The sequence below is a fragment of the Ranitomeya imitator genome, chromosome 2, assembly GCF_032444005.1.
Source record: "Ranitomeya imitator isolate aRanImi1 chromosome 2, aRanImi1.pri, whole genome shotgun sequence".
Lineage (NCBI taxonomy): Eukaryota > Metazoa > Chordata > Amphibia > Anura > Dendrobatidae > Ranitomeya > Ranitomeya imitator.
This window is the reverse complement of record NC_091283.1, coordinates 375,510,897-375,569,323: the sequence shown is the minus strand read 5'-3', so window position 1 is coordinate 375,569,323 and position 58,427 is coordinate 375,510,897. Positions and strand designations below refer to the sequence as shown.

The following is a 58,427-nucleotide window of genomic DNA, read 5'->3' as shown; positions in this document are numbered from 1 at the left end:
TTAAGCACTGCACAGGCTTTATTTTTGTTAATCATGACAATGTTCTTGTGTTGGTTCCCTGTGATATTTTGAGTAGTCACTCCCCAGCTAGAGATTGGGTATTGTTTCTGACACTGTGTACACTTTGTTATATCACCCTTTATTTACCTGTGCATCTTTATTTTGTCTGCTAGTTTGTATCATCTATGTAGCTGTGGTGCCCTCTTTTTTTCTGACCAATCACTGTCTCCATCATGCAATCCTTTTTCAGGTTTACATTTTTATATTATTTTCATATATTCTCAATAAACATCATGTTTTATATTCTATTTGGTTTAGTGTGCATTTTCTTTCATATGCTCAATCAAATTGGATATGAATTGCCTGGTTAATTAACATTTTTGTGGGAATCCCCAAAAATCCTGGAAAAATGCTTATGAGGACATCTACCACCTTGTCGGCACATATGGAGGAAAGAGCCACCAATTCTGTGTATCGGGTGGCATAGTGTATTACTGTGAGGGTGAATTGTTTTTCTCAGCTCCTGGGAATAGCGAAAGGCCTAAGAATATCAACAGTTAACCACTCAATGAGTTCTGCTATGATTGGTAAGGGTACTAAAGGTGCAGATCCAACATTCCCAGGTTTTCCCACCGTGTGACAGGCATGAGAGGAGCAGCAATAATTGTCTCCATAAGACCTCAAACTGGGTCAGTATACTAAACTGGACTTGACTTTAGCACTCGTAAATGTCCAGCTAAAGCGACACAAGTTAACTTAAACAGCTCATGCTGGTTCCACCAGCTATGTCTCAGGCTTCATGACTTCCTGCAGATCAGCAGAAACAGTCCCAGTACACATTTTCTGTGTCAGACTCAGCTGGAGGCTTTGTAATAAACACTTCATCCTTGGAATCACTTCTCACCTTGAGATCAGGTTAGAAGGCACGTAGGTGAAAGAGGCTATAAGTTTCTAGGTTCTGATCTTTTGTCATTGTATCCATAATCCTGATCATTCTGAAATGAAATATCAGCAAGGCATCCCAGACCTTATTTTACAGTCTAGGGGATAGGTGGCTTGTCCACTGACTTCAGGGGAAACTAGTACAGTTTGCAGTTTATTTCCAACCTCCGCAAGAAAGTATCCAGTTCCCTATAATTTTCCAAAACAAGGAAAGCTTCAAACATGGCTCGATGATCCTTCTAAAGTTTGACAAGCTCCAATTAATACCCTCTTTCTGCATCAAGATGTGCAGTTTCTAAATTGGCTTGGCATTTGGCAGGCTCTCTCTCCTGAAGTTGCAGTATAAGCTTTAACTTGGTGTCCCATTCAACAGGATTATACAATTTTAAGACACTTAAAAGCCCAGGTCCGACAGACCCCACAAGACAACTGCTAAGAGGGAACGTTTGTTGGTTAGAAAATCCAAAGCAAGCCCCTCTTCCACAGCAGCAGAGTTCCAACAGGCCTGGTCACCTCAAGTCCCTGTGGTAACTAGAACAGTTTGTAGGATTCTATCTCGAAATGGCCTCCATGGTCGAATCCGTGCCCAGAAGCCAGCGCTAAACAAAAGGCAAATAAAAAAACCATGTGGCATTTGCAAAGTCCCACAGCCTGCTAAACAGGTGGACGCTGGAAAAGTGGCAGAAGGTGGATTTCTCTGATGAATCTTCAGTAGAATTACACCACAGGAGCCACAAATACTGCAGGAGACCTACTGGAGCCTGTTTGGATCCAAAATACACCCAGAAAACAGTTATATTTGGTGGTGGAAAGATCATGGTCTGGGGTTACATTCAGAATGGGGGTGTCCAAAACATTTGCAAGGTGGAAGGCAATATCAATAACCTAAAATATCAAGAAGTATTAGCTACCTCTTATATTCCAAATCATAGAAGGGGTCAAATTCTGCAGCAGGATGGTGCTCCATCTCATACATCCATCTCTACAGCAAAGTTACTCCTGGCAAAAAAGATCAAGGTGCTCAAGGTCTGGCCAGCCCAGTCACCAGACATGAATATCATTGAGCATGTTTGGGGTAGGATGAAGGAGGAAGCTTGGAAGACAAAACCAAATAATCTAGATGAACTCTGGGAGGCATGTAAGACTGCATTCTTTGCTATTCCTGATTACTTAATTAATAAATTGTATGAATCATTGTTGAACCGCATGGATGCAGTCCTTCAAGCTCATGGAAGTCACACAAAATATTAAATATAACTAATAGCACCACAACTTCATTCACCATTGTTATGCAACATATATTTATATTTTAAGTTAATTATTTGTTTGAATATCACATTACTTTCTGTGGGTGACAAAACTTTTGTCTTGCCAAATTCTGACCATCCTGTGTCCATTAACTGATCAATATTTCTGCATTGATGCCAATTTATTTTCTTAACCTAAACCACATTTCAGATGGTTTCAGCTTTTAAAATAATAATTTATTCAACCAATGGATGAATTTAACATCAGGTTAGAAGCTTTATTTACATAACATGGATAAGCGATATAACTTCTGTCAGGGAAAACTGTCTGATAATAGCCAGGGTAACTGATCAAATGTTAACGCATTAGGTGCAAAATACTTTGATTGCTAATATCTCTGCAACACAAAGGCAAAAGGCAAACAAAACAGATCATGCTTTGCGGCCATAAATAATAATGTAAAATATTTTATAAACAAGTTTGATATTATGTGTATATTATTTTTACATTTCCTTTTTGGAATGCCAACCTTAGTTAATTTTATAATCATTATTTAGTGATTATGATTATTTAGTTGTTTTCCCTTATATGACATGTCACTTTAAGTACATGTTTTATTGCACTGCCTGTCAGACAAAAAATCTAAGAAATTTGATGATTCTTTGTGAGGCATATGGTTAAGTTAACAAACAGCTGTGCACGATTTTGGTAGTCACCATGACTGGATGACGGAGTAAAACGTTTATGATAATATAAACATTTCTGAAAAATTATTTTCAATTTCTGAATAAAATACTTTCCACATTCTAAATATGACAATGATTTTTACATTGTGAATTTTCCTGTATCCAACAATATGATTTCTCTGTAAAACATTTATCACCTTCAGAACATGAATATGGTTTCTCTCCTGTATGAATTTCCCAATGTATGACAAGATTTAACGAAGCACAAATGAATAAAAATTTCTACCCAGTGTGTGTTTTTTGATGGTGAATAAGATTAGATTTCCCAGAAAAATATTTTCCACATTCTGAGCATGAATATGGCTTCTCTCCTGTGTGAACTCTCTGATGTCTAATGAGATGTGATTTCTGAGTAAAACATTTCCCACATTCTGAACATAAAAATGGTTTTGCCCCTTTGTGAATTCTCTCATGTTTAACAAGATTTGATTTAACTGTAAAACATGTTCCACATTGTAAACATGAAAATGGCTTCTCTCCAGTGTGAATTATTTGATGTTGAGCAAGATGACATCTCTGTGTAAAGCATTTTCCACATATTGAACATGAAAATGGCTTCACCCCTGTGTGAACTCCCTGATGTCGAACAATGTCTGATTTTTGTTTAAAACATTTCCCACATTCAGAACATGAAAATGGCTTCACCCCTGTGTGAATTTTATGATGGGTAATAAGATTTGATTTGTCTGTAAAACATTTCCCACATTCTAAACATGAATATGGCTTCTCCCCTGTATGCGTTCTTTGATGTGTAACAAGTTTTCTCTTACATCTAAAAGGTTTCCCACATTCAGAACATAAAAATGGCTTCTCCCTTGCATGAGATTTTTGATGCTGGAGAAGATTTGATTTCCGTGTAAACCTCAGTCCACATTTGGAGCATAAGAGTGGCTTTACTTTTGTGTGAGATTTTTTATGTTCAACAAGATTTGATTTCCGTGTAAAACATTTTCCACATTTTGGACATAAAAAAAACTTCTGCCCTGTGTAAATTTTCTGATGTTCAGAGCTCTGTTGATCAGATGACGGGTTGTAGCTGTGAAGGTCTGAAGGTATATCTAAGGAATAGGCATACTTTTTATATGCAGTTTGCTTAATATCATGACCATCTGCTTTAAAATATGAGGACATCCCATGTTCTTCCGAGCTCCTGAAACCTTCCCCTGCCAAAATTTAGACAGGATATAAAGAGATCAGAATTTGCTATAAACAAGACATTATCCCACTAAACAAAAAACTTCCTCCATATAAAGGCGCAGAATTAGCAATATTTTCATTATTATCATGTTTAAAAGGGATTGTTCACCGTATATGTTAAAAAGAGACTATTCTCACATTCAGTGCCAGGACTCACGTAATATTGTTATGCCATGTGAGCTCAGCAGCCCATTAGCGGCCGCTTCACTTTCACTTCCTTCGGACATAATTGACATTCAGAGGAAGAAAAGGAGCAGCTCTCATTTGTTCCGGGTGTTATGTTCGTCCAAAGGAACTGAGAGCTTCTTTGTTGAATACGTTTTTAATCAGGGGCACCATTTTGGATTACAAATAATTTTTTAGTTAAAGTTATTAACTCTTAATGGTGAGAAGTAAAAAAAAAATTCTTGAAATTCTGTTCTTGTTTCTCATTGTTTTAAAGTCTATGCTATTCACTGTGCTATAGTTTAATTCTATTTTGAGGGTCAGTACAATTGAAGGGATGGGGTTTGTCATCATGAGTTTTGTTATCATGGGATTAATCTAGTTGAGGGGTGGGCAACTAATTATCTAAAGGGGCCACATGAGAAACCGTGACTGTTGTAGAGGGTCAATCCAATGGGCTGAAATTAATTCTGCTCAATATTAACATATTATTGAAAAAAAATTAGGCATATTGACTCACTGCTACTGCTAATATATGTGACCATACAGCTTACTGTGACTTGTATTCTTACCTGCAGCAGCTAATCACAGCCATATAATGTATTGCTATTTATAAAGCTTATAAATCATATGCTCCTGTTATTTAGCCCTTCTCCATTGACCAACAGTATCCCCCACACAGTCTGATGTTCCCACAACCCTCCCACACTCAACATGATGGACCCACAATTTTGCTGCACAGTGTGATGGAGACCACAACCCCTCACACAGTATGATGGCCCTACAACACAGCATGATGGTCCCCACAGCTCCCCACACAATATGATGGTCCCCAAAGCTCCCCACAGAGTATGATGTTCCACAGCCCCTCAAATGGAATGATTATCCCCACACAGTATGATGTCCCCACAACTCTCCCACACACAGTATGATGGTCAAATAGCTCCCCACACAAATGCACATGATTGTCGCACAACATCCCAGAACAATATGATTGACTTCACTTTCCACCACACACAATAATATCCCCTCAGAGCCTCATTACAAAGTATGATGACCCCACAACACAGCATGATGGTCTCTACCGCTTCCCACACAGTATGACATTCACCACATCTCCACACAGTGTGATGCTCCACAGCCCCTCAAATGATATGTTGATCCCCCACACAGAATGATGTCCCCACAACCCTCCCACACAAAGGATGCTGGTCCCATAGCCCTGACACAGAGTGTGAGAGCCCTACAACATGGCAGGATGGTCCTCAAATAGTATGATGGTCCCCACAGTTCCCCACAGAATAAGATGCTCCCACAGTTTACCACACAGTATGATGCCCCTCACCTTACCCCTGTTCCACTGGCATCGCTCCAGATTTTGCTGTGTGTGGTTTGAGGCTGTCGCACAGGCCGAGTCTGCTCCTTTTGATTCCTACACCATGTTCCAAATTATTATGCAAATTGGATTTAAGTGTCATAAAAATGTAATTGTTTTGTTTTTCAACTAAACTCATGGATGGTATTGTGTCTCAGGGCTCAATGGATCACTGAAATCAATCTTAAACACAAGTGATAATTAGTTTTCCAGGTGATTCTAATTAAAAAAAACTACTTAACCCCTTTCTGACATATGACGTACTATCCCGTCGAGGTGGGGTGGACCCGTATGACCACCGACGGGATAGTACGTCATGCTACGTCATGCCCTTTAATGCGACACCGCGACTTAAGTCGCGGTGATCGCATTAAAATTCCGACGCCATCTTACCTTACGGAAGATGGCCTCGGCATCCTGGGGTATGGCACCGCCCCCCCCCAGCCTCCCGATCGCGGTGATTGGCTGTTCAATTCTGAACAGCCAATCACAGCCTTTCTCACTGTTTCAGCCAATCAGATTGGCTGAAACAGTGAGGTCCCAGGCTAGGATCGAGTCCCGATGTACAATGCCAGGCTTCGGCTAAAACCACCCTGGATTGGCGAGATCGACGATCACATCAATCGCGCCAATCGCAGGGCACAGTGGCAATGTTACCGCGCTGTGCCCTGCCGGTAACTTCCTGGATCGGTGCTGTAATAGCACCAATCCTACCACGGAGCCTGCAGCTACTGATTGGCGCAATCGATGTGATAATCGATTGCGCCAATCACAGGGCACAGCAGCGGTGTGACCGCGCTGTGCCCCGATGGTGACCTCCCTAGGATCGGAGCTGTGAGCTCCGATCATAGGCTGGTGCCTAGCAACACCGGCGTCACCAGGGCCTCCTGTGATTGGTGGGATCGATGTGATCAGTCGATCCCACCAATCACACGTTACAGCAGCGTTATGACCGCTGTGACCTGTCTCACCTGTCCCTGACCTGTCTGACTGCTCTGCAGGAATCCTCACACTTGGTGAGGATTCCTGCAGAGCGGTCACGCTGAGAGATCCCCTCCTGTGCTGAGACTTGTGGTGCCACAGTAGCCAGTGACACCACAATTCTTGCTTAAGAAAAAAGAAAAGACAGAAGAAAGAAGAGAGACTACAAACGTAAGTGTTGATTGCCGATCCCGGCCCAATCTCTCTTCACCCCCCCATCCCCTCTTCTCTTTCCCCCTCCACCCCCACTTTGCGCCGCTTTCGTGCCCAAATTTAGCAGCAATAGAGCGTTGATTGGTGACGCAGTTCACAGATCAACACTCGTGCTTGCTTTTCTTTTTCACCCCCTTTAGCGCCGCCGAGCGTTGATTGGTGACGCAGTTCACTCATCAACACTCGTGCTCACTTTTCTTTTCCACATCCCCGTGCGCCCACCCAGCCGCCGCGTTTAACCAGTGCCTTTTGTTTCTTTTTTTTTCCACATCCCCATGCGCCCACCCAGCCGCCGCGTCTAACCAGTGCCTTTTGTTTCTTTTTTTTTTTCCACATCCCCGGGCGCCCACCCAGCCACCGCCTTTAACCTGTGCCTTCCATTTCTTTTTTTCTCCACATCCCCGTGCACACCCAGCTGCCGCGCCTAACCTGTGCCTTTTGTTTCTTTTTTCTTTTCCACATCCCCGTGCGCACACCCAGCAGCTGCCGAACTTTGATAAGTGAAGCGGTTCACTTATCAGAGCTCTCGTGCCTGCCGTTTTTTTCACATCCCCGTTCACACACCCAGCAGCCGCCGAACTTTGGTAACTGACACGGTTCACTTACCAGAGATCTCAGTGCCTGACGTTTTTTTTCACACACCCAGCAGCCTCCGAACTTTGATAAGTGACACGGTTCACTTATCAGAGCTAGGGCCTGCTGTTTTAGACTTTTCCTTTCACAGGTATTTTCTCCCTATTTGCTTTTTTTTTCCATTAGCTTTTTCTTTTCAGAATAGTTTGCACCAAACACTATCCCTCCACACGTACACATAGTTACCAATAAAGTACACCCAAGCACCATACTCAAATAAAAATGTCCCGCTCGTCCCAGCAGTGCTATTCAGCGGAGGAGGCATATTCTTTCTTTGCCTCCGACACTGATAGCGAGGGAGAGGATTCCACATTCCTTTACTCTTCAGATTTTTCATCCTCTTCCTCATCTTCATCCTCAGGTCCTGCAGAACCGCCACGCAGACGTCGCTGGAAAGAAGCAGGGCCCACCGTTCATGAAGATGAAGCAGCGTCCATTTCTGAAAATGAACCAGCGCACCCCTCTTCGGACCCCGTATGGATGTCGCCCCCTGAAAATTCCGAGCCACTGATTCCTGATTTTGTGGCAGAATCAGCAATCAAGTTTGACACCACCGGCCTCACAGAAATAGACTTTTTTTTAAATCTTTTTCTGAGGCTTTTGTTAACCTCATGGTGGAGCAAACTAATTTGTATGCTCTAAATAAATAATAAACAGAAATACAATAGATAATAATCAATAGTATATATACTATTGATTATTATCTATTGTATTTTCTGTTTATTATTTATTTAATAAATATTACTTTTTGTGAATTGTTGTGGCCAGTTTTGACTCTTGGTTCTCCCATTTTGATTATGTTAGAGTCGCCATATATGTGCATACAGTACTTTTTGCTGACGCCTTTTTTGTCTAATTTGTATGCTCGGCAATTTTTGGAGCAAAACCCCGGTTCATCATTTTCTAACTGGTCTCCTGTAGACGCAGTTGAAATGATGCAGTTTTGGGGCCTGGTACTTCATATGGGGATCCTGAAGAAGCCAGAAATTCGGCAATACTGGAGTGTTGATATTTTATACAACACTCCATTGTTCCGAATGGTCATGGTTCGGACGTGTTTTGAGGCCATCCATAAATTTCTGCATTATTCCGATAATGCACAGGGTCCCACACGAGATGACCCCAACTTTGACCGTCTGTTCAAAGTTCGGCCGGTCATCGAACACTTCAGCAAAAAGTTTGCTGAAGTGTATGTGCCCCAAAGGGACATCTGCGTGGATGAGTCCTTGGTTCATTTTAAGGGACGGCTCAGATTCCGTCAATACCTGCCCAACAAGAGGGCCAGGTACGGAATGAAACTCTACAAACTGTATGAGAGTACCTCAGGGTACACCTACAGCATTAGAGTGTACAAAGGGAAGGACAGCAGGATTGAACCGCCTGAGTGTCCTTCTATCCTGGGAGTGAGTGGGAAAATTGTGTGGGATTTGGTGCACCCACTGCTGGATAAAAGTTATCACCTCTATACCGATAACTTTTACACCAGCATCCCACTCTACAAATCCCTCTCTGCGCGAGGTACCGCAGCCAGCGGTACTGTCTGCAAAAATCACAGAGGTCTCCTGAAGACGCTACTTGGGCAGATGCTCAGATGCTCAGGGGGCAGGCGTTTGGCCCCGGGAGGTGTCTGTACTCTGTGCTCTATTTAGAGGTAACATATTATCTGGTGCCTATGTCTTTTTCTATGTCTTAGTGCCACTAGTTCATTTTACACAGGGATCTGATAGTGATACTTTATTTATACTTTGGATCTGTGTCCCTGTGTATAGATGGCGCCTGTATTTATTGCTATATGACATCAGACTCAGACTTAGAATATTGCCAGTTGTTTGGATATATTTTTATGACCCCGTCCCGGTTTCATACGCCTGTGTAACATCTTGGTCGTGCAGCGTCCCCGTTATCCGGGTTGCACCTTAGCCTTACCCGTTCCATAATTGTCCCATTATGATGTTTTATTATTAATAAAGATTTTTTCATATTTTGTATCACATGGACTGTAAGATCGTTTTTTCGGGCCCTTGTGACCCGCGTCTAGATTATTCCGATAATGCACAGGGTCCCACACGAGATGACCCCAACTTTGACCGTCTGTTCAAAGTTCGGCCGGTCATCGAACACTTCAGCAAAAAGTTTGCTGAAGTGTATGTGCCCCAAAGGGACATCTGCGTGGATGAGTCCTTGGTTCATTTTAAGGGACGGCTCAGATTCCGTCAATACCTGCCCAACAAGAGGGCCAGGTACGGAATGAAACTCTACAAACTGTATGAGAGTACCTCAGGGTACACCTACAGCATTAGAGTGTACAAAGGGAAGGACAGCAGGATTGAACCGCCTGAGTGTCCTTCTATCCTGGGAGTGAGTGGGAAAATTGTGTGGGATTTGGTGCACCCACTGCTGGATAAAAGTTATCACCTCTATACCGATAACTTTTACACCAGCATCCCACTCTACAAATCCCTCTCTGCGCGAGGTACCGCAGCCAGCGGTACTGTCTGCAAAAATCACAGAGGTCTCCTGAAGACGCTACTTGGGCAGATGCTCAGAAAAGGTGAGAGCAAAGCCCAATGCAGCGGCCACCTGCTGGTGGTCAAGTACAAGAGGGATGTCCTTCTCTTGACCACCATACACGGTGATGGCAGCACCCTCAGCATTTTACGAGGTACCTCTACACAGGACTGTAAACCGGACTGTGTACTGGGGTACAACAAAAACATGGGGGGCGTCTCTCCGATTAACTCCTCCAACTGTACAGTGCTTTGAGAAAGGCCAAGGTGTGGTACAAAAAGCTGTCTGTGTACATCGTACCAATGGCAATGCTCAACGCTTTCCTGCTGTCACGATGTGCATGCCACACAGATACGTCGTACCTTCAGTTCCAGGAGCTGGTGGTCAAGGCCCTGATGTTTGGCACAAGGGAAAGAGAGGGCCCTAGTACTTCCGGAACTGAGGGTGCTCGTATCGTACCAGGTCAGCATTTTCTGGGTGTGATCCCGGCAACTGGAAGAAAATGTAAGCCGCAAAAAAGATGCCGAGTGTGCTGCAAAAGAGGAATACGCAAGGACACCATCTATCAATGCGACACCTGCCCCAACAAACCTGGCCCGTGTATGAAGGATTGCTTCAAATTGGACCACAACCTCCATGCACTACTAATTTACTTTACAGGAACCAGTAGATTAGTTCCAATGAGGGGGCACATCTAGGTAAGTTCCTTGGGGGTCTAGGTTTCAAAATGATGTCACTTGTGGGTTTTTTTTTTTACTGTCTAGGCACATCAGGGGCTCTGCAAGCGAAACATGACGCCGGCAGACCATTCCATCAAAGTCTGCATTCCAAAACATCACTGCTTCTCTTCTGAGTCCCGACGTGCCCAAACAATTTTTTCCCACATATGGGGTACCAGCATACTCAGAACAAATTGGACAACAACTTTTGGGGTCTAATTTCTCCTGTTACCCTTGGGAAAATAAAAAATTTGGGACTGAAAGATCATTTTTGTGGGAAAAAAATAGAATGTTTTATTTTCACGCCGGGTGTCAAACTTTAGTGAAGCACTTGGGGGTTCAAAATTCTCACCACACACCTAGATAAGTTCTTTAGGGGGTCAAGTTTCCAAAATAGGGTCACGTGTGGGGGGATTCTACTGTTTAGGCACATCAGGGGCTCACCAAATGGAACATGATACCCTCAGACCATTCCATCAAAGTCTGCATTCCAAAAGTCACTACTTCCCTTCCAAGCCCCGAAGTGTGCCCAAACAGTAGTTTTCTTCCACATATGGGGTATCAGCGTACTCAGGACAAATTGAACAACAACTTTTGGAGTCCAATTTCTCCTGTTACCCTTGGGAAAATAAAAAATTGGGGACTAAACGATCATGTTTGTGGAAAAATAGGATTTTTTATTTTCACGCCCGGGCGTTATAAACTTCTGTGAAGCACTTGGGGGTTCAAAGTACTCACTCCACACCTAGATAAGTTCCTTAGGGGGTCTAGTTTTCAAAATGGGGTCACTTGTGGGGGGGTTTCCACATGTGGACATGGTGTCTGATCTCAATTCCAGCCAATTTTAGCTTGAAAATGTCAAACGGCGCTCCTTTCCTTCTGAGCCCTGCCGTGCACCCAAAAAGTGGTCCCCCCGCATGTGGGGTATCAGTGTACTCAGGACAAATTGGACAACAACTTTTGAGGTCCATTTTCTCTTTTTACCATTGGGAAAATAAAAAAATTATTGCTGAAAGATCATTTTTGTGACTAAAAAGTAAAATGTTCATTTTTTCGTTCCATGTTGCTTCTGCTGCTGTGAAACACCTGAAGGGTTAATAAACATTTTGAATGTGGTTTTGAGCACCTTGAGGGGTGCAGTTTTCAGAATGGTGTCACTTTTTGGTATTTTCTGCCATATAGACCCCTCAAAGTGACTTCAAATGTGAGGTGGTCCCTAAAAAAAAATGGTTTTGGAAATTTTGTTGTAAAAATGGAAATTGCTGGTCAAATTTTAACCCTTATAACTTCCTAGCAAAAAAAAATTTGGGTTCCAAAATTGTGCTGATGTAAAGTAGACATGTGGGAAATGTTATTTATTAACCATTTTGTGTCACATAACTCTCTGGTTTAACAGAATAAAAATTCAAAATTAGAAAATTGTGAAAATTTCAAAATTTTCACCAAATTTCCGCTTTTTTACAAAAATAAACGCAAGTTATATCGAAGAAATTTTACCACAAACATGAAGTACAATATGTCACGAGAAAACAAACTCAGAATCGACAAGATCCGTTGAAGCGTTTCGGAGTTATAACCTCATAAAGACACAGTGGTCAGAATTGTAAAAATTGGCCCATCATTAACGTGCAAACCACCCTTGGGGGTAAAGGGGTTAAAAACGATGTTCCACATTATTAAGCAGACCACAGCTTTCAAGTAACATGGGAAAGAAAAGCATCAAATAGCGCAATGCCTTGGTCAAGAGATGAAAACATTAGATATTTCCCGAAAAATTAAGCGTGATCATCGTACTGTTAAGAGATTTGTGGCTGAATCTGAGTACAGATGTGTTCGTGCTGATAAAGGCATAATGAGGAAGGTTTCTGCCAGGCAAGTTCATCGGATTAAGAGACCAGCTGCTAAAAAGCCAATACAAACCAGCAAACAGATAACTGAAGCTGCTGGTGCCTCTGGAGTCCCTCGAACCTCAAGGTGTAGGATCCTTCAAAGGCTTGCTTTGGTTCATAAACCTACTATTCGGCCACCTCTAAACAGTGCTCACAAGCAGAAACGGTTGCAGTGGGCCCAGGCATACATGAAGACTAATTTTCAAACAAACAGTCTTGTTTACTGATGAGTGTCGAGCAACCCTGGATAGTCCAGATGGATGGAGTAGTGGATGGTTGGTGGATGACCACCATGTCCCAACAAGGCTGCGACGTCTGCAAGGAGGTGGAGGAGTCATGTTTTGGGCCAGAATCATGGGGAAACAGCTGGTAGGGCCATTTAAGGTTCCTGAAGGGGTGAAAATTACCTCTGCAAAGTATATAGAGTTTCTGACTTTGTATATAGAGTTTCTGACTTTACAACTTTATTCCATGGCATATAAAGCAGAACCGTGCCTTCAGGAGCAAAATCTTCTTCATGCATGACAATGCACCATCTCATGCTGCAAAGAATACCTCTGAGTCATTGGCTGCTATGGGCATAAAAGGAGATAAACTCATGGTGTGGCCACCATCTTCCCCTGACCTCAATCCTATAGAGAACCTTTGGAGTATCATCAAGCAAAAGATCTATGAGGGTGGGAGGCAGTTCACATCAAAACAGCAGCTCTAGGAGGCTATTCTGACTTCATGCAAAGAAATACAAGCAGAAACTCTCCAAAAACTCACAAGTTCAACGGATGCAAGAATTGTGAAGTTGATATCAAAGAAGGGTTCCTATGTTAACATGTAACTTGGCCTGTTAGGATGTTTTGGAGTTAAATAGCTTTTTTGTTCAGTGAATGTGACCTCCTAATACTGCAAATTCCACAAATGAGCATTTCCAGTTCTTTAAAACATATCAAATGTATAGAAATTCTACTGTACCTAATAGTTTGGAACCGTGCATTTTGAGTTTTTATTCATTTTGGAGATCATACGGTTTTCATTGGGAGGTTTCTTATTAAAATTTGATGTATAATCTAACGGGTGATGACTTTTATTAGACTGACTGTCATTTCCACCGACCTTTAGGAAAATCCGAGAAAGATATAATTTGCATAATAATGTGGAACATGGTGTACACTGCTATGCTAAGTCTCTATTGCAAATTCGGCTCTGCTAAATCTCCTACTTTTCGCTGAGTCACCTCTATTACATTGCTATTTAAGGCTAAGTTCAACCTTGCGTCTGGCTGGTCTGTGTATAGCTACGTACTTCCTCCCTTAAGCTCCACCTACTTCTGCATGCTTCCTGTGTACCTATCTTTAGAATTGGGTAGGCATGCACATGTGTTTTGACGTGCCCGCCAACCGAACGGGAACGCAACATGTTGCGTTCCTGTGCGGTTAGCGTCCACGTCAAAACGCCACATGCGGACGTATCTGCATACAACGCATGTCCCTGCGTGCCCAATGTTAAAGATAGGTACACAGGACGCAAGCAGAAGTAGGTGGAGCTTAAGGGAGGAAGTACACAGCCATACGCAGACCAGCCAAAAGCAAGTGTTAACCCGGCCTAAGCACTATTTCAGTTCTGCCACATCTGCTACTGTTATTCCAACAATATTGCTTTTCACCATCAGTACCACCTTGTCATGCTAAATTAGAACTGCTCACTCACACAAAAGGCTTTGAGCAGTGGCATAACTACAAAGTTATGGCCCCAGTGCGACCTTTCAAATGGGCTCCCCCCACCACGCCAAAATATTTTGCACCCAAATTCACATTTTCCCTATTAATTTCGCACACTATAGCTTTATTGCAAAGTTGTATAGTGTGACCTCAGTGGCGTAACTATCCGGTGCCCCATCCTGGTATATATTTGTCCCCCGTGCTGCCATTGTTATGTAATTTATAAAATAAAATAAACCATTATACTCATCATGGGCTTACATAGAAGTCATGGGGATCCATATAAGAAGTATAATGCACCCCCTTAGTCCTCTATATAATATACTGCACAATTCATAGTCATCCATGTAGTATAATACACTCCCCATAGTCCTCCATATAGTATTATACACTCCTCAGTCCTCCATATAGTATAATACACTCCTCATAGTCCTCCATATATCAATACAAAAATGCCCAGACTCATATTAATCAGTAAGCCAAGCGCCATCACCTAGCTACCTGTATACCACTCCATTACAATATACTAACAAAGGAGAAACATAGAAGTTTTATGGTAGAAAAACTTATGACAAATCTTTATTAATACAATCACACGTATATTGACAAACAATTTTTTATAAAAATATATATGATGGTAAAGGACACCAATGAGCAACATACAGCACCACATAAATATGAACGTCCATTGAAAAGGACCAAAAATATATGAGGTAAATAACCCTATCCAATAGTGTGTCCAAACATATCCCCACAAGACCTCTAGGGGGAGGACAACACAAGTTATGTCCCAATGGTTAATGCATGATAATGTCCACAATTCATAATAGCTCCGTCTCACATGCACCATGTAGGTACAAAGTTATAACATAGGTATTAGACAGAAAGAATAAGGGTTAACCTTAACGGTGCCGTAATGCGCAACTGGACGCACGTTTCGCCGCTTTACAGCATGGCTTTCCCTTGAGAAAGCCATGCTGTAAAGCAGCGAAACATACGTCGGGGTGCGTCCAGTTATTATACACACCTCATAGTGCTCCATATAGCATAATACACTCCTTATAGTGCTCCATATAGTATAATACACTGCTCAGTCCTCTATATAGTATAATACACTCCTCAGTCCTCCATATAGTATAATACACTGCTCAGTCCTCTATATAGTATAATAAACTCCTCAGTCCTCCATATAGTATAATACACTGCTCATAGTGCTCCATATAGTATAATGCACCCCTCACAGTCCTCCATATACTATAATACACTCCTCAGTCCTCCATATAGTATTATACACTCCTCATAGTCCTCCATATATTAAAATGCACTGCTCAGTCCTCCATATAGTATAATACACTCCTCATAGTGCTCCATATGCACGGCCATCGTCATTCATGTAATACAATTCACTTCTCATAATATAATGCACCCCATAGTTCTTCATATAGTATGATGTATTCCCCATAGTCTTCAATACAGTAAAATGCAGCCCACATATAGAATAATGCAGCCACCCCAGAAAAGTATAATGCTTTCCCGCCATACAATATATTGTAAGCCATATAGAATATAATGCAGCCCCCCTCATAGTATAACGAAGCCCCTCCATACAGGGGCAGTGAGAAAGACACGGGCAAATGGTGACTACGGGGCAGGGGAGAAGGACACAATGGGGGCTAGGGGAGACAGGCACAAGGGTGACACAGGGGGGCTAGGGAGCAAGAAAGACAGGCACAAGGGGACACATGGGGGCTAGGAAGCAGGGGAAAAGGGCACAAGGGGACTAGTGGGCAAGGGAGAATGACACAATGGGACACAGGGACTAGTGGGCAAGGGAGACTGACAAGGGGACATACGGGGACAAGGGATACAAGCACAAGGGGACAAAGGAGACTGACACAAGGGGACTAGTGGGCAAGGTTAGCACACACAAGGGGACTAGTGGGCGAGGGAGACACACAAGGGGACTAGTGGGCAAGGGAGGCACACGGGGACAAGGGAGACAGGCACAAGGGGACACACGGACTAGTGGGCAAGGGAGACTGACACAAGGCTACACACGGGGACAAGGGAGACAGGTACAAGAGGACACAAGGGGAGACAGGGCTGCAAGGGGACAGGGGAAGAAGGGGGAACAGGGATTACAAGGACAATAGGTAGGGAACACACGGCGAGAAAGGGGACAGGGGAGACTTGAGAGCAGGGCAGACGAGTCACACGGGAACAAGGGGCAGGGAATGCATGGGGGGTGCAGGAGGACTCAGGGCACGGGAGATGTGGGCCCGGGGGGGGGGAGTGACAAGGCACGTACGGGGGCCTGGAGGAGCACAATGATCTGAACCTGGGGACCTAGGAAAACATGGGGCACGGGAGAGCAGGGAGGAAACGGGGCTGGTGTCACAGGGGGACGGCGACACACGGGCAGCAGACACATTTCACTGCCGCCGGTCCAGTACACCTCCATGTTCATCACCGGATCCTCCACATGCCTGAGCCGCTGCGGCATCCCCCTCCTGGAAGGCTCGGTCCACGCGCTCCCCGCCAACTCCGGAGCCGCTTGTTCCTGGTCCCAGCAGCCGCCACAGGCTCTGCCAATATGGCAGCCGCCATCCCTGTGCAGATGCTGCACTGCCTGGACCCAGTACCTAGTGGGTGCGCGATGAAGTGACGTCATCGCCACCTGCAGTGTCAGAGGGGAATGATGGGACAGGGAGCGTCAACTGACGCTCTCTCCTCCATCATTGCTTTGAACTGTACCGGCGTCATAGACGCCAGTATAGTTCAATGCGGCAACGGGGTGAGGTTTGGGGAGTCGGGTGCCTCTGACCTGCTGGACCCCTGACCTGTCAGGCCCGGTTGCAGTGGCAACCGCTGCGACCGTGGTAGTTACACCCCTGCCTCGCACACACGATACCAGCTCCTAGACACATCACACACAATACCAGCTCATACACACATCTCACACACACACACACACGATACCAGCTCATACATCTCCCTTCATCATCTCACACTCTCCTCTCTGGTACAGGGGAGGCTGATATAAACGTGCAGCTCCTCAGCTTCTCCTGCTTACAGCAGCTCTGTTCTATCCCGCACCTCCCCCGCTCTAGCCTTCTGTCCCTGGGCAGCAGAGCAGGAGAAGTTGTCTCACCGTGCTGACTGGAGCTGCTTCCTATCTCTCACATTCCCCGGCTGCCCCCCTGCCCCTAGATACACCTCTGACTGTTGCCGTGCGGGAGGAATCTCCTGCACTGCACCATGGTGTTGGGTGCCTCTGACCTGTGGGGCCCCTGAACCGCCAGGCCCAGTTGCAGCGGCGACCATGGTAGTTACGCCCCTGGCTTTGAGGATCCAAGCCTACAGGCGAGATTTACTTTTATAGCAAATGCAACACAAGCCTTGGTATGATTGTTTGCCAGCGCCTAGCTTTTCTAATGTATGCCAATTTTTACCATTCTTCAGGAAAGTAATATTTGCAGCCTATCAAATATTCTCCAGGGGTCTTTTCAACCAATTATTCAAACTCTATTAATAACTGTTAAAACAATTGTGATAAGTTCTGAAAGACCACAGCGCTATAAGCAATTAAAACTAAATAGTAGCAGCCAGTGACTGAGGAGATTCTTCAACTTCTCTGCATTTAGTGAATACTACTCACCTGTTCTGTTACCTGCAGGAATCTCCTTATTACACCGCTCATCACCCCTCACATATGTCTCTGTAATATTAATATGGGGCAGATCTTCACCCTGAAACAAATATTCTAAAAGTCACATCTATGATCAGCTCTAATCCTGCCATCTCCACCGTTCTCATTACACATGTATAAAACATTAAATACTGGTGGATAAAACAAGACTGAGCACAAGACCCTCACAGCCTTCTACTCATCATAGGGGAGATCTCATGACACCTTCTCTCCATCTACCTGATGATCCTGAGGAACATTGAGATTTTCCTGTTTATAGTCCTGTGGAAGAAGAGGACGGGGACTTCTCTCTGGTGTTGTCCTCTTACTGGATAGATCTGGAGGAAACACATACAGGGACTGAATTCATTCGTTACATACAGATAATCATAGGTCATCTGTATTTAGTCCTGTCTATTACCTGGTGATGTGAGGGGCTGGGGAACCTCCATCATGACGTCCTTGTACAGATCTTTGTGTTCTTCTAAATACTCCCACTCCTCCATGGAGAAATAGATGGTGACATCCTGACATCTTATAGGAACCTGACACATACAATGATACCATCATCCACCAATCCCTTCATAGAGTTACTGTATAATGTCCCAACATTCCCAGCAGTGTCACCTCTCCAGTCAGCAGTTCAATCATCTTATAGGCGAGTTCTAGGATTTCCTGGTCACTGATGTCCTCATGTATCAGGGGGTGAGCTGGAGGCCCGGTGATTGGGCTCAGGGGTCTTCTCCATTCCTCAGACATAGGGTTCTGAAAGCGCTCACCAGAGATCTTCTTCACTACTGTGTAATTCTGGTTATGGAGAGACACATTAATAAATCTCATTACCGATATTTCCAGAGTCCTCACCTCTCCAGTTCTGTCCATCTGTTATTCCCATAGATAAGAATGATGTAATGTGACGTCATTAGAATCTCTCACCTCTCCAGTAAGCCGGAAGAGGATCTCTAGGGTGAGGTGTAATATCCTCTCCACCATCCTGTCCCTGTACTTATCCATCCTTCAAGGGTCACTCTGGAAAACCCTTGGATGTAGAAGATCTCCACTGAGAGGAACCGATAATGGAACCTGAATGGGAAGAAGATTAGCCGATATAAAAATAGAAGTTGTATTCTCTCTCTCAAATTTGACAAGACAGCTGAGTTTTCATTAGAGATGAGTGAACTGACAGTTAATTAATTGAATCTGCTAACAATTTCCGGAAAATTTTAGATCCACCAACATCCACATTTTTGAGGACTTTACTTACTTGCTGCCATTTTGCTAAATTCTTTAAGGGCTGGGAAATGGTTAAAATGAAACTTTATTCTCACCTTTCCTCACTTGTAACAACACCTCCACAATTCCCTGATTGGTCTCATACGATCATGTGTGGAGGAAGGGGAGTGACGCATACCGTGCAATGTGTCCCTCCCTCATGAATAAGGTTGCCCATAGGCAGTCTAAATTTCTCGGGACCATATTGAATATGGCTGCTGAATTTGAACAAATAGGTGTCACGCTGCTGCAATGCAGGTAGGTGCATGCTACACTAGATGGCTATAGAGAGGAAGAAGGGCTGCACCTAGACAAAGCAGGCCTGCCGTGCAGCAGAGAGGCTACCACTAGGTGACAGCAGGAAAGTCAAACAAGCCGGGTAGATATTAGTCAGTAGTGCAGTGCCAAAGGAATAGACAAAACACAGAGTCAGAGACAAGCTAAAAGGTCAGTAACAGTCAGGAGCGGATAAGCTAAAGACAGAAGAAGTTCAGGATACAAGCCAAGTCAAAATTAGGAAGTAAACACATAAAAGGGAAACACTGAGTCAAGACAGGGATAGGGGAAAACAGAGACACCGGTTCAGGCCGCTAAAGCAGCACGACAAATCAGGATATACCAGAGTCAGCTACACACGCCAAAGGCAGAACTATAACTGACATGGTCTGCAGGATACAGCCAGCTGGGATAAATAGCAAACTGGAGACCAGACTGAGGCTAAGAAAGTTAACCCCTGGCATGACCAGACCGGAAAAAGGGGAAGACAGACAGGACTCAAAACTCGGTCTGGATCATGACAATAGGCTTGTACTGAATTTTGGGAGATTTGGTCATCTTTAATTAGAATAGAGTGCACAATCAATAGAAGCAACACACCGGCATTCTACGTGTAGAGTACAGCATAGGTTATTATTGAATAAGAGAGTTAATGTTTTTGTGCATGCCTGCTTTAGTTGATGTGCTTAGTCTATCTTGTCTGCCATCTACATTCCCTATTGCACTCTACTAATGCAAACTACATTTCCCATAATGCTTTTGAAGTGTGTGTGGAGTCTCATATCTGATGGCAGCTGCTAATAAAGATCTGCTGTCTCTTGATTCTTGATGTATATACTGCCAAAATGCTGTATATACAGTTAGGTCCATATATAGAGATATATATATATATATATATACACACACCTCGCCGTATCCTGGATCTCCTCGTACCTTTCCGACCACACATTCAGCGTCTCCCACTCCCACACTACCTCCTCATCCCACCCTCTCTCTGTTGGAGTCCCCCAAGGCTCTATTCTAGGACCCCTACTCTTCTCAATCTATACTCTTGCCTTGGGACAACTCATAAAGTCCCATGGATTCCAGTACCACCTCTATCCTGATGACACTCAGATCTACCTCTCTGGCCCAGACGTCACCGCTCTGCTATCCAGAATCCCAGAGTGCCTATCAGCCATATCCTCCTCCTTCTCCTCTCGCTTCCTCGAACTCAATGTGGACAAATCTGAACTCATCATCTTCCCTCCATTCCATAGATATTCCTTACCTGACCTATCTATCGCAATCAATGACATCATGCTTTCCCCCGCACCGGAAGTCCGGTGCTTCGGAGTAACCTTCGACTCTGCCCTGTCCTTCAAACTGCACATCCAAGCTCTTTCCACCTCCTGTCGCCTCCAGCTCAAAAATATCTCCAGAATCCGTCCTTTCCTCAACCGTCAATCTACTAAAATGCTTGTGCATGCCCTCATCATCTGACACCTCGACTACTGCAACATCCTTTTCTGTGGCCTCCCTGCTAACACCCTTGCACCTCTCCAGTCCATCCTTAACTCTGCTGCCCGACTAATTGACCTCTCTCCTCGCTACTCCTCTGCTTCCCCCCTCTGCAAATTTCTTCACTGGCTCCCATTCCCTCAGTGTATCCAGTTCAAATTACTAATACTGACCTACAAAGCCATCTATAACCTGTCTCCTCCATATATCTCTGAACTAATCTCCCGATATCTTCCCTCATGTAATCTCCGATCCTCTCAAGACCTCCTTCTCTCCTCCACACTTATTCGCTCCTCATCCAATAGCCTCTAATACTTCTCCCGAATATCCCCATCCTCTGGAATTCTTTGCCCCAACACGTCCGACTATCAACCACATTCGGATCCTTCAGACGGAACCTGAAAACCCATCTCTTCAGGAAAGCCTACAGCCTGCACTGACCCCGCTGCCTCCTCATCACTACCGAAGCTACCGCCTCACCAACACCGGAGCTCCTGCAACCCTCAACCTATTGTCTCCTTCCCCATAATCCTGTAGAATGTAAGCCCGCAAGGGCAGGGTCCTCGCCCCTCTGTATCAGTCTGTCACTGTTAGTTTGTTTACTGTAAGTGATATCTGTAACTTGTATGTAACCCCTTCTCATGTAACATACATAGTAACATAGTAACATAGTTAGTAAGGCCGAAAAAAGACATTTGTCCATCCAGTTCAGCCTATATTCCATCATAATAAATACCCAGATCTACGTCCTTCTACAGAACCTAATAATTGTATGATACAATATTGTTCTGCTCCAGGAAGACATCCAGGCCTCTCTTGAACCCCTCGACTGAGTTCGCCATCACCACCTCCTCAGGCAAGCAATTCCAGATTCTCACTGCCCTAACAGTAAAGAATCCTCTTCTATGTTGGTGGAAAAACCTTCTCTCCTCCAGACGCAAAGAATGCCCCCTTGTGCCCGTCACCTTCCTTGGTATAAACAGATCCTCAGCGAGATATTTGTATTGTCCCCTTATATACTTATACATGGTTATTAGATCGCCCCTCAGTCGTCTTTTTTCTAGACTAAATAATCCTAATTTCGCTAATCTATCTGGGTATTGTAGTTCTCCCATCCCCTTTATTAATTTTGTTGCCCTCCTTTGTACTCTCTCTAGTTCCATTATATCCTTCCTGAGCACCGGTGCCCAAAACTGGACACAGTACTCCATGTGCGGTCTAACTAGGGATTTGTACAGAGGCAGTATAATGCTCTCATCATGTGTATCCAGACCTCTTTTAATGCACCCCATGATCCTGTTTGCCTTGGCAGCTGCTGCCTGGCACTGGCTGCTCCAGGTAAGTTTATCATTAACTAGGATCCCCAAGTCCTTCTCCCTGTCAGATTTACCCAGTGGTTTCCCGTTCAGTGTGTAATGGTGATATTGATTCCCTCTTCCCATGTGTATAACCTTACATTTATCATTGTTAAACCTCATCTGCCACCTTTCAGCCCAAGTTTCCAACTTATCCAGATCCATCTGTAGCAGAATACTATCTTCTCTTGTATTAACTGCTTTACATAGTTTTGTATCATCTGCAAATATCGATATTTTACTGTGTAAACCTTCTACCAGATCATTAATGAATATGTTGAAGAGAACAGGTCCCAATACTGACCCCTGCGGTACCCCACTGGTCACAGCGACCCAGTTAGAGACTATACCATTTATAACCACCCTCTGCTTTCTATCACTAAGCCAGTTACTAACCCATTTACACACATTTTCCCCCAGACCAAGCATTCTCATTTTGTGTACCAACCTCTTGTGCGGCACGGTATCAAACGCTTTGGAAAAATCGAGATATACCACGTCCAATGACTCACCGTGGTCCAGTCTATAGCTTACCTCTTCATAAAAACTGATTAGATTGGTTTGACAGGAGCGATTTCTCATAAACCCATGCTGATATGGAGTTAAACAGTTATTCTCATTGAGATAATCCAGAATAACATCCCTCAGAAACCCTTCAAATATTTTACCAACAATAGAGGTTAGACTTACTGGCCTATAATTTCCAGGTTCACTTTTAGAGCCCTTTTTGAATATTGGCACCACATTTGCTATGCGCCAGTCCTGCGGAACAGACCCTGTCGCTATAGAGTCACTAAAAATAAGAAATAATGGTTTATCTATTACATTACTTAGTTCTCTTAGTACTCGTGGGTGTATGCCATCCGGACCCGGAGATTTATCTATTTTAATCTTATTTAGCCGGTTTCGCACCTCTTCTTGGGTTAGATTGGTGACCCTTAATATAGGGTTTTCATTGTTTCTTGGGATTTCACCTAGCATTTCATTTTCCACCGTGAATACCGTGGAGAAGAAGGTGTTTAATATGTTAGCTTTTTCCTCGTCATCTACAACCATTCTTTCCTCACTATTTTTTAAGGGGCCTACATTTTCAGTTTTTATTCTTTTACTATTGATATAGTTGAAGAACAGTTTGGGATTAGTTTTACTCTCCTTAGCAATGTGCTTCTCTGTTTCCTTTTTGGCTGCTTTAATTAGTTTTTTAGATAAAGTATTTTTCTCCCTATAGTTTTTTAGAGCTTCAATGGTGCCATCCTGCTTTAGTAGTGCAAATGCTTTCTTTTTACTGTTAATTGCCTGTCTTACTTCTTTGTTTAGCCACATTGGGTTTTTCCTATTTCTAGTCCTTTTATTCCCACAAGGTATAAACCGCTTACACTGCCTATTTAGGATGTTCTTAAACATTTCCCATTTATTATCTGTATTCTCATTTCTGAGGATATTGTCCCAGTCTACCAGATTAAGGGCATCTCTAAGCTGTTCAAACTTTGCCTTCCTAAAGTTCAATGTTTTTGTGACTCCCTGACAAGTCCCCCTAGTGAAAGACAGGTGAAACTGCACAATATTGTGGTCGCTATTTCCTAAATGCCCAACCACCTGCAGATTTGTTATTCTGTCAGGTCTATTAGATAGTATTAGGTCTAAAAGTGCTGCTCCTCTGGTTGGATTCTGCACCAATTGTGAAAGATAATTTTTCTTGGTTATTAGCAGAAACCTGTTGCCTTTATGGGTTTCACAGGTTTCTGTTTCCCAGTTAATATCCGGGTAGTTAAAGTCCCCCATAACCAGGACCTCATTATGGGTTGCAGCTTCATCTATCTGCTTTAGAAGTAGACTTTCCATGCTTTCTGTTATATTTGGGGGTTTGTAACAGACCCCAATGAGAATTTTGTTACCATTTTTCCCTCCATGAATTTCAACCCATATGGACTCGACATCCTCATTCCCTTCGCTAATATCCTCCCTTAAAGTGGACTTTAGACAAGACTTTACATAGAGACAAACCCCTCCTCCTCTCCGATTTTTACGATCCTTTCTAAACAGACTGTAACCCTGTAAGTTAACTGCCCAGTCATAGCTTTCATCTAACCATGTCTCGGTTATTCCCACTATGTCAAAGTTACCTGTAGATATTTCTGCTTCTAGTTCTTCCATCTTGTTTGTCAGGCTTCTGGCGTTTGCGAGCATGCAGTTTAGAGGATTTTGTTTTGTTCCAATCTCCTCACTGTGGATTGTTTTAGAAATGTTCTTACCTCCCTTCTGAGTATGTTTTCCTGGGTCGTCTTTGTTCGAGTCTAATGTTTTTCTTCCCGTCCCCTCTTCTTCTAGTTTAACGCCCTCCTGATGAGTGTAGCGAGTCTTCTGGCGAATGTGTGTTTCCCAGGTTTGTTGAGGTGTAGTCCGTCTCTGGCGAGGAGTCCATCATACCAGTAATTCACACCGTGGTCCAGGAATCCAAATCCTTGTTGTCTGCACCATCGTCTTAGCCAGTTGTTTGCATCAAGGATCCTGTTCCATCTCCTGGTGCCATGCCCGTCTACTGGAAGGATAGAAGAAAAAACTACCTGTGCATCCAGTTCCTTTACTTTCTTCCCCAACTCTTCAAAGTCCTTGCAGATTGTCGGTAGGTCCTTCCTTGCCGTGTCATTGGTGCCAACATGTATCAGAAGAAATGGGTGGACGTCCTTGGAGCTGAAGAGCTTTGGTATCCTATCGGTCACATCCTTGATCATCGCACCTGGAAGGCAGCATACTTCTCTTGCAGTTATGTCCGGTCTGCAGATGGCTGCTTCGGTGCCTCTCAGTAGTGAGTCTCCCACCACCACCACTCTTCGTTGCTTCTTGGCTGTACTTTTTGCTGTCACTTGTTGCTGTGTGCCCTTTTCTTTTTTGCTTGCTGGTATTGCTTCATTCTTAGGTGTGCCATCTTCATCCTCTACAAAGATTTGATATCGGTTCTTCAGTTGTGTGGTTGGTGATTTCTCCATGGTCTTCTTGCTTCTTTTGGTCACATGCTTCCACTCATCTGCTTTTGGAGGTTCTCTGACACTTTTTGCACCTTCTGTGACCAGTAGAGATGCTTCTGTTCTGTCTAGAAAGTCTTCATTCTCTTTGATGAGTTTCAAAGTTGCTATTCTTTCTTCCAGACCCCGCACCTTTTCTTCTAAAAGGGCCACTAGTCTACACTTCTGACAGGTGAAATTGGATTCTTCTTCTGGTCGATCTGTGAACATGTAGCACATGCTGCAGCTCACCATGTAGGTTGTCACATCTGCCATGTTGCTCCTAGATCCTGCTGACTTGCTGTGTGTTTTCCTTCTTGTGTAATCTACTCAGCCAAGCTCTCTTGCAATAATGTCCTACAGGCAAAAATTTGCGCGCCGTAAGGCGCGCGGTTTGGTGATGCTTTCGAAGCAGCTGGTCCCGGCTGTACCCAACGATCTTCTAGCTTAGGGAGACTTCGCTTCTCCCAGAAGGCACCTGGAATATGCAAATTAGCCTCCTGAAGCTTGAATCCCTGGTTTGGGATGTACAGCACCATGGAATCAATAGTGCTATATAAATAAATAATAATATATTTGGACAGAGACAAGATTTTTCTAATTTTGATTATAGACATTACCACAATGAATTTTAAACAAAACAATTCAGATGCAGTTGAAGTTCAGACTTTCAGCTTTCATTTGAGGGTATCCACATTAAAATTGGATGAAGGGTTTAGGAGTTTCAGCTCCTTAACATGTGCCACCTTGTTTTTAAAAGGGACCAAAAGTAATTGGACAGATTCAATAATTTTAAATAAAATGTTCATTTTTAGTACTTGGTTGAAAACCCTTTGTTGGCAATGACTGCCTGAAGTCTTGAACTCATGGACATCACCAGACGCTGTGTTTCCTCCTTTTTGATGCTCTGCCAGGCCTTCACTGCAGTGGTTTTCAGTTGCTGTTTGTTTGTGGGCCTTTCTGTCTGAAGTTTAGTCTTTAACAAGTGAAATGCATGCTCAATTGGGTTGAGATCAGGTGACTGACTTGGCCATTCAAGAATATTCCACTTCTTTGCTTTAATAAACTCATGGGTTGCTTTGGCTTTATGTTTTGGGTCATTGTCCATCTGTAGTATGAAACGACGACCAATCAGTTTGGCTGCATTTGGCTGGATCTGAGCACACAGTATGGCTCTGAATACCTCAGAATTCATTTGGCTGCTTCTGTCCTGTGTCACATCATCAATAAACACTAGTGACCCAGTGCCACTGGCAGCCATGCATGCCCAAGCCATCACACCGCCTCCGCAGTGTTTTACAGATGATGTGGTATGCTTTGGATCATGAGCTGTACCACGCCTTCACCATACTTTTCTCTTTCCATCATTCTGGTAGAGGTTGATCTTGGTTTCATCTGTCCAAAGAATGTTCTTCCAGAACTGTGCTGGCGTTTTTAGATGTTTTTTTAGCAAAGTCCAGTCTAGCCTTTTTATTCTTGATGCTTATGAGTGGCTTGCACCGTGCAGTGAACCCTCTGTATTTACTTTCATGCAGTCTTCTCTTTATGGTAGATTTGGATATTGATACGCCGACCTCCTGGAGAGTGTTGGTCACTTGGTTGGCTGTTGTGAAGGGGTTTCTCTTCACCATGGAGATTATCCTGCGATCATCCACCACTGTTGTCTTCCGTGGGTGCCCAGGTCTTTTTGCATTGATGAGTTCACCAGTGCTTTATTTCTTTCTCAGGATGTACCAAACTGTAGATTTCGCCACTCCTAATATTGTAGCAATTTCTCAGATGGTTTTTTTCTGTTTTCACAGCTTAAGGATGGCTTGTTTCACCTGCATGGAGAGCTCCTTTGACCGCATGTTTACTTCACAGCAAAACCTTCCAAATGCAAGCACCACACCTCAAATCAACTCCAGGCCTTTTATCTGCTTAATTGAGACTGACATAACGAAGGGATTGCCCACACCTGTCCATGAAATAGCCTTGGAGTCAATTGTCCAATTACTTTTGGTCCCTTTAAAAACAGGGTGGCACATATTAAGGAGCTGAAACTCCTAAACTCTTCATCCAATTTTAATGTGATTACCCTCAAATGAAAGCTGAAAGTCTGAACTTCAACTGCATCTGAATTGTTTTGTTTAAAATTCATTGTGGTAATGTCTATAACCAACATTAGAAAAATGTTGTCTCTGTCCAAATATATATGGACCTAACTGTATACACATAGGGTTGGCAACTGTACTGGATTTACTGTGACACTTGAGTTAAAATGAGGCGGAGTTTATGTAACCTTCACCCAAAAGTTGGAGTTTTATGGGAGGACTGTGGGTGTTTTTGCGAGGGTCAAGCCAATAATAATAATAATTTTTATATAGCGCACATATTCCGCAGCGCTTTACAGTTTTGCACACATTATCATCGCTGTCCCCGATGGGGCTCACAATCCACATTCCCTATCAGTATGTCTTTGGAATGTGGGAGGAAACCGGAGTGCCCGGAGGAAACCCACGCAAACACGGGGAGAACATTCAAACTCCTAGCAGATGTTTTCCAAGGTGGGATTAGAACCCAGGACCCCAGCGCTGCAAGGCTGCAGTGCTATCCACTGAGCTACCGTGCTGCCCGAGGATTAATGGGAACCTGTCACCCCCAAAATCGAGGGTAGCTAAGCCCACCGGCATCAGGGGCTTATCTACAGAATTCTGGAATGCTGTAGATAAGCGCCAGATGTATCCTAAAAGATTAGAAAAAGAGGTTAGATTATACTCACCTGGGCGGGCGATCCAATCCAGTGGGCGTCGCGGTCCAGCACCTCCCATCTTCATACGATGTTGTCTTCTTCTTGTCTTCACGCTGCGGCTCCTGCGCAGGCATACTTTGTCTGTCCTGTTGAGGGCAGAGCAAAGTACTGCAGTGCACAGGTGCCGGGAAAGGTCAAAGAGACCCGATGCCTGCGCACTGCAGTACTTTTCTCTGCCCTCAACAGGACAGACAAAGTACGCCTGCGCAGGAGCCGCAGCGTGAAGACAAGAAGAGGACGTCATCTGATGAAGATGGGAGGCCCTGGACCGGTCCGTGCATGCTTTGAGGATTATGCGGTGCTGGGAGAATTTCTATAAATATGTGATATGCATACATCTAGTCATGTGCTGTCTAGATATGCACAGCTCCATTCAATACAAGTGTACTGAGCGAGGCCGGACACAGAAGTGAAACTCACATACTTACGGTCACATGACCATCCACTCCTGGTGCCGCGGGCACTATCCCCTGGAATGGAGGGGTTACTGCCCCCTGTCCCCGCCCAGTAATGGGGAATCTCCAGCACCTACCTCCACCTGCAGAGCCCCACACCACATATATGGCTGTTCTGTGCAAACAGGACCTGTGATGAGGTCACAGGAGGGGAGGAGTCAGGGGTCACATGATCAGGGGCCTCAGTGTATACAGAACTCTGCTGTGCTGGTTGTCATGGTGCTGGATGAGGGGAAGTTTATGTGTGGGGTCAGGAGGGGTTTACAGGGTGGATGTAGCAGAGCCGTGTGTGTACAAGGTGTACGGAGCGGAGCCGTGTGTGTACGAGGTGTATGGAGCGGAGCCATGTGTGTACGGAGCGGAGCCACATGTGTACGAGGTGTACAGAGCAGAGCCCTGTGTGTACGAGGTGTACGGAGCGGAGCCATGTGTGTACGAGGTGTACGGAGCGGGGCCATGTGTGTACGAGGTGTACGGAGCGGGGCCGTGTGTGTACGAGGTATACGGAGCGGGGCCGTGTGTGTACGAGGTGTACGGAGCAGAGGAGCCGTGTGTGTACGAGGTGTACGGAGCGGAGCCACATGTGTACGAGGTGTACAGAGCAGAGCCGTGTGTGTACGAGGTGTACGGAGCGGAGCCGTGTGTGTACGAGGTGTACGGAGCGGAGCCGTGTGTGTACGAGGTGTACGGAGCAGAGCCGTGTGTGTACGAGGTGTTCGGAGCGGAGCCGTATGTGTACGAGGTGTACGGAGCGGAGCCGTGTGTGTACGAGGTGTACGGAGCAGAGCCATGTGTGTACGAGGTGTTCGGAGCGGAGCCGTATGTGTACGAGGTGTACGAAGCGAAGCCGCGTGCGTACGAGGTTTATAGAGCAGAGCCGTGTGTGTACGGAGCGGACCCTTGTGTGTACGAGGTGTATGGAGCAGAGCCGTGTGTGTACGGAGCGGAGCGAGCCGTGTGTGTACGAGGTGTATGGAGCAGAGCCGTGTGTGTACGAGGTGTACGGAGCGGAGCCGCCTGTATATGAGGTGTACGGAGCCGACTCGTGTGTATGACGTATACAGAGTAGAGCCGTGTTTGCACGATGTGTACGTTTCAATATTGACTTTTAGGATTGCTACTTCCAATAGATGTCACTACAATTTTAGTCCTCATCCTCTCGGAAGAAGCAGCATGCATATTTAATTTCCCAGAGAAGCATTGCATGGCCTTTAAGTCTCCTTACACTGGCACTCTCCACAAGAAGAAACTTTACCCCTTAGACTCCATTTATTTTTAAACATTTTTGACTTTTTTTCATGATCTTTATGAAAAAAACAAAATGAGTAATCTTGCAATTTTCATACTGGATTTTGGGTCTATTCTAGACATGCTTCCTGTACTTTCAGGAAGAGATTTTCATAAGGCTTCTTATCATCAGAGGCAGGATTACAATGACATATAATTGTTTCCATAGGATTTTAACACAGGATAGACCATTCTCAATAGGTGATGTCACAGCTCACCTCCTCCTGTACAATGACTGACAACTCTTCTATACATCTCAGATAACACAGTAAACACCATTCACAATAGGTGATGTCACAGCTCACCTCCTCCTCCTGTACTACGACTGATAAATCTTCTATAAACAGTATATAACATAGGATACACCATTCACAATAAGTGATGTCACAGCTCACCTCCTCCCCCTGCACATTGACTGATAACTTCTATACACCTCAGATAAAACAGTATCCACCGTTCACAATAGGTGACGTCACAGCAAACCTCCTCCTGTACAATGACTGATAACTCTTCTATACATCTCAGATAACACAGGATCCACCATTCACAATAGGTAATATAATAATATAACATAGGATACACCAGGGGTATCAAACTGCATTCCTCGAGGGCCGCAAACCATGCGTGTTTTCAAGATTTCTTTAGCTTTGCACAAGGTGCTGTAATCATGTGTGTAGGTGATTAAATTATCACCTGTGCAGTACAAGGAAATCCTGAAAACATGACCTTGCAGCCCTTTCAGATTGCAGTTTGACACCTCTGGGATACACCATTCACAATAGGTGATGTCACAGCTCATCTCCTCTTCCTGTACAATGACTGATAACTCCTCTATAAACAGTATATAACATAGGATACACCATTCACAATAGGTGATGTAATAGCTCACCTCCTCCTCCTCCTGTACAATGACTGATAACACCTCTATATACAGTAGATAACACAGGATCCACCATTCACAATAGGTGATATCACAGCTCTCCTCAAGTGCAATCACTGTTAACTCTCCTATACACCTCGGATAACACAGGACCCACCATTCACAATAGGTGATGTCACAGCTCACCTCCTCCTCCTGTACAATGACTGATAACTCTTCTATACATCTCGGATAACACAGGATTCACCATTCACAATAGTTAATGTCACAGCTCACCTCCTCCTCCTGTACTACGACTGATAACATCTCTATGCACAGTATATAAAACAACTCGGCACAGACGGCAACAACCGTGGCACACGCTGCAAACACGTTTCCTGCAGCGGTGCTCCAGGTGCGCAGAACGTCTGTGGAGAAAATCTAATCTACCCGAAGATTTCATCCATTATAAGTTCATGCTAAAGACATAAAATTCTGCCCTTCACCTCTCCAAACAAACCTACTTCAACACCCTCATCACCTCCCTGTCCAATAACACTAAACGTCTCTTTGACACGTTCCAGTCCCTACTCAACCCAAGAGAGCAGGCCCCAACCACGGATCTCCATGCTGACGATCTGGCCAATTACTTCAAAGAAAAAATTGACCCCATTCGACAGGAAATCATCTCCCAGTCTCTTCATACCATGCACTGTCCTCCCTCCCCCACTGCATCTAGTTCACTCTCTGACTTTGAAGCAGTTACAGAAAAAGAAGTAAGCAGGCTCCTTGCATCTTCTCGCCCGACCACTTGCACCAGTGACCCCATTCCGTCACATCTCCTCCAGTCCCTTTCCCCGGCTGTCACCTCTCACCTAACAAAAATATTCAACCTTTCCCTCACTTCCGGTATTTTTCCCTCCTCATTTAAGCATGCCATCATACATCCATTACTTAAAAAACCATCCCTCGATCAAAACTGTGCCACTAATTATAGACCTGTCTCTAATCTTCCCTTCATCTCTAAACTCCTCGAACGCCTGGTCCACTCCCGTCTTACCCGCTATCTCTCAGATAACTCTCTTCTCGACCCTCTTCAATCTGGCTTCCGCTCTTTACACTCTACTGAAACTGCCCTCACTAAAGTCTCTAATGATCTACTAACAGCTAAATCTAATGGTCACTACTCCATGCTAATTCTCTTGGATCTCTCTGCAGCATTCGATACTGTGGATCATCAGCTCCTCCTCACTATGCTCCGCTCCATCGGCCTCAAGGACATCGTTCTCTCCTGGTTCTCCTCCTATCTCTCTGACCGATCCTTCACTGTATGTTTTGCTGGTTCTTCCTCCTCTCACCTTCCCCTTACTGTTGGGGTTCCTCAAGGATCAGTCCTAGGCCCCCTCCTCTTCTCGCTGTATACTGCCCCTATTGGACAACCAATCAGTAGATTTGGTTTCCAGTACCATCTATATGCTGACGACACCCAATTATACACCTCTTCTCCTGTTGTCACGCCGACCTTTTTAGAAAACACCAGTGATTGTCTTACCGCTTTCTCTAACATCATGTCCTCCTTCTATCTGAAACTAAACCTGTCAAAAACTGAACTCCTCGTGTTCTCTCCCTCTACTAACCTACCTTTGCCTGACATTGCCATCTCCGTGTGCGGTTCCACCATTACTCCAAAGCAACATGCCCGCTGCCTTGGGGTCATCCTTAATTCTGACCTTTCATTCACCCCCCACATTCGATCACTGGCTCGCTCTTCTTACCTGCATCTCAAAAACATTTCTAGAATTCCCCCTTTTCTTACTTTCGACTCTGCAAAAACTCTTACTGTTTCACTTATTCATTCTCTTCTGGACTATTGTAACTCTCTACTAATCGGCCTCCCTCTTACCAAACTTTCCCCACTCCAATCTGTCCTGAATGCTGCTGCCAGGATCATATTCCTCACCAACCGTTATACCGATGCCTCTACCTTGTGCCAGTCATTACACTGGCTACCGATCCACTCCAGAATCCAGTACAAAACTACTACCCTCATCCACAAAGCACTCCATGGCTCAGCAACACCCTACATCTCCTCTCTGGTCTCAGTCTACCACCCTACCCGTGCCCTCCGCTCCGCTAATGACCTCAGGTTAGCATCCTCAATAATCAGAACCTCCCACTCCCGTCTCCAAGACTTTACACGTGCTGCGCCGATTCTTTGGAATGCACTACCTAGGTTAATACAATTAATCCCCAATCCCCACAGTTTTAAGCGTACCCTAAAAACTCACTTGTTCAGACTGGCCTACCGCCTCAATGCATTAACCTAACGATCCCTGTGTGGCCTATTTATATATTAAAAAAAAAAAAAAAACAGGTTCCTCGCATCATGTTCTCATACACTTTATGCAGTTAATAGCCCTCTGTGTCTGTACTGCTACATACTTAGGCAGTTAACTGGTTCATGCAGCTTTACATGAACACCCGAGCCTTACACTATGGCCGGTCCGAATAACTAAAGCAATTGTTACCATCCACCTCTCGTGTCTCCCCTTTTCCTCATAGTTTGTAAGCTTGCGAGCAGGGCCCTTATTCCTCCTGGTATCTGTTTTGAACTGTATTTCTGTTATGCTGTAATGTCTATTGTCTGTACAAGTCCCCCCTATAATTTGTAAAGCGCTGCGGAATATGTTGGCGCTATATAAATAAAAATTATTATTATTATTATATAACATAGGATACACCATTCACAATAGATGATGTCACAGCTTACCTCCTCCTCCTGTACAATGACAGATAACACCTCTATAAATAGTATATAACACATGATCCACCATTCACAATAGGTGATGTAGCATCTCACCTCCTCCTCCTCCCATATAACTACTGATAACACCTCTATATACAGAAAATTACACAATAGGGGATGTCACAGCTCACCTTCTCCCATTATTACTAACATCTCTATACGCAGCTGATAACACAAGATCCACCAATCACAATTTGCAATTTCACAGCTCATCTCCTCCTCCTTTCACAATGACCTTTGCACATGCTCATTAGATGCTTCAATACAAAACAGGGTTTGACGCTGTACATTATGACCAATGTACACGTTATTTCTCTAGTCACCTTCCACGACAGCAGTATCGGAGGATGTCTCCCCGCCCTAATAGGGGACAGGAAACAAAGAGGTTAAATACCCCTCCCCTTCCTGCAACCACCAGTGTTTTTCCTGTCCCCTATGGGGCATGAAGAGGGTCTCTGATAGTGCTGCTGTGTCCGGTGATCGGGAGCACTGTTACCTTTCTAGCCGGGCAGTCAAGGTCGGGGGCTCTGCTCTCCTCCTCCTTCAGACTGCTCCCATCTCCGTGATCTCCACTTGACTTGGGACCTTCGCCCGCCCTACCCGCGCCTCTCTAGGGAGGCAAAGCAGGGCGGTGCGGTGCTCCGGGGTCCTCCTGCAGCTCCCTGGCATCCTCCTTCCTCCACGCTGCTGCTGGTGCTGGCGCGCGCGCACCGGAAGTGACGCGCACCCGAACTTCCGGTTTTTCCCCGGCGCCATACACTGCAGCTCCCGCGCGCACAGATTAGCATCCTGGCCCAGGACTTCCAGCGGCGGCATGGTCGGGCGTCTCTGACCCCCCCCCCCCCCAGACGGACCCTAACGAGGAGGAGGAGCACCACCAATCTTGCTGGGAGCTTCGGTATATTATTTATTCCTGACTAGGGAAGCCTCCAAGTAAGACCTCCTGTCTGTGGCCCTCTGTAGTCAGGACCTCTGACCATATGGACGGCGACAAACCTCTTCACTCTGCTTCTGCGGAGCCCAGCGTTCACCCCCCTGCTGTAAGTAGTGGGATGATGTCCCTTGCTGTCCATTCTTTAATTTAAGCGACTTTCTCTTTTTAGGGAGACAAGGTCTCTGCCCCTAAGAAGGATAAGGTGCCCAGCCGCAAGTGTGCTGCATGTGCGTCCAAGCTTCCCTCCACATATAAAAAGAAGCTCTGCCAACCATGCAGATGATGTTCTGCGTACTGAACAGCCCTCACTTATGGAAAGCATCAGAACTCTCATCAGGCAGGAGGTTCAGTCCTCCATGGCGGCCTTTTCCCAGCCTCCGACACCGCAGCCTCCCCCTCCTAAGAAAAGGAAGACAACCCTGGTAGTCTCTGACTCTGACTCGGCAGAATTACATACTTCAGAGGACATTTGGGAGAATGAGAATTCTGCCTCTACTTCTGCTCCCAAATCAGATAATAAAAAAATATCTCTTTTCCTCCGAGGAATTGGAGGAATTAGGCTACTTTCACACTAGCGTCGGAATCTCCCCGTTGCAATGCGTCGGGCAGAGATTCCGACGCTAGCGTTTAACGCACTGCACAACGGAGGCAGCGGATGCATTTCTCCGGCGCATCCGCTGCCCCATTGTGAGGTGCGGGGAGGTGGGGGCATGCGCAGTCGGAAAAAGCGGTCCGTCAGGAGCAAAAAACGTTACATGTAGCGTTTTTTGCTCCCGACGGTCCGCCAAAGAACGACGCATCCGTCGCACGACGGATGCGACGTGTGGCAATCCGTCGCAATGAGTCGTCAATACAAGTCTATGGGGAAAAAACGCATCCTGCAAGCACTTTTGCAGGGTGCGTTTTTTCTGCAAAACGACGCATTGTGACGGATTGCAGTTAACGCTAGTGTGAAAGTAGCCTTAGTGTCTATGGTGAGGGGCACCATGTGGGTAGAAGAGGAGGTGGAGGGCCATTCTGTACAGGATGACATGTTCGGGGGTTTAAAACCTAAGTCAGTAAAGGGATTCCCCATACACGAAAACATCGAAAGCCTTATCCTCCATGAGTGGGGCCTTCCAGAGAAAGGGTTAAATGTCCTATCAGGGTTCAAGAACAGTTTTCCCCTTGAGGGAGACTGTTCTCTTTTTGAAATGCCCAAGGTTGATGTTCAGGTATCAAGGGTGACCAAAAAAACGGCCCTACCCTTTGAAGATTCCTACCAGCTGAAAGATCCCATGGATCGCAAGACTGAAAGCTTATTGAGGAAATCTTGGGACACTTCAACAAATTTACTAAGATCTAACGTGGCCTCAATATGTGTAGCTAGATCCTTATTTCTCTGGCTGCGTAAATTGGAGAATCACCTGGTACAAGGTACACCCAGAGAAGAGATTCTTAATTCTCTCCCTCTGCTCCAGAATGCAACTGGATTCCTCGCGGACGCCTCCGCAGAATCAGTACGAGTTGCCGCTAAATCAGTGGTTCTCACTAATTCAGCTAGAAGGGCTTTGTGGCCTAAATCCTGGGGAGGCGATATTACTTCAAAGTCTAAGCTTTGCGGTATTCCTTTCCAGGGTCAATACGTATTTGGCCCAGTTCTGGACGAAATCTTGGACAAAGCTTCATATAAGAAGAAGGTCCTTCCGGAACAAAAGAACCCTAGAAAGCGTTTTTTTCGTTCCCCCATGACCAACCCCCCCAGCAAAATTACAGGGGTAAGGGCAAATCGGGATGGTGGAGTTACCCCAAGGGAGGAAAAGCCAGAAATATCCTGGTCCCCCAACCTCAACAGACCTCTGAGAAGCAATGACTGCTCTCCGGTCGGAGGTCGACTCTCGGGATTCCTCTCCCAGTGGCAGACGATCACCACAAATCAGTGGGTCCTGCGTACCATACGGGAGGGCCTAAGATTGGAGTTCGAGAGTCCTCCTCCTCACCGTCTGGCTATCACTTCCCTACAATCTCTGGGACTTCGGGAATCTCTGATGCCGGATATCTTAAACCTGCTTCAGGCGGAGGTGGTTTCCCATGTACCACATCAGGAAATAGGAAAGGGTCACTATTCCCACCTCTTTTTGGTAAAAAAAAAAACCTCTGGGAAACACCGTATCATTATAAAACTGAAACCTCTGAATCAGGTAATAAGATACCGAAGATTCAAAATGGAATCAATGAGATCAGCAATCCCGCTGATCGGTCAGGACTGGGTGCTGGACCTGAGGCACGCATACTACCATGTGCCGATACATCCAGATCACAGGAAGTTCCTCAGGTTCGCGATTTCCCAAAACAAACGGATCAGCCATTACCAATTCAATGTTCTTCCGTTCGGAGTCTCGTCTGCTCCACGAGTCTTCACCAAGATTATATCAGAAGCGGTAATCTTTATTCGTTAACAGGTGGTGTGTATCATCCCATACCTGGACGATTTTCTTATCGTCGCCCCATCCGCTTCACGCCTCAATCAGGATGTGACATGGGTCCTCGACATCCTAACATCGCTCGGGTGGATCCTGAATCTGGCAAAATCAGACCTCCAGCCTTCTCCACGGAAGAAATTCCTAGGAATCCTTCTAGACACGGAGAAGAGAATGTCCTTTCTACCCAAGGACTGTCAGACCGATCTTGTCCACAGGATCTCCAGGTTCAGAAATCAAAAAACCCCGACTCTAAGAGATTCTATGTCAATCCTGGGTTCATTGACATTATGCATCCAAGCAGTCTCCTGGGCCCAAGCCCATACGAGAATACTCCAATCACACATCCTGACGTACTCAAGAGGACGCCAGATGGCCTTAACCAGGAGGATTCCCATTCCTTTCTCATGTGAGATCCTCCCTATCATGGTGGCTGAACTCCCAAAATCTACATCGGGGAGTCAGCTGGGATCAGACTCCTCTCAGAGTACTCACAACAGACGCAAGTCAGAGAGGTTGGGGCGCCGTGATAGAAGGCTCCCACTTTCAGGTGTTGTGGGCCCCAGATGTAAGACACAGTTCCTCAAATCTGAGGGAACTGAAAGCAGTGGAAGAGGCGCTAAGAGCCGCATCTGTCATCGTCCAGGGTCACCATGTACAAGTGATGTGCGACAATATGACCACCGTGGCCTATCTCCGACACCAAGGGGGCACAGGACACCCAAGCCTGAAGTTAACTGCTGGAAGGATTTTTTCCTGGGCAGAAAATCACCTTCTGTCAATCTCTGCAGTACATATAAGGGGATTAGACGATTCCCAGGTGGATAATCTCAGCAGGAGGGACTTCCATCTAGGGGAGTGGTCTCTAAACCAGGATGTATTCTTAACCCTAGTCCAGAAGTGGGGAACTCCCGATGTGGACCTGTTTGCCAACAATTGCAACACAAAATCGAACACCTTCTTCTCCTTGACCCCTTCAAACGAGGCACAGGGACTGGACGCTTTCTCCCACCCTTGGGAGTTTACCCTGGCATATGCCTTTCCGCCAATACCATTGCTACCCAGAACGTTACAGAAGATCCGGATGGATCAAGTTACAACGATTCTGGTAACCCCATTGTGGCCAGGAAGAAGCTGGTTCAGCGCATTGACAAGCATGTGTTTAGAAGACCCGATTCTGCTTCCCCAGAGACGCGACCTTCTTCAACAGGGTCCCCTGACCCATCCGGACCTACACAAACTAAAACTGACAGCTTGGTTACTGAGGCCGAGATCCTGAAAGCCAGAGGACTCTCGCACGAAGTAATCGAAACCCTACAGAAGAGTAGGAAGCCAATAACTAACGCCATTTATGGCAAAGTATGGAAAAAATTCTCATCATGGTGTTCCCCAAACAGACCGGATCCTTTCAACCCAGATATTGCACAGATTCTTCAATTTCTCCAGAAGGGCTTGGAACTGGGGCTTTCACCTAGTACCCTAAAGGTTCAGGTGTCAGCTCTCGGGTCTTTCTTCGACCAGGATCTAGCAAACCACCGATGGGTCAAACAATTCATATCATCGGCAACCAGAATCCGTCCCAGACTCCATGTCCATACCCCGCCTTGGGACTTGAACCTGGTGTAAAAAGGTCTGACCGGGAACCCCTTTGAACCCCTTTCAGCCTCCAGCTTAAAGATCTTGACCCTGAAAACCGTCTTCCTGGTAGCTATGACTACTGCCAGGCGTACAGGGGAGTTACAGGCCTTATCAATCCAGGAACCATTCCTGACCATAACCACGGATAGCATAACCTCAAATTAGAGCCTTCCTTTACACCTAAGGTAGCTTCAGACTTTCACATAAATCAGGACATCATATTACCTTCTTTCTGTCCAAATTCACACCTGGACGTCCGCAGGGTGGTCCTGTTCTACCTCCAACAAACGGAAGGTTGGAGGTTGGATCAAAACCTGTTCATCCAGTGGGCAGGACGAAATAAGGGCAAGAAGGCCGCCAAAAGCACAATCGCTAATTGGATTAAGCAAGCCATTAGCCTGGCATACTCTTCTCAGAAGCTTACACCTCCAGCTTCCCTGAAAGCCCACTCCACCTGCTCAGTCTCGACTTCCTGGGCAGAGAGGGGAAGCGCATCAGCAGAGCAGATATGCAGAGCCGCCACCTGGTCGTCAATCCATACATTCACCAGGCACTATAGGCTCAACTTCAACAGGCATCTATCGTTCGGCAGACGCGTTCTGCAAGCTGTTGTCCCTCCCTAAAGAAATTAGCGGTTGGTATCACTCCGATACTGCTGTCGTGGAAGGTGACTAGAGAAAATAGAATTAGTTCTTACCAGTAATTCGGTTTCTAGGAACCTTCCACGACAGCACTAATTTCCCTCCCTATCTAATTTATTTATTTAATGATTCCTGCACTTAAGTGGTAACTATACATGCTACTGTGTCCAGAAAAAAACACTGGTGGTTGCAGGAAGGGGAGGGGTATTTAACCTCTTTGTTTCCTGTCCCCTATTAGGGCGGGGAGACATCCTCCGATACTGCTGTCGTGGAAGGTTCCTAGAAACCGAATTACCGGTAAGAACTAATTCTATTTTCGTGATACAACAGGAAGTTAGAGTCTACAAAACTCTAGCCATGGCTTTTTGATAGGTTTTTTAACTCATGGAGGATCAGATTCCGGTTAGGGGCTATAGAAATCTAATGGGGAAAGAATGGAAGACCGATAAGAGATAGGGCGAGACACAAAAAAAAATGCTAAACAATGCAGGATACAGTTGTGTTTATTTGAGAACATACTCATTTGGAGTCCAGATGATGGCGGTGATGGGTCAGCACTTTTGTTTTACAAAGGCTTCATTTACACAAGGCTTATTTTAAGCAAATAAAAAGACCCCTGATATTTCACACTTTTTAATTCAAATGTATCACTACACAACGGATTTGAAACCTGGTTTGCATCCATGTTTTAGGGATACCCGTTGACTTGTATGTGCGAGTGTTAAATATTAATTGAATTATTCTTATACTGAATTCTGTACTGAACACATTGTCTTTCGTTGACGTTACAAAAGCTATTTCTGTATATGTAGCTCAGAGTATAAGTTAACACCATATAGAGAGGACATGTGATCTGTAGGACACATAACTGAGACTCACAAAAGGGTGGGGGCTGTCACCTCCTGCCTTCACCATCATTCTCCATGGATGTCAGACAAGTCACACAAGGAAGGAACAGCTGGTAGCCATGATTCTACTCCATGAAAGAAAAATGACGTCTACTACGTTTATGTTTTGCTGCAATGTGGTTTTTCTGTGGATAATTCAATAAACCACTACTTTTTTTATGAAAATATCATGACATTTTTTTTTAAGAGTAAGCACCTGGTAAATAGTCTTGATTAAATAAATGTGCAAAATAAGCATATTTAACAGCGAGTCTGTGCTGCCAAACATGGATCAGAATCGGACTACCTCTGAGTCTCACATATCTTGCTCTCGGATCTGAGATTTTCATGGATATGTGAAAGGAAAACAATTCAGTTAGATGGGTCTGTGTGCTGTTCGAGGAAAAAACGGACAGCGCATGGACATTTCACACGAGCTCTGCGCTCAACCAACACCATCATCACTGTCCTTCGGACGTTTTGAACATCAATAGGAAGCGAGGGCTGCGGCTGCTCTCTAATTTCCTCTTGATGACATAATCTCACTTGAGTCCCGGGATGCATGTAATGGTGACGTCATTGCCTGCTTAAAAGTCATGACGTCATGATGTGATCTTGTATGCTGATATGTGATAGATCTTCCTCATCAAAGTCAGAAGACTCATCATGAGAGGTTCTGTGATTTCAGCGCAAGTGGTGGTGATCTGAAGATGTGGTGAGGAGCAGAATGGCCATAGAGGTGAACTTTTGACATCTTACATTTATTATGCTTTTGAGGTTTAGAAATAACTACTCCGCAAATCCAATTTCCAGGGAAAATTCGCACCAACAGGCAAATTTGAATTTTGCCTTATCCACTCTTCTCTAGTAAATAGCTCAACATAATATTACAAGTGGTTTCTCCAAATTCAACACAAAATGCTACTTTAACTGACTACTGCAGTCTCAGACTTACTTAACTCTTCATGAAAGTGTCATTATTACTTAATATTGCCTCTTTGGCTGTTATAACCTACTGCAAACAAGATTCATCAACAGACACCAGCTTCTGGCAGCTTTCCTGTGGAACCTTAGCATATTCCTCAAGGACATTGGCCTTCACGTAACTAATATTTTGGGTGTTTGCACCGAAACTGTCTTTTTCACGTCTCACCAAAGATTTTCTATGGGGTTGAAGTAGGCTGTGACATTTGATTGGCATCACTCGCCAGATGGAAATTCCAATGGTGGCTGCGTTTCAGATTGTTCAGAGAAGGCATGATGTTTTTTCTAAGATTTCCATAAACTTAATTGAATCCATCCTTCCATCTCCACATTACAGGTTTCCAGTCAAAGACAAGGCTTAGCAGCCTCAGAGCTTCACCGGGCCACCGCCATGCTTCACTGTAAGCATCACCGAGTCGGTGCCATGCTTTAATGAAGGATGTGACGCTCTTCTTATGAACAAGCCATGAGTCAGGAAAGTCAAGGAGTCCAAGGTAAAAAGCCATAAGGATAGGTCATAATTAGAGGGATGAGATAAAAGCGTCGTCCGGTCACAGTCCAGGGAAGGAATTCCAAGAAGGTAGTGGATCAAGACAAAGGGGCCAGGCGAATGGATGGTCAGAGGCAAATCCAAGGTTAGCCAACAAAGATCAGAATATAAGTACTGGCAAAGCTACAACTGGCAATGTTCTAATCACTGTCAGTGTAATAATTATATGGGTACTACGGAATCTGATAGCATGGGATAAAGCCAGTCTGAGAGCAAAGTTGCAACGAAAGATGTAGTTACTCAAAAACAGAAATGTAAACAGAACTAACAGATATTTCTGCAATTGTAACGAGGTCCTCAGCTCTATATAATCACAGCAAACAGAATAGCGAACAAAACATGGTACAGATATTCCTGCAATAGTAACGAGGTCCTCAGCTCTATATAGAAAATCACAGCAAACTAAGAAGCGGGGCGCGACCGCTAATGTGAACCAGTCCAGCAAGGAAATAATGTGGAAGCAAACAAGACAGTTGAACGAGGAAGTCCAATAAGGTTATAGTGCAAATGCACACAGTACTCAAATGATGAAGTCCAGCAAAACTTGCTCACATGTGTGCACAGTACTTGTTAGTAGGAGTCCAATTGTTCACAGATGGTGCGTCATGTAAATGACGTCCTGGAAAAGAGAGGACGAGGGGAGAAAGAGGGAGAGCACTATCTAAGTATAGTAGATGAGTACATCTTTCTTGGAGAGAAAAGCACAGCTTGAATCTTGCTCACCTGGTGTGGTTGTGCAAAGAGGCACAACACTGGGAAAAGTTTTGTACAACTAAGGAAATCCTTCCACTGGTGTACTGCAAGTCGCAGCAGTTCCAGAGGCAGAGGTAGCTGAATGGGGTGAAGCAGACCACCGAGTAGAGAGCAGCAGAAGCAGGGAGTTAGCCAGCAAGCAGGCAGATGCTCAGGAGCCAGCAGCACAAAATACTCAAGCACAGGTGAACAGAAGACCCTGACTTAAATAGTCAGGACAGACAGGAAGTTCCATGACAGGGCGAGATTCAAGACTCCATCTTGGATCAGGGCGAACAGACACCAGGAAAGTCCGGAATCCTTACAGTCAGCCAGCTAAATTGCCAGGTAACCACCCACAATAGATGACAACAGTAGTAAACCCCGACAGGTAACAGGCAGTATTCCAACACCCTTGCAGTGTCCACAAAGCATTGTTTTGGCTGATATGATGTGCTAATCGATTCGCACTAACTCTATGCTTGGGTCTATGAAGTGATTTTCTCCTCATTATTGCGACACAGCATGGCCACCAGCTCCCTCCTTAACCTCAAAGTTTCTGTGGAAACACATAATGAATAAAGAAAGAGAGGCCCAAACACAAGTATACTCTTTAAAAGAAGTATTTACTAAATATTTTGTTGCATACAATTATATTGCATTCTATTTTCTTTTTGGATTACAGTCGCTATTGGTAAATTGTCATTATCGTGAATTGCAAGAAAAAAAGCAAAATGACTACTTCCTTGTGTGAATTATTTTAAATGGGTCGTACTAGGCTATATTAGGGCTCAGCACTTATGCCAACGTAGAAGGCACATGCTACTGCGCCTAGTGACTAGCTGCAGTGGTCACGTACCCCGTAGTTGTGCTGACACCATTGCAACCTGTGAAAAAAGACCAGAGCAATCATGGAGAGTCATCCCTGGAGCAGAGGAAAGTGATAATCTACAGAGTTCCTTGTTTTTAAAGAGGTCATGATGATGACCATAAAAACGCTATCCCCAGAAACCCCTTTAAAGAGTGAACCTTCTGAAACTTCCCTTAGCCCATTGCCCTGGAGTAACAAGTCTCTGAGTATGTGCTCCTATAGGCTGAGATCTGTCAATCCAAGGCAGCAGGCAAGGAGAAGCAGCTCTTAAAGTATATTTTTATCTGAAACAACGCAGCTCTTCAGAGTGAAGCATAGCTGGCTGAGATCAAACAGCCAGTGCCTGATGCATCCTGCCCGCGAATTGGGCAGCATGTATCAACTGACAGGTTCACTTTAACAATATATTTGTTGTAGACAAATTATTTCTCACATTCAGGCCAACAAGACTGTTTTAGGGGCCAACAAGACTGATTGTCCAGTTAAAACATTTTCCTCATTCTGGGTATAAAATGTCCTTACCTATTGTATGACTTCTCAGATGTGCAGTAAGATTTGATTTCTGGTTAAAACATTTCCCACATTCTAAACAAGAAAATGGCTTCTCCCCTGTGTGAATTTTCTCATGTGCAAGAAGACTTGATTTCTGGCTGAAACATTTCCCACATTCAGAACATGAAAATGGCTTCTCCCCCGTGTGACTTATCTGATGTCTAACAACATGTGATTTCTGGTTAAAATATTTTCCACATATTGGACACGAATATGGTTTCTCCCCTGTGTGACTTCTTCGATGTCTAACCAGATGAAATTTCTGGCTAAAACATTTCCCACACTCAGAACATAAATAAGGTTTCTCCCCTGTGTGAGTTCTCTGATGTTTAACAAGATCAGATTTCTGAGTGCAACATTTCCCACATTCAGAACATGAATACGGCTTCTCCCCTGTGTGAGTTTTTTGATGGTCAATGAGAACTGTTTTTCGAGTGAAAAATTTCCCACATTCTAAACATGAAAATGGATCATCCACTGTGTAAGAAGATGATTTAACATTGTTTCTGAATGTGATATTTTGATTTTGCTTAACAGTCTGTGATGAATCCGAAGATAAGAGCTGTTGAAAAGGATCAGATGATAGATCTTCACTGTAAAGGGCTGGAGGTGTATCTGAGATAATGGCATCCTCTTCATATGTAAATGTTGTGATACCACAATCTTCTGTTTTAAAATCTATAGGAATCACATGTTGCTCTAAACTTCTGATATAGTCATCTGCCAAGAAAAAATACAGTTATTACATTTAATTTATTTTTTAAATTTAACTTTAAAATTATATTGATATTTTATTACATTTGTATACATGTATACATAAATTGTACATACAAATTGCATTTTTCAAAATTCATTTTTTTTTAATTAAAGTTGCTATGCACTTTATAAATGGGAATCTGGCCTTGACTGTATTTATAGCTACCATTAATAATATGGTGGCAGTGTGGTATTTTAAGGGGTTGTCCACTCAGTTCTACAACCTCTCCTTAAATGTTGTAGTCATCCAAGAAAAATATTTTAAAAAAGTAATACCCCCTGCACTTGCGCCATTCCATTGAAGTCGATGGCTGGTCTCCCAGAAATTGCATAACATTGTTATGTTATGTCAGCACTGCAGCCAATTTGTGGCCGCTAGTGATGAGCGCTTGTCACTCAAGTTTTCTTAGGGTGCTCGGATATGCACCAAGCATTGCTGGTGCTCGAGCGACATGTTCGATATCCCATGGCCACATGTTTCACAGCTGTTAGCCACAAAACATACGGGGATTGCCTGACAAACACGGGTCTGGCATACCCGAGCACTCTAGGCAAACTCGAGTAACGACCACTTGCGCAAATCACTAGTGGCTCTAACTGGCTGCAGCACTCACACGTTCCCCGGACATCTCTGTTTTGTCTGATGGAAGTATAAACCTAACATCACACAAGCATATCTTGGTTGGCTGCAGTTCTCACATAACATAACAATGTCATGCGAGCATTTGGAGACTTGGCACTAAAATTGCCGAAACTAGAACCAGTGCGGAAGGCAAGTATAACTTTTTTTTATGGTACTCAGTGGACTACAGCATTTAGAAAGGCTTGGTCCAAGTAGTGGACAACCACTCTGACTTCTTTCTACTGCAGCCAGTTTTTACCTTCCTGACTAGGGCAGATTTCAAATTTGAAATTTTTTGTGGTAATAACTTTGGCATGCTTCTTCCAGTCCCAGAGATTCTGAAGTTGTGTTTTTTTTATTTTTGTGACACACCATACTTTGTTAGTAGTTGATATGGTTTTACTTATTTATGAATTGAGTTGTGCTCAAAAGTTTACATACCCCTGCAGAATTTTTGCTTTCTTGGCCTTTTTTCACAGAATATGAATGATAACCCCAAAACTTTTTCTCCACTCATGGTTAGTGGTTGGGTGAAGCCATTTATTGTCAAACTACTGTGTTTTCTCTTTTAAAATTATAATGAAAACCCAAAACATCCAAATGACCCTGATCAAAAGTTCACATACCCCATTTCTTAATATCGTGTTTTGCCCTCTGTAACATCAATGACAGCTTGAAATCTTTTGTGGTAGATTTGGATGAGGTTCTTTATTTTCTCAGATGGTAAAGCTGCCCACTCTTCTTGGTAAAAAGCCTCCAGTTCCTGTAACTTTCTGGGCTGTCGAGCATGAACTGCATGCTTAAAATCTCCCCAGAGTGGCTCAATGATATTGAGGTCAGGAGACTGAAATGGCCACTCCAGAGCCTTCCCTTTGTCCTGCTGTAGCCAATGACAGGTCGACCTGTTTTGGATCGTTGTCATGTTGAAATGTCTAAGTATGTCCCATGTGCAGCTTTCAAGCTAATGATGGCAAATGTGCCTCCAGTATTTACTGATAACGTGCTGCATTCATCTTTCCTTCAACTTTGACCAAGTTTCTTGTGCCTTTGTAGCTCACACATCTTCAAAGCATCCAGTACCTCTCTATTGTGCATCTTGAAACAACCACACCGCTAGTTTTTAGAGAGTCCAGCTGATGGATTTTTCTTTGCATTATGAACAATTTTCCTGGCAGTTGTGAAATTTTTGTTGGTCTACTTGACCGTGGTTTTGTTTTTACAGAGCCCCTGATTTTCCATTTGCTAATCACAGTTTGAACGCTGCTGACTGGCATCAATTCCCTGGACATCTCTTTCTATCCCTTTCCTGTTTTATACAGTTCAACTAACTTTTCCCGTAGATCCGTTGACAATTATTTTGCTTTCCCCATGACTCACAATCCATAAATGTCAGTGGCTGGAAGAAAGATGCAAGAGTCTGTCTGGATCCTAGAAACTCACTCAGCTTTTATGCACACACACTGATTACAAGCAAACAGGCCACAGGTTAGGATGTAACCTTTAGTAGCCATTCAAAACCATTTGTGTCATTTTCTGTGCATGTTATCAGGCCAAAATCACCAGGGTATGTAAACTTTTGATCAGGCTCATTTGGATGTTTTTGGTTGTCATTAGAATTTAAAAAGAGGAAACACAGTAGTTTGACAATAAATGGCTTCACCCAACCACTAACCATAAGTGGAGAAAAAGTTTGGTGTTATAATTCATATTCTCTGAAAAAAGGCCAAGAAAGCAAAAATTCTGCCAGGGTATGTAAACCTTTGAGCACAGCTGTATATTGGGGACTCTTCACATCATGAGTTTGATGAGTGGTGGCAGATTTTGTGTATCCAGGGTGTATGTACTGTGTTGATTTGTGAATTATTCTCTATAGGTTATAACAGATTATGAGCGCAAGACTGAGTAAGAGGAGATATAATAACCCGTGCAGGCGCACCCAGCGTCACGTGCTTTGAAGTATGTACATGATACTATCATTATGTCTTTGGAGTGTGGGAGGAAACCGGAGAACCCAGAGGAAACTCACAAAAAAAATGAGAAGAACATACAAACTTCTTGAGGATGTTGTCTTTGGTGAGATTTGAACCCAGGACCCCAGTGCTGCATGCCTGCATTATGTAGCCATCGTTTTTCTAACATCCATTTATTTGGTTAGAATTTTAGAAGAATCAAAAAGTAAGCATTACATTTTTCATTTTCCAATTTATCTTTTAATGCACATGCATGGATTTTGAAGTGTGCACTTAAACTAGATCTTTAAAGTGGTCAACAAAATTGTGGAAATTATATACCGGAATTATGAATCCAAAGAGTAACTCAAAAAAAAATATCTTTCAGAATTAAAAACTTATTTCGCAACCAAACTTTTTGAGGTGTCAGAGGCCTAGGACCGCACAGATGGATGGTAATCGGGTTACATAAGCCTGGTCTATCAAAATGTTTGTAATGTAACTAACACAGTTTTAAAAAGTTTATAAAATATTTTGGAATTGGTAAATGATTCTGGTGTTTGAAAATAAATAATATTTTAAAAAAACAGACAAAAAAACTAGTTTTACTACAAGTCAGTAGTCCTGTCTATTACCTGGTGATGTGAGGGGCTGGGGAACCTCCATCATGACGTCCTTGTATAGATCTTTGTGTCCTTCAAAATACTCCCACTCCTCCATGGAGAAATAGATGGCGACATCCTGACACCTTATAGGAACCTGACACATACAATGATACCGTCATCCCCGATTCCTTCATAGTGTTACTGTGTAATGTCCCAGCATTCCCAGCAGTGTCACCTCTCCGGTCAGCAGCTCAATCATCTTGTAGGCAAGTTCTAGGATCTTCTGGTCTTCAATGTCCTCATATATCAGGGGGTGAGGTGGAGGTCCCGTGATTGGACTCAGTGGTTTTCCCCATCCCTCAGACACAGGGGCCTGACAGTGTTCGCTAGAGGTCTTCTTCACTACTGTGTAATCCTGGGTATAGAGAGAGACATTAATCTCAATACTGACATTTCCAGAGTCCTCACCTCTCCAGTTCTGTCCATCTGTTATTCCCATAGATAAGAATGATATAATGTGATGTCATCAGAATCTCTCACCTCTCCAGTAAGCCGGAAGAGGATCTCTAGGGTGAGGTGTAATATCCTCTCCACCATCTTGTCCTGGTCCCTATCCATCCTTCACGGGTCAATCAGGAAAATCCGTGTATGTACAAGACTCCACTGAGAGGATCCGATATTGTAGGGATCTAAATGGGAAGATGATGATGTAACATCATCACAAATCCCAGGAAATAATACAATTACAGGAGATAATAAGGGAAGATATATGTTGAGATGTAACATGTAGGTGTTATATTATCTCTATTTTTCTATTGACAGGAGCACTACTTCAGTGCTGGTGAATTTACACCTCTTATACCTGCGGCGTGTGCAACATTCACTGAAATTTCGATTTCTTCAGTAATAATTATCAGTCAGCATTATTAGCACCATAATAGTACGACGACTGAATTTATGCCACTTTTCAGCATAAATTATGGGGAATCGGTTTTCTCTCCCTGTAGGCAAAACCGCTTGGGGTTAGTGCATAAGAGCAACATCTTTGAATGCTGGGAGAACTTTTACATCTTTGTTATGCCAGAAAACTGGTGCAGTGGAAATATTACATTCCCATTAATATATTTAGAATTATTTTTGGGGACTTCAAAGGTTGCTTTTAAAGGGACACTGTCACCTGAATTGAGGGAACAATCTTCAGCCATGGAGGCGGGGTTTTTGGGTGTTTGATTCACCCTTTCCTTACCCGCTGGCTGCATGCTGGCTGCAATATTGGATTGAAGTTCATTCTCTGTGTCCTCCGTAGTACATGCCTGCACAAGGTGCAATCTTGCCTTGCGCAGGCATGTACTATGAAGGACAGAGAATGAACTTCAATCCAATATTGCAGCCAGCATGCAGCCAGCGGGTAAGGAAAGGGTGAATCAAACACCCAAAAACCCCGCCTCCATGGCTGAAGATTGTTCCCTCCAAATTCAGGTGACAGTGTCCCTTTAACAAATGTATGTCACGGTGTAAAAAAATGTAACAATAGTGTCACATTAATCTTATTGTTTTATACAATATTCTGGTCTAACGTTCTAGTCTACACCTCCAAGGTAAGTGTCTTCATTACCAGGAATAATGCTACAGACATTTCATGAGAGAATACTGTTATTTTAAAACTACTACTGAAGCCGAAATTAGGAAAAAAAATGTTTTGTTTCTCAGATCTCCAAAATATAAACAAATGCATTCCCTATAAATCTATATTTATGTGCAAAACAATAGCAGTCGAACATCACTAATGTGTTTAATTACTGTTTTTGGCACAAAAGATCATACAACATGGGAAAAAAGTCATGACTATGTGTAGGCGAGTAATAGGAAACCAACAGAATCAACAGTCATGACATTCACGCTGCTAATTACGGTAGGTAAAATTTACACATTTAATGGAAGAGGGTGCTCTAATTAATAGAAATGCATAATTTAATTCATGCAGTCAATCATTCTGTGAAGAAACAGGTCTCAATTATGGCCCTTATTTAAAGAAAGAGGGCAGCAAATGTTGTACCTGCCGGTTTCACCCTGTGGTCAGTGAGTAAAATGGGTTGTACCAGACATTGTACCGAAGAAGAAATAACTTTGATCAAGAACTTGATTGGAGTGGGAAAAAGATATGAGCAGAAAATAATTAACTGCTCAGCTAAAAAGATTTCCAATGCTTTAAAATGGCAACCAAAACCCAAAACATGTAGAAAAAGAAATACTACCATCTGCATAAATCATACAATCACAAGAATGGCAAAGAAGCGTCCAATAATCAGCTGTAGGGAGATCCAAGATCTTCAGTTCTTCAGATCTTCAAGCCAAGATGAAGCCAAGCTATTTGCAAGAAACCCTCGTAAAGTACCATTGCTGAAAAAAGATGTGTTGAAAAGGTTATAGTTTGCCAAAGAACACATTGACTGGCCTAAAGAGAAGTGGCAAAATATTCTATGGACAGATGAGAGCGAGATTGTTCTTATTGGGTCTAAAGGCCGCCGTTTGTGAGACGACCCATAAACGCTGAATTCAGGCCACAGGACACTGTGAAGACAGTAAAACATGGAGGTGAAAGCATAACGGTTTGGGGATGTTTCTCCTACTATGGAGTTGGGCCCAGTTATCACATACCAGGCACCGTGGACCAGTTTGAATATATCAAAATACTGGAAGAGGTTGCCTTGCCTTATGCTGAAGAAGAAATGCCCTTAACATGGGAGTTTCAGCAGGACAACGATCCAAAAACACCAGCAAGTGGGCAATATCCTGGCTCCAGACCGGTAGACTGATGTTATGAAGTGGCCGCCCAATCCCCAGACCTCAATCAGATGGAGAATTTGTGGAGCGACATCAAAAATGCTGCATTTAATACAAAATCTAAGAATGCAGAAGAACTGTGGAATGTAGTGCAGTCAGCCGGGGCTGGAATATCTGTCCGCAGGTGTCAGATGTTGGCCGACTCCATGCCACGCAGATGTAAAGCAGTTATCAGAACCAGAGCGCCCTCCCCGTATACATGAGCACAGCCAGCGTTCTATTACTGTACATATACACATGGCAGAGCTGGGGGCACTATCTCCGGGAATGGAGGGGTTACTGCCCCCTGCCCCCGCCCAGTAATGGGGAATCCCCAGCACCTACCTCCACCTGCAGAGCCGCACACCACATATATGGCTGCTCTGTGCGCACAGGACCTGTGATGAGGTCACAGGAGGGGAGGAGTCAGGGGGGTCACATGATCAGGGGCCTCAGCAGCATACGCAGAAGTTGGAAAAGCTGCAACTTGTCGACCATTCATAAGTGGGAGATTTACAGTGAAGGAGAACAGTGACCTCTCTGATCAGTGTCTGGGAGGCCGTGGTTGGTTCTGGTCAAAAAGTTGATCGTCAGCAGATTAATCTTTCACATTCATTTTTTTTTTTTTAACCATTCAAATTTTTATTGCATAATAAAATACAAAGGAACACAGAAACAGAATAGGAGGGAAGGGTAGGAAGGGAGGGGATACAGATCATAATGAGGATCATCATAGAGAACAGCCCAAGATACATAGGGATATGTACACATGCGAGAGATGAGTTTAAACACATCATTAGAGGGTTGAGGAGGAGTGGTGGTCCGGAGAAGAGACATAAGGTGACGAAGTCCAAGGATCCCACCATGTAAGAATCTTATTCTTCTTCGAAAGTCCGTCAGCAATAATTGATTCATAACTTAAATGAAGATTAATTTTAGCAATTAATTCAGTTTTGGAGGGAACAGTCGAAGATTTCCAATGCTTTGCAATACAAAGTCTAGCTGCTACAAGAATATTGGATATAACAGGTTGTAAGGAGGGAGGGAATTCTATCAGTGAAATTCCCAAAACTGCTAAAGGGCCTGTTAAAGTGACAGGAATTTGGGTTACTTCTGAAATAACTCCCTCAACCTGGCGCCAAAACAACCGCACCTGAGGGCAACTCCACCACACATGAGCGAGCGAACCTGAGCGATTACACTTTTTCCAACACATAGGGGAGGATTGAGGATATATTTTGGCTAATTTGACAGGCGTGAAATACCACAGAAGTTGGTTTTTTTGGATTGTTCGAGATGACCAAGACACGAGGAGAATTTAGATGGATGTAGCATAGCTAAAGACCAGTCATCTGGGGGGGCTTCAAACGAAAGAGCCGCCTCCCACGTGGCCATAAAGGGGGGTCTTTCTGAGAAATCATGAGAGAGGAGAGCTTTGTAGATTATTGAAATACCATGTGGGATTACAGTGTTAGGCCTAAAAAATCTCTGTACAGGAGTCTCCTCTCCCGGGGGAGACGCGGGGACACCAAACATATTCCGATGCTTTAAGAAGCTACGAGCTTGAAAATACTGAAAGAGGGCCTTAGGAGGCAGGTTATAACAAGCGGAAAGGTCCGCAAATGACTTCAGACCAGAATCATCATAGAGATCACTTATCCGGTGTATCCCGCAACTCCCCCAGGCGGAGAGAGACAGACCCTCCACTGCGTTTTCCAGTGCCCGAATAGAGATATAATCAAATAAGAATGGGAAATGGGAAGGGCAGGATTTTGTCCAAATCTTTGCAGCGGCGGAGATTGTTTTGAGAGATGAGCTCGGTTCAATCGAACGGAGTAGGCATAATTCTAGCAATAGTCTGAGCGAGGACCGAGGGGCGAATTGCGATTCAATATTAAACCATTGGAGAGAAGAGTTCCCCTCCCACCAGATTTTTAGGGGCTCTATAAGAGCGGCTTTGTGGTATAATTGAATTTTGGGGACTCCCAAGCCTCCTTTGGAAGATGGTTGTGTCATTAACGCCCGTTTTATTCTATGAGGTTTGTTATCCCAAACAAAACGGTCAATAACTGATTGAAAAGCTGAGAGATCTTTGGAGGGAATGGAGAGGGGGAGACATCTGAAAAGATAAATAAGTTTAGGGAGGATTAACATTTTAGATGCTTGTATTCTAGCCATCCATGATAGATGAGAACTCGTAAAAAGACCTATTTCTTTTTTAATTTCGGAAAGAGTTGAGTCACAGTTAACACGAACTATATTTTTAATATGGGTGATTTGTATGCCCAGGTATGTAAAGCCCCCAGGGGACCAAATAAAAGGGTATTTAGCCTGAATTTGGAGCTGGAGGGAAGTTGAAATAAACAAGGGAAAAATTGTAGACTTGGATAGATTAAGTTTATAGTAGGAGGCCTCGGCAAACTGGGAGAGGATGGAGGAGACCGCAGCTAGCGAACTAAGAGGAGTAGAACAAGTCAAAACTACATCGTCCGCATAGAGGCCAATTTTATGCTCGTGATTCCCCACCATCACACCCCCAATATCCGAACATTGTCTAACTGCAGCTGCCAAGGGCTCCATGATCAGAGCAAAGATGATGGGAGAGAGGGGGCAGCCTTGTCGGGTTCCATTTGAAATAGAAAAGACACGGGATTTGAAGCCAGCAGAACAGACAGAGGCACATGGGTTGGAGTACAGAGCCATAATGGCTGAGAAAATTGGGCCTGTAAGGCCAAACCTACTCAAAGTGGCAGCAATATAACCCCAGTGCACTCTGTCGAACTCCTTTTCCGCGTCAAGGGATAGGAACACAGAGGGAAGTTTCCCCCTCTCCACCACATCCAGCAGGTCAATTAAGCGTCTTGTACCGTCTCTAGTCTGCCTGCCTGGAACGAAGCCCACCTGATCCGGGTGAATTAAGGATGGGAGAACCGACATCAACCTATTAGCCCAGACCTTGGCATAGATTTTGACATCACAGTTTAGCAAGGCGATAGGGCGGAAATTACCAGGAGAAGTCATGGGTTTCCCGGGTTTAGGTAGAGTTGATATGCATGCCTCCAATCCTTCCTTCACAATGGAGCCAGTTGTGCGCCAATAGTTGAATAAGCGTAAAAGAAAAGGGGATAAAATAGAGAGGAACTGAGAATAATATGAGAAGGAAAAACCGTTTGGACCTGGGGCCGAGCGTTTTTTGGCTTCCTTGACAATTTGTAAGATTTCAAATGCCTCAATAGGGGCATTAAGGAGAGATAACTGTTCTGGGCTAAGTGAAGGGAGATTCGTTTTGTTTAAGAAGGAAGCTATTGAAGCCTGGGAAGGTTGGGGGGTGTTCGGGTCAGAATTAAGATTATACAGGGAGGCATAGTAGGAAGCAAATTCCTCCGCAATGTGGATGGGGTTATAAATACGGGTACCATCTGATTTAAGTAGATAGGCAATTTTAGATTGGGCTTCTTTTTTTTTAACACGTTTAGCGAGTAAAGTGCCAGCTCTGTCACCCATGGAGTAAAATTTAGCTTTAGATTTCCTTAGCGAATTTTCTGTTCTATGGAGGAGAAGCTGGCGGAGGTGAAGCCGTGCATTCGAGAGGTTAGAAAGGAGATGGGCAGAAGGGTGGGTCTTGTGGCGGGACTCCAATTGGGCCACCTCGGCTAAGGCAGACTGAAGATTTGAATTAAATTTACGTTTAGCTGATGCAGCCATTTTGATAAAAAGACCACGTGCTACTGCTTTATGAGCAAACCATAGAGAGTCCTCGCGTACATCCGCAGAGTCATTAAAAGCAAAAAACTCTTGCAGAGAGCGTTCAATTTGTGAGGACTTTGCCTGCTCAGCAAGGAGGTGGGTATTAAGGCGCCAGCGTGAGGGAGGTCTAATTGCAAGAGGGTCTTTAAGGGTAACTGAAGTTGGAGCATGGTCAGACCAGGTGATATTACCTATGGATGCAGCGGTACAGTGAGGGAGGGCTACGTCATTCACTAAGATGTAGTCTATCCTGCTGTAGGAAGCATGGCGAGGCGACCAAAATGTATAATCTCTTTCATTATAATGGAGATATCTCCAAATATCATGGAGATTGTATGAGTTAATCAAGTGGGCCGCCTCGCTCCTAGAAGCAGAGGAAGACGAACAGTCTAGATTTTTGGAAACCGGAATGTTAAAATCTCCGGCAATTAGCTTATAACTTTGCTGCAAATTGCCTAGTGCTGTAAAAAAACTATTCATAAATTTAGTTTGACCAGTGTTTGGACCATATACCGAGGCGATGGTGTAGGGGTTATTATTAATTGAACAAGAAAGTATAATATATCTGCCCGCAGGGTCAACCACAGATCTATGTAACTGGAAAGAAATAGTTTTACTAAGGAAAAAAGCTACCCCAGCTTTTTTGGATTTCCCGTTTGCAAAGAATTGGTGAGGGTATAGATTTGAGTACATTCTTACATTGTCTCGCTCTAGGAGATGGGTCTCCTGTAAACATATAATGTCATGCTTAGATTTAGCAAGTTGGCGCCAGACAAGTGATCTCTTGCTGGGGGAGTTAAGACCATTGACATTAATAGAATATAATGAAACACTCATGATAAACAGTTATTAGGTTATGAATGCAGGCATACATACTTATGCTCAGTAAAATAATACCATGGGCTACTATGTGGCAGCGATCTGAGATATGTAGGAGGGGAGAGGAAAAAAGGGGAAACCAAACAAACAATAACCAGACATTACAACAAAGGACCATCCAGGGAGTTCCTGTGTCCAAGGTGAATTAGCAAAACAGTTCACCTGTGGGGCAATAAGCTGAGGAAGGATCAGCCAGTGATCGACCTCAGCAAAAAATCAGCAAGAGAAAAAAAAGTAGAACAAAATAAGAAAGTACTATAATTGTGCGGGAAGAGGAAAAAAAAGAGATTTCCCTTTTCTTTCCAACCAGGAAATGGTTAGCACTTCAGGCGACCCTCCAGTCGGGGGTAATCCGGCGTCTTCGGGAGTTGGAGCTTTCAGATTTGGAGGAAGGAACAGCAGGGAGGGGGCCAGGAAGATCAAAGCCCCATTGCGACAAAGTCTTAGCTGCTTGCGACAGGGTTAGGCACGTGGTGACGGATCCATCCTTACGAATGCAGAGCTTGGTGGGGAATCCCCAGTGGTATAATATGCCTTTTTCCCTTAGGATTGTGGTATAGGGCAGGAATGCCTTACGGAGGGCTAGGGTTCCTGGTGATAAGTCAGGAAAGACAGTAATGGCCGCAAAACGCTCAGGCAAAGTTGGTTTAGCTCTCAGGGCCTGCAGAAACTCGTCTTTCATAACAAAGAAATGGATGCGGGCCAAAACATCTCTAGGGACCGAGGGGTCTAGTCCTGAGGGCTTAGGGATCCGGTGAATGCGGTCAATTATGATGCCTTCTTTAGTATAAAGTGGGAGGACAGTAAGGATAAAATCTTGAAGGAAGGCTTTAAGATCCTCCGACCCAACCGATTCGGCAATGCCCCTGAGTTTGACATTATTCCTTCTGGAACTGTCTTCTAGATCTAGAGTTTTGGCATGTGTCCTTGTAGCAAGCAATTGCAGATTGTCATGAGCGTCCCACAGGTCATTATGGGAGGCCACTAGTTCAGCCATTTTATTTTCTAGGAGGTCAGTGCGGGCTCCCAGTTCCTCCACCTCTCCCCTGAGCTCCGACATCATGGAGCGCATATCCTCCTGCAGGGAGGCACGAAGATCCCCCAGCATGTCCCTGAGAAGCGACGCTGTGACCGGGGCGTCAGGAATATCCGCTGCTGCAGCGCTTGAGGCAGAGGACTGAGAGCCTCTGCGCGCAGCCCGGGAAGATCTGGGAGACAGCGGCGCCATCTTGGATTTCTGGGGCTGCTGCGAGGAGGCGGCAAAGAAATCCACTATGCGCCTGGACGGGTCACCGGAGCCGGACTTGGCTTTCCCCATGTACTCACCGGCCGGTAAGGTTGCCGTGCGGGGAGTTTGGGGGAGGAAGGTGCCGTTCGTGCGTCGCTATGGGCCGCTTAAAGTGTCCTGGGTGCGGAGCTCCCGCGCTATGCGACCTGTGCCATCCGAAGCCAGGCCACGCCCCCCAATCTTTCACATTCATGACAGTTCAGACACTTTATTACATTTTAATTTTCCCCGTTATGTCAAAGTTATCTAACTTTTTCATTTATAATGCTTCCTATATCCTCAATATAGCACATCCACACCAGACATTGTTTGCACAAATACACTACTCACAAAAAGTTAGGGATATTTGTCTTGCGGGCAAAATTTTAGGATGAACCTAAACTGCACTCTAACCTTTTCAGCTGACCTTAATGTGACTTTCTCTAAAGTTTTGAATGTCTAATTGTTCAGTGTTTCAATACTTGTTGACAACTTGCTGTTCGCTAACAAGGAGCTTAATGGCAAAATTCGCAACAGGTGTTTGATCCATGAATGGCCAATACATTTTGGGGTTCAATTAGAATTAGTATTTAACAGTCCTCCACATCCTGCTGTTCACATTTGGACATCATGAGACCAAGTCGACACCCAACAATTGATGAACAGTATCTCGCTATTGTAAGGCTTCAAGCGGGATGTTCTCAGACGGAAGAGGCCACTGAGCTTAGGGTGTCACATAGTGTCATCAGCAGGGTGCAACAAAGATACTGTCACGCACGCGCCCAGAATGGTTGGCGCGGGCATATGGGGGTGTGGCCCCACTGGACCACAGACCAAACTTCCCTGGAAGGGGCGTAACTAAGTAGCTTCCTAGGTGTTCGCTGGAGCCTCTGATGGTGAGGTCAGACTTGTACAATAGGAAGCTACCAGGTGCCACTCCAGGGTGATGTCTGGCTGTGGCTGCTGATCCCACTAAGGAACGGAGCGGGCACGGCTGGCACTCTGGCTGACAGGCGGCCACGGCTGGGACACAGGCAGGCAGACGGGTACAACAGAGACACTGGCGGGCAGGCGGACACTGCTGGCTCTCTGGTAGGCAGGCGGGTACGGCTGGAACATAGGAAGAACCGGTAGGGACCGGTCTGCAGGCAGGTATGTGAAACAGGTTGGAACCTGTTCAGACAGGAGGCCTCTTGGTAATTGGTCAGGAACTGATTAGACAGATGCACCTGATTCCTATAAGAACCAGAGAGTTCAGGCGCTGGCCCCCTATACACATAGCCATGAAGCATGCACAGAGCAGAGACACAGAACATGGAGCTGGCATTAAAGAGAAACCACATCATGGCCTGGAGCAGTGGGTAAGATTGTGTGAGAGATGTGAGGCCATGCCGTGATGCCAGCAGAGTTGTTACAGATACATAGAGACTGGAAGAGTCACAGAAAGGCAGAGAAGTGGATGCCCTTGGGCCACATCCCATGCTGATGACCGCTTCATTGGGAGCAATGCCATTCAGAACCAGATGATGAATGCCACAGAACTCCAGGCACATTTAGATGAGTCATGTCAGACCATTCAAAACTGTTTACAACAGCGTGGTCTGCATGCTAGATGACCTGCAAGGGCATCTGACCAAAACCATAGGCACAGGCATCATCGTCTTCCATGGGCCAGAGAGAATCTACTCTGGACAAGAGACGAGTGGGCTTCAGTGCTGTTCACTGATGAAAGTCGATTCACACTGAGGTGAAATAATGGCCGCCAACAATGTTGAAAATGTCAAGATTGTCTAGTCGATAGTTATATTCTATTTAGTTGGAAGTGTTGACCATATATATGGGTTTTGTATAAATATAGGGACTTCTTTTTGTGATAAAGATTAAGTAACTGACAGACTCCACTGGAGCTTTT

At 44.4% G+C, this 58,427-nt stretch overlaps 2 protein-coding genes across 4 annotated transcripts; both read right to left on the bottom strand.

Annotated features, from left to right (window-relative positions):
* Positions 1-2,407: 2,407 nt before the first annotated feature.
* LOC138664015 (zinc finger protein 547-like) lies at positions 2,408-51,023 on the bottom strand. 3 transcript variants are annotated; one of them, XM_069750417.1, is made up of 7 exons: positions 28,745-28,810; positions 18,953-19,099; positions 18,644-18,823; positions 18,438-18,561; positions 18,257-18,354; positions 17,987-18,077; positions 2,408-4,099 (listed from the first exon to the last, which is right to left on the bottom strand). In XM_069750417.1, the coding sequence occupies exons 2-7, from the start codon at positions 19,028-19,030 to the stop codon at positions 3,159-3,161; spliced, it is 1,512 nt and encodes a 503-aa protein (XP_069606518.1). In that variant the 5' UTR covers positions 19,031-19,099; positions 28,745-28,810; the 3' UTR covers positions 2,408-3,158. The 3 variants fall into 3 exon arrangements, with proteins under 3 accessions (XP_069606518.1, XP_069606520.1, XP_069606519.1); XM_069750419.1 differs by having other exon boundaries at positions 28,641-28,794; XM_069750418.1 differs by lacking the exon at positions 28,745-28,810 and adding an exon at positions 50,968-51,023 and having other exon boundaries at positions 3,035-4,099.
* LOC138664016 (oocyte zinc finger protein XlCOF8.4-like) lies at positions 43,052-48,546 on the bottom strand. The gene is made up of 4 exons (XM_069750420.1): positions 48,340-48,546; positions 48,035-48,214; positions 47,830-47,953; positions 43,052-44,587 (listed from the first exon to the last, which is right to left on the bottom strand). The coding sequence occupies exons 1-4, from the start codon at positions 48,415-48,417 to the stop codon at positions 43,812-43,814; spliced, it is 1,158 nt and encodes a 385-aa protein (XP_069606521.1). The 5' UTR covers positions 48,418-48,546; the 3' UTR covers positions 43,052-43,811.
* Positions 51,024-58,427: the final 7,404 nt, after the last annotated feature.

Bases quoted from the DNA above. Each gene is read 5' to 3' on its own strand.
- LOC138664015 (XM_069750418.1), bottom strand. From the start codon at position 19,030: ATGGATAAGTACAGGGACAGGATGGTGGAGAGGATATTACACCTCACC. The intron at 18,824-18,952 runs GTGAGAGATTCT...CTCCATAACCAG, and splicing joins TCTTCCGGCTTACTGGAGAG to AATTACACAGTAGTGAAGAA. The intron at 18,562-18,643 runs GTGACACTGCTG...TGTATGTGTCAG, and splicing joins TTGAACTGCTGACTGGAGAG to GTTCCTATAAGATGTCAGGA.
- LOC138664016 (XM_069750420.1), bottom strand. From the start codon at position 48,417: ATGGATAGGGACCAGGACAAGATGGTGGAGAGGATATTACACCTCACC. The intron at 47,954-48,034 runs GTGACACTGCTG...TGTATGTGTCAG, and splicing joins TTGAGCTGCTGACCGGAGAG to GTTCCTATAAGGTGTCAGGA. The intron at 44,588-47,829 runs GTAATAGACAGG...TTTTCTTGGCAG, and splicing joins CCAGCCCCTCACATCACCAG to ATGACTATATCAGAAGTTTA.